Source organism: Oryctolagus cuniculus, chromosome 1, assembly GCF_964237555.1.
Source record: "Oryctolagus cuniculus chromosome 1, mOryCun1.1, whole genome shotgun sequence".
Lineage (NCBI taxonomy): Eukaryota > Metazoa > Chordata > Mammalia > Lagomorpha > Leporidae > Oryctolagus > Oryctolagus cuniculus.
Window position 1 is genome coordinate 82877246 of NC_091432.1, and position 72089 is coordinate 82949334.

General features: G+C 36.6%; 1 pseudogene; it reads left to right on the top strand.

Moving 5' to 3' along the window:
* Positions 1–5148: 5148 nt before the first annotated feature.
* Positions 5149–51605, top strand: LOC100354498 (eukaryotic translation initiation factor 5 pseudogene; annotated as a pseudogene).
* Positions 51606–72089: the final 20484 nt, after the last annotated feature.

Sequence of the window (72089 nt, forward strand, 5' to 3'; positions counted from 1 at the left end):
CTACACACTGCAGCACCTTCTGAGAAGTTGTAATTTCCTCTATCTTAATTTAAAAAAAAAATCACCTACTCTCTTTATAACAAAAGCCATAGGTTTTAAGTTTCATTCAGTCTAGACATCTGTTCTGTACAGAAACACTTATACTTTTTGACAAAATATTTAGTAAATACTTTTTTTGCACAGAATCATGACTTTTACAAAATATTTCAATGTTTTCATTCACGTATTTTGTGGAAAAACAAGGCGTAAACAAATACTGTAATGAAATTCTCACTTGTAGGTATTCAGTAAATCCTGAATTGATATTTACATAAAGTAATATATTCATAAACTAGTAATGATTGTGAGTGCACACAAATAGCTAAAAAGCCTTTTTCTGATACATCTTTAAGCCAGTAATTTTCTCCAACCCATCTGAAAGTGAATGCTGCTGGCAGGCTATTTCTCTCCCCATCAACACCAAAATGATATCAAGAGTTAGGGACATGGTGACTTTGCTTCACAAAACATAATTAAGGCTTCTTGTCTAAATTAAACAACAGAAAATGTTTAGTGCTAAATATCAGTAGAAAAACATAAATTGGAGAAACTGAGTTCACAGCAGAAGATAATCTGCATTTGTGATAAAACCAGGCAGCAAAGAGAACCAAAAAATGCTAGGCATTCTAGAACTTTCACTGTTTCCCCAACATTCGCTCTTTAAATGTCGGATACAAGGTTACAATGACAGTTGTCAGTGGAGAGGAATTACAGATCTGCAAAATCACTCACTCAATTCCAGTGATTTAGCCCTCTTCCCTTAGGGAAAAGTCTAGGTAAACAACACACAGATAACATTTACCTGACATTTTCTCTTTCTTCACCTTGATTGGTAATACAGCAGTAATTCATGTTCCCTTGGGCACACCTCTTAGGATCAACATAATTCTCAGAAATCTTGAGAGAAAGAGAAAATGAACAACTTCCTCATGCCTCCCGCCTTCCCACAGGGTTCAGCTTGCTAAATGACCTCCCTGGAACCTTGGATTAAGAACACTCAACCTGTTAGGAAAGCACAGACAACCACAGGCAGACGGGTGGGGTCTCAGAGTCCACAAAAGCCAGCTGACTGAACTAATACAATTACCCTGAGTTGTTACTGCCAAGTCCATGCGATGGGAACAAGTGGCTTGTGTCTTATCTGGATGGAAAATCATGTGAGAATTCCTCACCCCCACTTTGATTATTCCCACAAGAACGGCAAAGTGATCACTGACCACAGTGTTCCTGGGAAGCTCTGACAGAAAACACTTGACTCAGGATGAACGCATCTTCTCTGATGTTGCTGCCTGGGTCAGCACTCAGTCTTTTAACCAGCCCTACCTCCTCACAACTCCCAGTGAAGCTGGGACATGCTCTCAGCAACAGACATGTACAAAAGCACAGGTTTTGCTGCCACTGCTCCCACTGGCACTCAAGAGTCATGCAGGTCACGCAGGGTCAGGGTTTTTGATTGCTTGTCTCCCATTTCCAACACCTTACCGTTTCCACTGATAATAATGGACTGTGACTTCCTTGCTTTTGACACCATGTGTCCCTAAGAACTTGCAAAGCACTTTCTTCCTAGTTCTTTCTATAACTGGATTTTTTTGCATGCAAAATAACCAGAGCAAGCTCTGAAATTCATTTTTTTAAACAAATGTTACTGCACAAGCCAGACTCTCTGGCTTCTCTAGGATGACTTAAACTACATTTCAGAGAAATAATTACCTGAAAATTGTAGCATCTTCATGACAGTTTTTATAACATTTTGATAAAGTATCTTTATCATAGATCAAATGACTAAAAGTACTAAAACAAGAAAAGATTAATAGCATCTAAAGATTTTTAAACACATTTTATTTTTTATTCCAATTTTTTTCACTTTTTGTATGTCTTTATTTCTTTTTTTAATTTATTTTTTATTTAGTAAATAGAAATTTTCAAAGTACAGTAAATGGATTACAATTTTAAAAATGGAAGAATATAGAAATTTTAAGATTCCTTGTTTCCCTACTTATTCCCATTCTACTTTTTTCCTCCCTAAAGGCAATTGCTTTCAGTAATTTGGTGTGTAATCTTCTTAATAAGTTTGGGTTTATTCTTAAATAATATGTAGTATTACTGTGAGTAGGTTTTTTGCAAGGTAAGTACTATCATGCTGCATATTTCATTGTAAAATGTTATGTTCTCATTCAGTATTATATCTTCAACATATATCCTTCATTCTATCTGCATATCTAGAAATAATTCAGTCACTCATTTTAAATCAATAAGCAGTATTATATTATACTACTAAGTAATATGTTATAAATCCATTTTGTTGTTAAGGGACATTTTAAAAGTTTTAATTTTTTAAATAAAACTTTAGTGGGTATTATAGCACTATTCTAAACTTATGTCCCATATATGCTGCTCTTTTCTAGTACATTGGTTATCAAACTGTGTTTCAAAATTATTTGTAGTATTATCATATCAATTTCATATATTAATAAAAATATTTTTAAAGAATGACAAAATAAAATAAACCCAGATAGATACATGGAATACAGTAGATTAGAATACCAGCACTCATAACACATGTATATTAGATTGTTTACACAGAAAATCCTGTAAGAAAAAGGGGGCAGAAACAGAGAGGAGACAGAATATGATCTCATAGTCAGACAGAATTTATTCAGGGAAAATAAATCTGCAGAGGTGGGTGACCAACTGCCAGTGTGCACACAGACTACACACGTGGCAGAGGACCCAAAGGTTCCTGTAAGAACGTTTGCAATAAGTTAATGATACATGGCACAAATGGAGCACTATTATTATGAAATTAAAAGGAGATATTAGAGATATTGCCATGGTGGAAAAGATGGCCAAAAAGAGGCAGAGCTAGAATTATTTGGAGAAATCTGTGAAATTTGGGAATTGTCAGAGACATGAGACAGTTCTTCTGGTATTGTGAGGAGCCTTGTCAACCTGAGAGAGGTGGGTCCTGTGGTAGTAGACCTATATGAGGGAGATGTTACTAGTTTTAAGGAAGTAAAATGTACCTGAAGGGCATGCCTGTTGAGTTTGGCAGCAGTGAGGGTAGTCAATATCACCTGCTGCATTTTTTCTTTAGAAAACCTCATTTTATTTTACATAAACCCAGTCACTAGGTTGAAAAGTAGTATAGCTGGAAGGCAGAGAGTGTGTTTTGGGTAGGTGTGTGTCTGCATAGGTCCATAACTGAGAGTGTATTTCAGTAAGAGGAAGGAAAATGAGAGGAGGAGAAATAGCTTCAGAATGTTGTAGGAGAGAGAAGCTGGGTGAAAGAAGAGGTCTTCCATAGAGAATTTCAAATGGGCTAAGCATTAATGAATTCTGAGGAAGATATCTAATTCTTAACAGAACAAAAGGAAGTTTTATCAAGTCAAAGTAGACCTGGGTGGAGAGTTTAGTTAGAGCCTGTTTTAGAATTCCATTTATCCATTCTGCTTTTCCTGAAGAGGGGAGACATAGGGAATGTGAAAATGCCATGAGATATGAAAAGAGACAAATACTATTTGAATAATTTGAGAGGTAAACTTCCATCTGTTATCTGATTGAATAGAAGCCAGTAATTCAAATCTTGGGATGATGTCATTGAACAGTATACTGGAAACAGGGGAAGCTCTTTTATTTGTAGTAGGGAAAGCTTCCAGCCACCCCAGAAGGTGTCCACCATAACCAGAAGTTAACATGTTCACCAACCGGTGGCATATGAGTGAATTCAATTGTCCAGTCCTCCCCTGAGAGTGATCTGTGGGACTGGAGAGTGGTGAATGGGGGTGGCCTGATATTAGAGTTAGGGTTACTGGTTTGACAGATGCTACATGCCTAACATATATTACGCAGAGTTTCTCGAATGGGGGAGTTAGGTGTGTGATCTCAGGAAGTCAAAAAGAGAGTTTGGGATTGAGTGATAGAGTGGAGCTTTTTAGGATGGTAACTTGGAGAAAAGAAGGAAGTATTAGTTTTTCATCTAGAAACCACCATGAGTCCTTCCTAGATGCCCCTTGTTGTTGAAACTGACAGATTTCTACATCTGAATATACAGGAGCTAAGTTACAGAGAAAAGATGGGATGGTTTCCCCTTGGGCCCCTACTTTAGCTGTCAGATGGGCCTGATTGTTAGTTTCAGGTAGGTATTGTTTATCTTTCAGGTGGCCTTTGCAGTAAATAATAGCAGCTTTTGTTGGCAACTGGTCAACATCAAGAAGAGCTTTAATCAGCTTGCCATTTATGATAGGGGTCCCTTGAGCTGTCAGAAAGCCCCTTTCTTGCCATATCTGGGCATTGGAATGGATGATATCACAGGCATATTGGGAATCTGTGTATATATTAACTGTATTTTCTTTGGCTAAGGTGAAGGCTCTATTCATGGCCAAAAATTTGGCCTGTTGGGAAGTAGTGCCTTGAGGTAGGGGCCTAGCCTCTATGACCCTCTGGGGGGAAGTAGAGGAGGTATCTTCACAATACCCCTCAATTATTACATACCCAGCAGAAAAAGGGGGAGTTTCAGAGGCACTGCCATCAATGAAACAATCCATTGTTTCACTGTTTCATAGTCTAACTATACTTAGCACACCGGAAAGGAAGAGAGTATATTGCCTTTTTTTCAGACTGGAGTAATTGGGCAAGTGTCTGGCATCATGAGAAGTCCCAAGAAGGTTGACAGCAGCAGAAACTGGCTGACCTTCTTTTGAGATACCCTATAACCTTTTTAAGCTAGAAATTTCAAAAGATTAGTGGTATGTTGGAGATAGGTCTCTCAGAAAAGAGGGTAGAAACAGAAAGGAGACAGAATACAAACTCACAGCCAGACAAACTTTATTCAAATATAAATCTGCAGAGGTGAGTGACCAACTGCCAATGTGCACAGACTGAACACTTGGCAGAGGGCCCAAGTGTTGGGTGACCAACGGCCAGCATGCACACAGAATGAACATGTGGCAGAGGGCTCAGACCCCAGCAGGCTGGGCCTTTTTATCTTAGGTGGGCTAGGAGTATGGGTAGGGGTGGGAGGCAGTAGGATGAGGTGAATTCCTCCGTAAAGGTCTTTCAAGTTTGGTGTTCCATCCTGCTTCCAAACCTGGAGAAGAAAGTGGAAATGGCATGGAGACAATCAGGTATGGAACTGAATTGAGAGATCCCCTGTCCTTCTGCTCCAAAATGTTCAAGCTCCCCACTACCCCATCAGGAGATGGTATCTGTGTCCACTCCCTTTCAATATGGGAAGGCTTTCTGGCATGCTTTAGCCAGATTAGGATGATGCGCATTGTACAAGTTCTGAACCCTGGATCTAAAGAGATCTGGTATCTTCTCTCTTGTTCTTTTAGGGCCCTGAGCCACCAAGTAAATAAATCAATATTTGTAAACAACACACATGGAGACTCACACAGTGAAGAAGGAAAGAAAGGGGGAGGGGAGAGGGCGGAGGAGAGGGGGAGAGGGGGAGGGGGATAGGGAGGAGAAGGGAGAGGGGGAGGGAACACTATTCCAGGCATAGCAGCTGAGGTTCTTGACATTGCACCAAAGCCAAATATGATTATCTAGTCCCAGTCTAGCTTTCAAATGATGTCTTTCAATGAGTAATCCAGCAGATCTAGAAATTGCAAGGTGTCCAGCGCATAACAAATCTTCCCAGGCAGACAAATCAACCAATTCACAAGCTGTTATTGGAATTCCTCTCCCAGGTGAGGTTCCCCTGTCCCAACAGAGCGGGGCCGGGGAATTCATGCATCAGAGTTTGGGAGGGCTCCTTTTAGAGATACAGGATGTGGGGGTTAAAGGTTGAGGCAGGTCTGATCCTCATTGGTTGACCTTTAGGCACCCGTGGGGACCTTGACAAGGACTTCTCTTTCCTGAAAGTACGGGTAGGGACTCTCCATTCCTGGAAGTATAGGCCTTTTCTCCTTGCAGATCCCAATGCCACCAGAAGTCAACTTCCCGCTGACTCCAATCTAAAATACAGCATCATTAGCAAATAGTTTGTTCTGATTTTATCTGCTCGGCTTTACGGTGTTGTATCTATGTAATAAGAGTAAGAATATTCTAACAGTGAATATGGACTATATAAAGTTGCAAGACCACAAACTTTAAAGTATTAGTAGTTTATAAAATCAAAGACCTGTTTTTAAATCAGGCCAAATACCAAGGACCTATTTTTCAATCAGCCGGTTTTGGATTGGTTGAGTCTGGTCCTGTATCTACTCACCTTAGGACACAGGTTGAGATAGCCAGAATCATCTCAAAAGCTTTCAACTGCCATAGTAGAAGAAAAGTACGTAAGATCTTGCACTGCAGCTACAATGAAATGCCTTAGCACAGGTGTCATAAAAATCACTTCTGCCCATCAGTTAAAACTTGTCAGCTGACACACCTAAACTCAATGGGAGTAGAAAGTTCAACTCTTTCATGTAGCAAAAAAGCAAGAAGCCTGCAGTATTTGATGAACTATACTATGTCTGTGTGTCTACTTTAATGTGACATTTGTTTTTCATTGTGTTGCATTTTTATCAAAGTTGGAAAAGAAAAACAGTTCTAAGTCATATTTCTCATAGTGACTAGATGATATAGAGAGTACATTTTCAACTCTTCACATTTCTATTAAAATGCTTTCCAGGATGGATAGACTCCAGAGTTTTGAAATGCATCCATATAAACAACTACTTTTTGTGAATTCTCACTCCCGCATATTCAGCCAAATTATGGTACTTTTAAATTTTATGGTCAAGTAATTTGATGTTTTAAAAATTATGTTTTATTTTTATGTGTAAGTCCTTAAATATTAGTAAGTCAAGTATTTATTAGCTGTATATTTTTTTGATTTATCTATTTGGATTTTCCACTTTTGTACTATATTGCTTGTCAATTTCTTATTGGAGTTTTTATGTATCACAGATACTTATCTTTTGGTAGTAGTAATATATCCTCCCCATCTTTCTTTTATTGATACACATTTCCCTTTTTTTTTCTCAGAAAAGTTAAATGTATCAGCGTTTTCCTTTAGGATATGCTGTGGCTTTACAAATTTTGAAACTATATTAGTTGATGCATATTACTTGCACATTACAGAATTTTGTGGTGATATAACACTTGGTAATTACTTTTGCTTTAAAGGCTATTATACTGATATTAGCTTTACCACACTATCTATCTTTTGTGTAGTGTGATTTAAAGCATTGCAGGTATGTCGCCCATCTAGATTTCCACATGAGGAACATCAAGCCAATAAAATACACAATTGTGCTTTTAGGTAAATATTATTTGTAAATGACCATCATTTGCCTCATTTATATAATGTGAACTTTGACTATAATGATCTCTAATATCTTTTACCACACTGATAGTATATGATCTTCTACCTTTTCTATCTATAATTACACTATGCCAAAACTCTTCAATTATTTTAACTTATATTTTACTAGTATTTGAACATAATAAATGTCCGTAATTTCCAGGTAATTCCATATCTCCAGATGGAAAAGGAATCAGAAGCCCATGATATTCTTTTGAAACTACCGAGAAAACAGGCATTCTTTTTGTTCTGATTTTTACAATTCTGGCTTTCATTGTAGTTATACAAGGAAAATACTTGTTAGAATCTGCCTTGGATTTTTATCATTTTACTAAATCTATGGATTATAAAAATGGCTAAGTAGAAACAGAGACGAAGTTCAGCATGAGGGAAATAAGGGCAGGGAAGATACCTTTATCTCAGCAGGGGAGGGTAATTTACAATAATTTGTACACCGTTACCTGTATTCCTGCCAAGTACATTTCATTCAAAGGCTGCTGGCCAGCAGTCTTATCATCAACTATGACAGAACATAATAAATAAATATTAAATCTCTCATATCTAGCACAAAGTGTAGTATGAATTTAAAGCCAGAAAGGACAATAGAAGCCATCAATTCTAAAATCCTCATTTTCAGAATAGAAAATAGGCTCTAAAGAAAGAGTAGGTTACTATACTATTGTTTTTTAACACAGTATGCCTCTGATAAATATGTTTTGATTATTAATTTCCTCTACTTAGACCTGGACAAAGGTCATTATTTTATAATTTAGGCCAGTTTAGGTATACTCTGTTTTCACTACATTAGCCAAATTGAATATTTTATATTATAAGAATTTATTGTTGTTCATTATTTACAATATCTATAAATATATTTGCAAACAATTTAAGGAAGATTAAAAAATTATGTTGAGATACTGGAAATATTTTTGACTAAAAGACTTTAAAAATAACTTTTATTCAAACTTGGAAATGTTTTTCTTTATTCAACTGCTTTCCTCTCCCTGAAATTGGCAGATGTTAGATTATCATTGGCATGAATTATATGACTGAAGAATATTCATATTGCAAATATATCTATGTTGAACTCTCTCCAACTGGATTCTATCCAAAATGGCTCTTCATAACCATGTGTGGATTCAAGGATTTAGGGGGTACATATCACAGACATTGAGTCCTATGACTTGATGTGAACATTCCTAATAGTTTAAGAGATTTAGAATTATATAACATACAGAACTCTAAAAATTAAAAATAAATGTATTCCATGGAAGAAAATAATTACTGAAATGGAAACTTCTAGAAGTTTCTTCAGCTAGCCCTATTTTTGGTAGCACTTCAAACTGTTCTTTATGATCATATAGACAAAAAGTTCACAAGTGCTGTTCCAGGACCAGCACCATCAGCATTACCTGGGAACTTGTTAGTAAAACAAATTTTCAGCAATCCCAGAGTACTCAATAAGAAACTCTGAGTAGAAGGTAAGCAGATCCATCAACCTGCATTTGAATGATGTTCTGGATGATTTTGACACATGTTTGAGGTTAAGCACCATTAATCTTGATCATCTATGCACTCTCTGTCTGCATTTTTTTTTAAACAGGGAAAATGAAACACAAAGAGGTATGAGATCCTCTGGTCCTGAACATGCTGATCTTCTGGCTTTTCTTATGTTACATATGTACTCAACAACAGATCCAGATAAGATCACACATCCCCCAACTTATTTAAAATGCAAAAGTAAAATGACTACAAAAGATAAGTAAAAGAGACTTTGAAGATCAATGTGTTTGACGTATTTTGTGCTTCCATGTAATTCTTTTTAATTTAATAGTTAGTATTACCAAAATTGCTTATAGACATCTATCTTTTTTACTGAATTAGAAACCTTAGGAAGCAATGGATGATACTATTTTGATCACTATTAATTTTCCAATGTCTTCACAGTAATTTTAACATCCTAGCTACTTAATATCTATCTATTGACCAAAAGACAATTTCCTATATAAACATAAAAGATTTTCTAAAGATCTGGAGACAGATAATAATATTGAATTCCATTCTCATACTCTGTCTAATCTGGTGAACCTTTAATAAAACATCTCTAGCCTGTTGATTCTTATACATACATAAAATTACTGGCTTTGACAGAGTCACTGCAAGGTAGAGAGTTGATTTCTATTTAGAAATATGTTTTGAAATTTCTCAAAATAGAAAAAAAAATATGACACTGATTTATCTCTGACTTACAGAGACTCCTGGAACAAATAAAAAATATGTTTCTATAATAAAATAAAAGTTTAGGAGACAGAATAATCAATTTTTAATTTCTAAGTACACACCTCTGTTTATTTAACTAAAGACATTTACAAAAATGTATCTTCTCCTTTACAAGTTAAGTCAGCTATAATTCATCTTGACACTAATTTAAATGTACACACACAAATATCCATCATAAGTGATATTATTTGGATTTATTAAGGCCATATCCCTACCCCTACTGCCCAAAATCAGAGGTTTACAAAATTTCATAGAAAAATCATTTATTTTTATGAAGACATAAAAATAAGCCTTTTGGGAAAAACATTTAGCATGTGGTGATACTCTTCTTGGGATAACCAAGTTCAAGTCCCAGTTTCACTTCCTATTCCAGCTTCCTTGTAATGCAAACCCTGGAAGACAGCTATGATGGCTCAAGTAATTGGATCCCTGTCACCCATGTTGGAGACCCAGATTGAGTCCCTGGCTCCCAGCTCCAGCCCCAGCCATTTTAGGCATTTGGGGATTGACCAAGTCAAGAGAACTCTACATATCTGTTTCTTTATTCCCCTCTCTGCTCCCTCTCCCTCTCCTTCTCCTTTTCCCACCCTCCCAGTCTGAAGCAAATTAAAAAAATAATAATAATAATAAGGCTTTAAATGTAAAACAAATCATCACCATTTAGACAGCATAAAAATAAGGGCAAGACTATCTTACACTTTATCTCAGTAGAGGAGTTCTGTAGACAGATATCTATATTCAAATTCTACCTCTGATATGTACCAGTTGTGTGACCTTAGACATGTACCTACTTTATCTGCTCTGTGAAATGTTACATAATAATAGTACCTTCCTTGTAAGGGTAAGAGGATTCAATGCATTGTTAAATGTAAAGCAGTTAGACATAAATATTAGACTTTTTTAATTTTCAAAAACAAATTTATCTTTTCATTCAATTTTCCAAAAACTTTTGGAGATAATCTTGCATTTTTATATAAACTTTCAATATTTAATTTTGGTTACCTAAAAACCTTTTATTTAAGGTATAAAAACCCCATGCATTTCCTATATACAAATTTAGGAACATAGTGATTCTTAAATGTTAGTTATTATTTTAGAGAACAGGAACTTAACCAGGTGCTGTATATTTAGTAATATGCTCTGAATATTAAAAATAAATGGGCTAAAAAGAAGCTACTTCAAGTAACTTGAGAATAATGTTGCAAATATAGAATATCCAACCCTCTGATGTCTCCAGTGAACATCTTGTGAGTTCCACCTAAACTCACAAAATCCAGTTCAATTAAATGATATCTCATTAGTGAAAGTACTTTGGAAATGGAAATTCAGTCCAGAGATGAAAGGTAATGACAAAATAACAAATCTCCAAATGCTTTACATGGCCTGCAAGGCTCTTCTCTGCCTGCCCAGCCTCTTCCCTTGCTTCTCCTTGTTTCTCTCACTAGACAGGCCTTCAATGGGCCTGTGTACATGTTATTCCTTCTTGTTCTTGGATAGCTGCTTTCCAACCAATGTCCTAATCACTAATGGTTCATCCTTCACATTTTACTTAAACCACACTTACACAGAAAATATTCTTTAAATCAGGAAAGAGGTAAATAAGTAAGTTTCCTTTTAAATGCTAGTACATTAACAATACATTAACAGTAGTGACATTTAGGTTATAATTATAGTGAAACATATATTCAGTTTCTGTCTATAGTGTCAGATCTCAAGCTCCCAAAAGTGAGATCACTGCCTACTTTGTCCTACATATAGCAGGAATTATTTAAAAAAATATTAACTGATAGGGCCAGCACTGTGGCGCAGTAGGTTAATTCTCCACCTGCAGCACCGGCATCCTATGTCAGCGACGGTTCTAGTCCCAGCTGCTCTTCTTCTGATGATCCAGCTCTGTGCTCTGGCCTGGGAAAGCAGTAGAAGATGGCTCAAGTCTTTGGGCCCTACACACACATGGGAGACCAGAAGAAGCGCCTGGCTCCTGGCTTTGTTTAGGCACAGCTCCGGCTGTTGTGGCCATTTGGGGAGTGAAACAGTGGACAGAAGACCTTTCTCTCTGTCTCTCTCTCTCTCTCTCACTGTCTGTAACTCTAACTATATTAACTGAATTAGCCATCTGTTTAATCTGGTAATGAGTAAAATAAAGGTTATAAAGGGATTTTTAAAAAGCTAGATTCCCTGTGTTCCCCAACACAATCTCTATTTTATTGACACAATGTGGATTTGTTTTCTTTTCCTGTATCCTTGTTTGCCTCGAAATATTGTTTTTAAAAACATTATTATTAAATTATTTTTAGAGTAAAAAATAACCCACTAGTACCCATTCTCATCAAACCCTAGTGGAAATCTTTCAACTACACAAGACCCACAACACTCAGCAAATGTAGCAACTGCCAAAGAACAGAACTAGGATCCAGGTAATGACTTCTAGTTGGATTCTTTTTAGTTTGATAACAATGTTGGCAATCTGGATTTTGTCCAAATTCTGAAGAAAGAGCAAGAACATTTGAAATATTATCTTAGGCCCAATGACTCTCTCACAAGGGACACAAAATCATTTATTTAAGAAAGGGCAGAGTGTATATTTCATCCTCAGAAAACCTTACAATAACAAGATTTAACGTGAATATGGTGAGAGTTGATGTACCTGGGGAAGTAATATAAAGGAGAGCTTTTCAATTGCTGTAAAAACTTGTGAATGATATCAAAGAATAAAGTCAGGTGTTAGTAACAGGAACCAATTGGTAGGAATTAGCCATAAGGCAGTACAGAGTCTGCAGAAAGTCAATTAGGAAACCCTGCAGAGCTCCAGGGAAGAGGGTTTCCCTGAGCTGAGCTCTGCAGCCACTCTTCCTATCCAATTAAGCTGTGTATCAATCGACACCTCTGTGTCTGCTCTCCCGTCTGCATCTTGATTTTCTAAAGCATCCTCCATCTCTCTGATGTCTACACTTTGCAAAGTGTCAGTGCAGTAGAAGATCGTGGTAAAGGATGAAGGGAGATGAGGGCAGGAACAAATGTTTAGCTATTGAGGTGGCCAAGGAAAAGGCCAAAAGAAAAAGCATCAGGGGCACCTTTGTTGTGCAGTGGGTTAAGCCACTGGCTGCAATGCCAGCATCCCATATAGGTGCCTGTTTGTGTTCCAATTGCTCGACTTTTGATCCATTTCCTGGGTAAAGCAGCACAGGATGGTGAAGTGTTTGGGTCCCTTTCACACAAGAGAGACCCAGATAAAGCTGCTGGTTCCTAGCTTCAACCTGGCCCAGCGCTGGCCATTGCAGCCATCTGGGTAGCGAAGCAACAGATAAAATATCCCTCTCTCTCTCTCCCTCTCCCCTCCCTCCCTCCCCCTCTCTTCTTCTTTCTCTCTCTTTCCCTCTCTCCCTGTAACTCTGATTTTCAAAATAAATAAATAAATATTTTAAAAAAATAATCCAGCCTTTTACTCTGATAGTTTTCACTTCTTATAATGGCCTAAAAATAACTCCTACACAATTTCATCACTCATCCTGTAGTCCTTCCCTCTGATTCTATTTTCTTCTTTATTCCCACCTCACCTGGTCTTCTGAATGGATAGAAATCTGGATATAAAGACTCAGCTTGATCTTAACTACCCAAAAGACTTGTTAGAACACAGATTGTGGGGTCCCCATTGTTTCTAGTTCCGTAGTCTCAGGAGGGGGAATCTAATTGTTTCCTTTTCTAGCAAATACCAGGTATTACCAAAGAAGTATACTTAGAACCATACTTTGGAAATGATTGGATTCTAAAGATGCAAAGATTCAGGTAAAAGAGACACAATAGTTATATTTTTACCACCAAGCCTGGTAGAGAGGAGAGAGAGAGGACAGACAGATAAAACAGTTCAACACATCTACAAAGTATATCCAGGAAAGAACTGTGGTTGTGGCTGCTGGCATATAGGAGTTAACAGAAATCAAATAGATAAGAAGCCTTCCCAAAAAACCTAGGATCATTTTACAGGCAAATAAATCACAATATTGAACTGTTAAAAGTAATATGGTTGTGCAATTAATTAAATCCTGCCTTTGTGGCTTCAATCAACTGTGTGGAAATATCCCCCTATTCTCTAAGGCAGGTCTGTCTTCATGCCCTGCTAGTGAAGCAATGTCCCTAGGAAATCAGATCCATGGGTCAACATGAAACACAAATTGCAGATACCCTCCCATGTATCTAAATGGGACCTTCGCAAGATCAGTGTGAAGTTATTTCAAAGTTACCGAGGACTAGTGACCACCAGGAGACTCTCACTCTCATCAGTTCTGAATGGGAGTTTTTATTATATTTATTTTCACATCTGATCCAGCATTGTGTGTTAGTTGTGTTTGCAGAAGATTATTTACCTTTTTAATTCAAGTCTCTAAATTAGCAGTTTTGCATCCAAAATCCTTGTAGCCTTTCTGTGTCAGGGAAACACTGAGCAGTTTCACAGTGTAAGGGAGAATAAGCCACACATACTGGGATGTTTTGCCAAACATTTCAAGACTTCTGCCCTTTCAGATGGAATTGGGCATCTCTACCCATACCTTGTACTTAGGTATGTCCATGTGATTTGTTTTGGCCTATGAAGGACAATGTTTTTTGCTTACACTGAGGGGGTAGGGAAGGAGTGTACAATATCTCTCTGTCTCCTATATCGACGGCAATGTTTGAAAGAGTGCCTGTTCCATCACCCTGCGCCAATGCATGACTGTTCTCAGAATCTTTGTCAATCACACTGGACACATAGCACAGGAGAAGTAAACATCTGTTTTGGAATCACTGAGATATGGGGTTCAGTTTTTACCTCAGCATCATCTTGTTTTGATTTTTTTATTTTCATTTACAAATTAGCTAACGTGAAATTTTTCAGAAAATATCTATTACCTTTTATACCTTTCTTAGTACTGAGAACTAAAATTACAAACTTGAAATATATTTCTAAATATATAACAGTTGTGGAATATTGACCAAAATGCTTTTCTACTTACTGTTCTCTTCTCTGTTCAATGAGGAGATGGACCCAGAAAAATCTATGAATCCAGAGGAGAAAAATTAATCTATAGTATTTCAAGTATAGGCTTCCCACATTGCGTGTTTGAGTACCCAGTTCAATTCCCTGCTGTGAAGATAATTCACATATACCAGTAGGAATTGAAACAAGGAAGTTCAGGAGGGTCATTTAAATGTTTCATTGTGCAATGTCTTGTTGTAGTTCAGCCCACTGTGAAAATGAAAAGATAAAAGAATCTCTGAAGAGTTCTGGGGTTCCACAAATCGCTTTAGTATTAATGGAATGGCAGTAAAATTGGACTAGAGTAGAGAATCATGAGTTCTATGCAACTGTTTTATCTCAGATCTTTGATCCACATGCATAAAAAGAGAACTTAGTAGTTCCCATTATTAAACATCATCCGTCAAACTAGAACTAAGTGTTAGTGACTTTTCATTTTATATATGGTATCAGTTCTACCATGAGGGCTATATCCTTATGACTTCATTACCTCCCAAGGCTTTACCTTCTAATACCATCACATTGCAGATTAGGATTTCAAAATAAGAATTTGAAGAGGACACACACATTCAGCCCATGACAGAAGAAAAGGGAATGAAAGGAAAAGCAAGGTAAAAAGATTACCAAAGGCATATGGGATAAAAATTAAATTAGTCCAGTGATAATTAGCATAAAAGATCCCAAACTAGATTAGATATAACTGGCACATGGAGAATCACTCTATTAGTACTGCTAATACTAACTGGGAAATAACAGTAATACTGTACTGTCCTTTAAGATCTCCAGAAAAATCACGGAAGTAAATCTCACATATTTTGAAAAAATTATTTATATTAACTATAGTCTCTATTTAAAAGAAATAGTTAGGATTTTTTGTTTTTGTTCAATACTTCTAGAGAAGGAATTTTTTTGTTTGTTTGTTTGTTTGTTTGACAGGCAGAGTGGACAGTGAGAGAGAGAGAGAGATAGAGAGAAAGGTCTTCCTTTTCCATTGGTTCACCCCACAATGGCCGCTGCGGCTGGCGCGCAGAGGACAGCGCACCGTGCTGATCCGAAGCCAGGAGCCAGGTACTTCTGGTCTCCCATGCGGGTGCAGGGCCCAAGGACTTGGTCCATCCTCCACTGCACTCCTGGGCCACAGCAGAGAGCTGGGCTGGAAGAGGAGCAACTGGGACAGAATCCAGCACCCTGACCAGGAATAGAACCTGGGGTGCCGGCGCCGCAGGCAGAGGATTACCCTATTGAGCCTCGGCACCAGCAGAGAGGGAAGTTTTTTAAATTTTCTAGGGAAAAGACTTCCCACCCTGAATCCCTAGTCCTATTTCTTAGGAGCAACAAAACTTCAGAACTTGTGAATGTTCCCATTTTTTTCTGTGTAGCAAAAAATTCATCACTAAATTAACATTCATTGCATACCATAAATCTCAGTGTGAAAGACAGAATTTAAACAGAATAAAGTTTCTGATTTTCATTGTGCCTTTCTTTTAGTTCACATTAGCTCATAACTTGCAGAAATGTTTCTTTAAATTTAGTACATCATTATAGCTATTCTGGAGATGCTTTATGATATAGAAGAAATGAGCTCTGTTTTATTACATGAAATCTGCAAAAACTGAATGTTATTCAAAATATTGAGAGAGATGAGTAAGACTCATGTGTGCATTTGAACTTCATAGCTTTTTTGTTTAAACTTCTGTAAAAAGGATAGAGCTAAAACAATAGTTTATATAGAAATAATTTCTTTAGATCATATTTACATTACTTAAAAGTTTTCATTACTACTGTATATAGTAGTATAAAGTATAAGCATAATGATATTCATCACATTTAATAATGACATTGTTTTAAAAACTTTCCTCATGACCTTTGTAATTAACTAATCCCCTTTATAAACTCTTAGTTGATAGATCATAGATCTTATTTTCCCTCTTTGGTTTCACTTTTTCAAATCTTAATACTTATATAACCATACAACGGATAACCTTTTGTAAACATTTTGTTTCAAAAAGTACATTACTGTTGAGATTCATCTATGTTGTTTACATATCAATAGTCCATTGTTTTTATTACTGAATAATAATTCATTTTATAAATTACTAAAATAGGTTTATTCATTCACCAGTCTAAGGGTGTTTGAGGTGTTCCTAACTTGTCACAATTATGCCTATGAACATTTATGGCTATAACCAAACACAGGTTCTGTTGCAGAAAAATATTTCCCTATCTCTCTGACAGAAAGATTAGAGGCAGACTACTAATGATAAGAGTATGCTTAACTTAGAAAACTGCTGATAGTTTGCCAAGGTGGTTATGCTAATTTACATTTTCATTCTCAATAAATGAAAGCTTCAGTTGCTCTATATTCTTGACAACAGGTGGAATTGTCAGGTTTTTTGTATTTGTGTTTCTTTTATATTTATATATTTTATTTAAGTTATACAAATTTCATATATTTCCTTTACACCATTTTAGGAACATAATGGCGCTTTCCTCCCAATTCTCCTTCCCATCCATACTCCAACCAATCCTTCCCATCCCACTTAGATTCCCACTCTTATTTTTATAATGATCTTTTTCCAGTAAACTTAATGATCATATAGCTGACTCTATTCTAAGTAAAAGAGTTCAACAAATAGTATAAAGAGAAATTAAAACAAAACACTGCTCTTCAACAAAATAGACCAGGGCTATAAACAATCTTTGCTTCTCAAGATGTCTATTCACTCCATAAATTATATTTCAGGTACTCTATTAGTTACCTCAGAGCAGGGAGAACATATAATATCTGTCTTTTAGAGACTGATTTATTTCACCAACTATGATGGTTTCCAGTCGCAACCATCTTGTTGCAAAAGACAGGATTTCACTACTTTTTTACAGCTGAGTAGTACCATAGAGTGTGTGTGTGTGTGTATCATAATTTCTTTACGCAGTCATAAGTTAATGGACATCTGGGTTGATTCCATTTCTTAGCAACTGTGAATTATGCTGCAATGAACATGGGGGTACAGATAACTTGTTCATATGCAGGTAAATTCCCAGGAGTGGGAAGGCTGGATCGTATGGCAGGTCTGTATTGAGATTTCTGAGTACCTCCACACTGTCTTCCACAATGGTTGCACCAGTTAACATTTCCACCAACAGTGTACTGGGGTATCCTTTTGCCCACATCCTCTCCAGCATTTGTCAACTACTGTGTGGGCCATTCTAAATGCAGTGAGGTGAAATGTCAGTGTGCTTTTGATTTGCATTTCCTTGGTAACTAGTGATCATGAGCATTTTCTGAACTGTCTATTGGCCATTTCAGTTTCTTCTCTTGAAAAATTCCTGGTCAACTCCTTTGCCCATTTATGTACTGGATTGTTTGATTGTTGTTGCATTTCTTGATCTCTTTATAGATTCTAAATATTACCCTTTTATCAGTTGCATAGTTTGCAGATATTTTCCCCCATTCTGTCAGTTGCCTCTTCACATTTCTGAGTGTTTCCATTGCAGTGCAGAAGCTTCTCAGCTTGATGTAAAACCATTTGTCAATTTTAATTTTGATCGTTGGTGCACCTGGGGTCTTTCCCAAGAAGTCTTTGCCTGTTCCAATGTCTTCCAGAGTTTCCCCAATGTTCTCTAATGGTTTGATTATACTGGGTTATAGATTTAGGTCTTTGATTCATTTTGAATGGATTTTTTGTAAGGTGTAAGCTACATGTCTAGTTTCATATTTCTACATGTAGAGATCCAGTTTCTGCAGCACCATTGTTAAAGAGACTGCCGTTCCTGGAGGTATTGATTTTAGCTTCTTTGTCAAATATAAGTTGGTTGTAGCTGCATGGATTGATTGCTGGAGTTTCTATTCTGTTCCACTGGTCTACAAGTCTGTTTTTGTGCCAGGACCAGGCTGTTTCAATTATAACTTCTTTGTAATATGTCTTGAGATCAGGTATTGTGATGCCTCCAGCTTTGCTTTTGTTGTACAATATTGCTTTAGCTATTTGGAGTGTCTTGTGTTTCCTTATGAGTTTTAGCATCATTTTTCTAGATATGTAAAGAATGTCATTGGTATTTTGATTGGTATCATATTGACTCTCTAAATTGCTTTCAGCAGACATTATGGTGATGTTGGTTCTTCCAATCCATGAACATGGAAGATTTTTCCATTTTTTAATGGCTGCTATTTCTTTCTTTAGTGTTTTGTAATTTTCACCATAGAGATCTTTAACATCCTTAGTTAAATTTATTCCAAGGTCTTTGATTCTTTATGGAGCAACTATGAAAGTGAAAAATTTTAAAAGTTCTTTATCAGGAATGACCTTGTCTTTGTATACAAAGTCTGTTAGTTTTTCCATGTTGATTTTATATCTTTCCACTTTACCAAACTCTTGTATGAGTTCCAGTAGTCTCTCAGTGGAGTTTTTTTTGGATGTCCCATATAAAGGATCATGTCATCTGCAAATAATATTTTGAGTTCCTCCTTTTCAATTTATATCACTTTGATTTCCCTTTCTTGCCTAATGGCTCTGGCTAAATACCCTTGGACTATATTAAATAGCAGTGGTGAGAGTGGGCATCTTTTTCTGGTTCTGAATCTTAAGGGGAAGGCTTACATCTTTCCCCATTCATTAGAATGCTTGCTGTGGGCTTGGCATAAATTGCCTTGATTGTGTTGAGGGATGTTCCTTCTATACCCAAGTTTCTTAAGGTTTTCATCAGGAAAGGATGTTGTATTTTATCAAATTCTTTCTCTGTATCTATTGAGATAATCGTATGTTTTTTGTCCTTCAGTTTGTTAATGTGATGTCTCACATTGATGTGTGAATGTTGAACCATCCCTGCATATCAAGGGTAAATCTCACTTGGTCCGGGTGAATGATCATTCTGATGTTTTGTTGGAGTAGTAACATTTTGTTGAGGGTTTTTGCATCTATGTTCATCAGGAATATTGGTCTATAGTTCTCTTTTACATCTTTTTCTGGCTTAGGAATTAAGGTGATGTAGACTTTATAGAAGGAGTTTGGGAGCTGTCCATCCCTTTCTTCTTTTTTTCCATAAATAGTTTTCATATTTTCAGGTTTTTTTTGTATTATTTGTATCGAAAGCTTTTATTTGATAAATATAAATTTCATAAGTACAACTTTTGAAATATAGCAGTTTTTCCCCCATATCCACCCTCCCACCCCCAAACCATCCCACCTCCTACTCCCTCTCTCACCCCTTTCTTCATTAAGATTCATTTTTAATTATCTGTATATACAGAAGATCAACTCTATACTAGGTAAAGAGTCGATCCCTTTCAATTATTGTGGATAGCTTGAGAAAAATCGGAATTAGTTCTTCTTTAAATGTCTGGTAAAATTCAGCAGAGAAGACATATGGACTTGGGCTTTTCTTTGTTGGGAGGATCTTTATTACTGATTCAATCTCCATCATAGTTACTGGTCTGTTTAGATTTTCTATGTCTTCATAACTCAACTTTGGTAGATTTAATGTCTTAAGAATCTATGCATTTCTTCTAGGTTTCCCTTTTTTTGGCATAGAGCTCTTTGTAGTAATTCCTGATTATTTTTATTTCGGTGGTAGCTGTTGTTGCATTTCCTTTTTCATCCTGATTTTGTTGATTTGGGTATTCTTTCTCTCTTTTTTTTTTGGTTAGTTGTGTCAATAGTGTTTCAATTTTGTTTATTTTTTCGAAAAAAACAGATCTTCACTTCACTGATTTTTTTTATTATATTTTGGTTTCAATTTTGTCTCTCCCTTGTATAATGTTAATTATTTCTTTCCTCCAACTAGTTTTTAGTTGGGTTTGTTATTGTTTTTATAGGTCCTTGAGATGCACTGATAGCTCATTTATTTGGTACCTTTCCAAATCCTTCATATAGACACCAATTGCTATAAACTTCCCTCTTAATACTATTTTTGCTGTATCTCACAAATTTTGATATGATATACTGTCATTTTCATTTGTTTCCAAAAACATTTAGATTTCTTCCTTGACCCACTACTCATTCAGGAACATGTTTTTCTGTCTCCATGTGTCTGCATATAATCTAGAGATTCTTGAGTTGTTCTACCTTCATTCCATTGTGGTCAGAGAAGATGCATGGTATGATTGTGATTTTTTTTTTTTAGTTTAGTGAGACTTGCTTTCTGGCCTAGTGTATTTTATTCTAGATAAACTTCCATGCACTAATGAAAAGATGTATATTCTGCAACTGTGGGGGGAAAGATTCTGTAGATATCTGTTAGGTCCTTTTGGTCTACAGTGTCAATTAACTCTGTTGTTTCCTTGCCAATTTTGTCTGGTTGATCTGTCCATGCTGAAAGTGGAGTACTGAAGCCCCCGTTACTACTGTATTGGAGTCTACATCTCCCTTTAGATAGTTTACATTTCTTTTAAATTGCCAGGTGCTCTGTAATTAAGTTCATAGTCATGTATTCCTGTTGAATTTATCCCTTACTCATTAAATACTGTCCTTCTTCATTTCTTTTAACAGTTTCCATGTTAAAGTCTGATATTTAGATAGCAACACCTGCCGCTTTTTGCTTTCAGTTAGCATGGAATATCTTGTTTCCATCCTCTCACTTTCAGTCTGTATGTATCTTTGTTGGTGAGATGTGTTTCTTGTAGGCAACTAATAGGTCTTTTTTTTTTCAACCCACTCAGCCAGTTTGTGTCTTTTAACTGAAGAGTTGAGATCATTTACATTCAAGGTAACTATTGAAAAGTAATGACTTGGCCCTGCCATTATTCCATAAATATTCCTATTGTTTTTTTGGATTTCTGTTGTACTTCTACTGGGGAATGTTTTGCCTTATCACCCTTTCATAATGATGTCTATATTTCTATGTATCTATGTAGCACCTCCTTAAGCATTTGTTTAAGGCTGGATGAGTGACAATAAATTCTTTCAATTTCTGTTTGTTACAGAAGGTCTTTATTTCATCTTCATTCATAAATGAGAGTTTTGTAGGATACTGTATTCTAGGTTGACAGTTCTTTTTTTCTTTTAAGACTTGGACTATATCTCACCATTCCCTTCTAGACTGCAGGGTTTCTGATAAGAAGTCAGCTGTGAGTCTAAATTGAGAACCTCTTAAAGTAATCTGGCATTTCTCTCATGCTCATTTTAGAACTTTTTCTTGATGTTTTCCTGTGGAAAGCTTGACTAATAATGGGTCGTGGTGAAGATCTTTTCTACCTATGTCTGTTAGGAGTTCTATGTGCTTCCTCTACTTGGTCATTCCTTTCTTTCTCAAAATTCTGGAAGTTTCCTTATTATTTCACTAAATAGGACTTTTAGTCAATTCTCTTTCCACACCTCAGGAATCCAGACTCATATGATGTATCCCATAAATCTCCAACACTATTTTTAAATTTTCTATTTTCTTTTTTTTGTTGTTGTTGTTCTGATTGTAAGATTTCCAAAGATATGTTTTCTAGATCAGATATTCTTTCTTCTGCTTACCGAGTCTGCTGTCAAGATTTTCCACCACATTTTTATTTGATCTATTGAGTTCTTTATTTCTAATGTTTCCTTTTGATTTCTCCTCAAAAATCTCAATTTTATAGGAAAAATTTTCATTCATGTCATGTATGCATTTTCTTTATAGACACGACCAATTGTCTCAAACTGCTGTGAATGCCCCTGCCTACAGTCCCATCTAACCACTGTGTGTGCACAGAAGAGCAGGAGCAGCTGCTACCTGTTTATGTCTGAAATGGCACCTCCCTTCTCACAGCTAGCCACAGGGTGCTGGTGAGGAGGGGGAAGAAGTGGAGAGATGCACCACTTTTTTTTCCCCCCCTCACTGAGTGAGAAGTCACCCTGAGGGTTCTGGGCCAGATTGAAACATGATGCAGTCTACGAGGTTCTCTCTCCAGCTGTATCAGCAATAGCATGGACCAGTGCAATCTGACCTCACCTTGCTATCCCGTGTGGGTGCTGGGTTCTTTTTTGTATATGGGCTCCATGTTCCATGCTTGTTGCTCCACATCTGCTTCTTCCATTCAGGTCCAGACCATTTCCACTGCTTTTGCAAAACCTCCCAATACAGATTTCCATGCACCTTTTCCCTGAGGATGTACCTTCTTGACTTTTTCTGCTACATTCATAGAGCCTAGAGGAGACCTTTCTGTTGCTATTCTGCGATCTTGCCTCCTCTCTCATTTTGTATCTATAGTCACTCCAATAGGTGTAGAGTCATGTCTCATTGTAGTTATAACATGCATTTTCCTAATATACAAAATATTTACATATTTTCATATAGTTGTCATCTTTTTTTGTTTGATAGAATACTTAAAAATTTTGGTCAGTTTTAAATGCTTTAAAAATATTTTAAAGTAGCAGGAGTTGTTTATGTATTATAGATAAAATAACCTTTTCATGTAGGTAATCTGTAAATATTGTTCCTATATGGAACTTGAATTTGGATTGACTTAACATGGTCTTTATAAAAAGATACCAATAATTTTGATAAAATCAAATTTGTTTTTATGTGACTTTCTAGAAATTGCATGCTTTTAAGATTTATATTAAGGTATATGATTAATTTCTAACAACTTTTGCTAGGTTAAGGAAAATACAGGCTGAAGTCTGTCTGTTACATGTGGCTATCCAGTTGCTCCAGCACCATCTGCAGAATACATTACCATTTCTTCATTGAATTGGTGATCCAACTTTGTTAAACATCATTTGATCACATGAATGTCTCTCTCTAAACTTCTTATTTTTTCTCAATGATTGATATGTTTATATGTTTACAAAAATATCATCTTGATTACTGCAGGTTTACAGTAAGTCTTCAACTCTTTGTGAGCACTCAAATTTTTGTCTCATTTTTGCTTTAAGCTTATTTTCATTTTCAAAATAGGCTTGGTTATCCTAAGTGTTTTGATTTTCCATTAAATTTGTAGATTATTGTCAATTTCTGTAAAATACATTCTGAAATTCTAATTAGTGTAGCACTGCATCTATAGATCAATTTGGAAGTAATTAATATTTTCATTGAGCCTTTCATCTATGTGGATACTGTGCATTTGTAATATTCTTTGAGTTGTGTCAGAAAGTTTTGTATTATAATCATTATATCCTATTATGTAATTTAAAGATCCATTTTATTTTTATTTTCTACTTGAGAGGTTAGAAAAAGACAGACTGACAGAACTTCCATTCACTGGTTCACTCCCCAAGAGTACATAGCAGCTATGGCTGACTTGAGGCTGAAGGCAGATGCTGGGTAGACAATCCAAGCCCCTTCCTGTACTAGAAGGAAGCTGGAGCCCAAAGCTAGAACTGATAATCAAATTTAGTCACTCCAATGTGTGATGCACACATATTAATGGAGAGGAGTGAAACAAGATTTATAACTAAATACCCAAGGATATGTCCTCCACACAATTTTTATCATCTCTATATATTTACTTTCACAATAAGATAACCATGTGATATTAATCTTTCTCATTTTATTTCATTTGGAATAACAATATCCAATTCCATCCATTTTGTTGCAAATGTCAGGATTTCATTTTTCATGGCTGAGTAATATTCCCTCGTGTATATATAATACATTTTCTTTATCCAGTCATCTAAGATCATTCCATATCATTCTATTGTGAATTGATCTGCTACAAACCTGGGAGTACAGGTGTCTGTATATATACTGATTTCATTTCTTTTGGATATATTCTAAGAAGTGCTATGGGTGGGTCCTACAATGAATTTATTTTTAGCTTTCTGAGGAATTTCCATATTGTTTTCCATAATGGTTATATTAATTTGTATTTCTAACAACATTGTATTGGGGTACTTTTTTTCTACAAATTCATGGATATTGATTTTTTTTTTATTTTGAATTGATAGCCATCCTAATGGGAGTGAGATGACACCTCATTGTGGCTTTTATTTGCATTTCCCTGATGGCTAGTGATCCTGAGAATTTTTTGAATTGTTTGTTGGCCATTTGAATTTCATCCTTTGAAAAACCCAGGTTCATATCCTTTGTTGACTTCTTAATTGGGTGATTTATTTACACTTATAGAGTTTTTTGCGTTTCTTGTATATTCTGGATATCTATCCTCTATGAGATGAATAGCTCACAAACAGTTTGCCCCTATTCTGTCAGTTTCTCATGTTTTGTTAATCATTTCCATTGCTGTGTAGAAGCTTCTCAGCTTCATGTAACTCTATTTGTCTATTTTTGCTTTTATTGTCTGTGTTTCTGGGGTCTTATCCATGAAGTTTTTGCATAGGCCAATGTCTTGCAGCAATTCCCCTATGTTTTCCTCTGGTAATTTGACGGCTTCATTTCTAAAGTTTAGATGCTTAGTCCATTGTGAGTTGATTTTTGTATAGCATGTTTTGTTTCAAACTTCTGCATATGGAAATGCAGTTTTCCTGACACCATTTGTTGAAGAGACTGTCCTTTATCCAATGCTTTCACCTCATTTGTCAAAGATTAGTTGGTTGTAGAAATATTAGTGAGTTTCTGGGGTTTCTATTCTGTTCCACTGACCTATTTTTATGCCTGTACCAGTATGCTTTGATAATAACAGCCCTGTAGTATGTCTTAACATCTAACATTGTGATTCCTCCAGCTTTTATAGTTTAAGATTGCTTTCTGTGTTCAGGGTCTTTTTGTTTCCATATGAATTTTAGAATTGTTTTCCTAGTTCTGTGAAGAATGTCCTTGGAATTTTGATTGACATCACATTGAATCTGTGAATTGCTTTGTGTATTATAGACATTTTGGTGATATTAATACTTCATCTGTGGACATTGAAGATTCTCCCATTTTTTGTGTGTCTTCTATTTCTCTCATTAATGTTTTCTAAAATGGCTTGAAGAGATCTTTCACTTCTGTGATAGGTTAAACCTATCACAAGGTATTTAAATATTTTTGTAACTATTGTAAATGAGACTGATCTTGTAAACTATTTCTCAGCCAGAAGATTGCTGTTGTATAAGAAGGCTATTAATTTTGGGGTGCTGATTTTGTAGCCTGCAACTTTGCCAATTCTCTTATGAATTTTAATAATGTTTTAGTGGAGTCTATTAGTTCCTCCCTAATAAAAGATCATGTAATTTGCAAACAGGGGTAATTAACTTCTTCCTTTCTAATTTGTTTCCCTTTGATTTATTTTTCTTCCCTAATGGCTCTGGTTAAAGTTTCCAGAATTATATTGCATAATAGTAGTAAGGCTAGTCATTCTTTTCTGATTCTGGATTTTAATGGAAATGCTTCCAACATTTCTCCATTGAATGTGATGCTGGTTATAGGTTTGTCATATATTGCCTTTATTGTGTTGAGGTTTGTTCCTTCTGTACTTAATTTTTTAAAAAAAATTTTAATCATGAAAGGATGTTGTATTTTATCAAATGCTTTCTCTGCATCTGTTGATATACTCATATGGTTTTACCCTTCATTTACTTGATGTGATGCATCACACTTACTGATTTGTATATGTTGAACAATACCTGCATCCCTGGGAAAAATCCAACTTGTTCAGGATGGATTACCTTTTTTATTTATTTTTGATTCAATTTCCTAGTATATTGTTGAGCATTTTTGAATATGTGTTTATTTTGGATATTGGTCTATAGTACTCTCATTCCGTTGTTCTTTGTCTAGTTTTGGAACTAAGATAATGTTGGGTTCATATAATGAGTTTGAATTGTTTTGAATAGCTTTTCAATTGTTTTGAAAAGTTAAAGAATACAAACATTTTTCAAAATACTATTTTATTTACATTTATGGGAATTGTCTATAGTTTACTTCAAAAACATTTGTTGTTTCTAACATATTTTGTTTTTTAGATTATTTATTTATTTGAAAAGTGGCTAGAGATATAGAGACATACAGATAGACAGAGATCTCCCATTCACTGGTTTACTTCCCAAATGCCCACATCAGCCGCAGCTAGGCTAGAATTAAGTCAGGAGCCAAAGATTCAATTCTGGTCTCCTACATATGTGGCAGGGACCTGAATACTTGAACCACTGCCTATTTGTTTCAGAGTGTGCATTATAGGAAACTGGAATCTAGAGAGACTCAATCCCAGGCATCCTAAAGGGATTTGTAGGTACCTCAAATGGAATCTTGGCTACTATACCAAATAATCACTCCTATTTCTCCTGATATATTTTGGTATTGGAGTAATATGGAACTCAAAAGGAGTTGCACAGTGTTTTATCTTTTTTCTACTTACTAAAAAACTTTATGTATACTTAGAAATTTATTCTTTAAATATTTGACTGGATTCAACAATAAAGGTATTTGGACCTATATTTTAATTTCTGAAAATGTAGTCAATAATGAGTTTTTCTTTTTTTTACATTTTTACTTATTTATTTGCTAATGGAAAGTGCTTACACTTTACTTTTTTTTTTTAATGCAAAAGCAAGAGGGTTTTTATTTCTTTTTAAATATATTTTTTTAATCAAGTACTTCTGGCTTATCCACACAGCCCAATATTTTAATAAGCATTTAAATACATAGTATAGGGCCAGCACCGTGGCGCAGTAGGTTAATCCTCCATCTGCTGTGTCAGCTTCCCATATGAGCACAGGTTCTAGTCCTGGCTGCTCCTCTTCCAATCCAGCTCTCTGCTATAGTCTGGGAAAGCAGTGGAAGATGGCCCAAATCCTTGGGACCCTGCACCCACATGAAAGACCAGGAAGAAGCACCTGTCTCCTGGCATAGCTCCGGCTATTGCGGCCATTTGCGGGGTAAACCAACGGAAAAGGAAGACCTTTCTCTCTGTCTCTCCATCTGTCTATAACTCTACCTCTCAAATAAATAAATAAAATATTTAAAAAAATACATAGTATAAGTATAGAGCCATGAGACTGATGGAGCTGTTTAAGTAACAAAGAATTCTACACAGTCAAGTGAGTAGTAATCATCACGAGTCTTTTCTAGGGATGCTACAATGGTTAAGGACAGTCTTGAAATGTCTCTTTTGTAATTACTTTCTAAATTATATGAACTTCATAACTGAATCATTTGGTTGCCAATATTATTCTAGTTCAATCCTCATTTTTTGTTATGTTTTTAAACAATTTAAAAATTCTGAATTTTTTCAACTTTTATCTAATAAATGTAAATTTCCAAAGTACAACTTTTGAATTATAGCTAAAAATTCTAAATTTTAATCACTTTTTAACAAATTCAATGCACTTTGTATTCTAGGAATATAATGATATTCCCTTCCTCCCCCTCTATCCTTCCCATTCTCTTTCCTTCTCCCCTCCCCCTTCTATTGGTTTTTGTGATAAAATATTTTCAATTTACATTATAGTAGCAAGGCTTAATACTTCACCAAGTGAGAAGTTTAACAAGTATAAAGCAAAATCATCCTAGGTTAGTAGAATATAGTCAACAGCTATAAATAATAATTGAATGGGAAAATGATCATTTCACTCATATACAGGATTTCTTTTTATTTGACAGGCAGAGTTAGACAGTGAGAGAGAGAGCCAGAGAGAAATATATACAGGAAATTTTAATCTAATCATAGATAATTAAAACTTTAGTACTATAACATTGTTAACCACTAGTTCGATAAAATTATAAAACAAAATTTTACAAAAGTAATTTGCAGCAATACTAATACACACAGACTTTTGTTTTGCTTTGTTTTGTTTTTAAATTTCAGCTCCCACATATATGGAAGAACAAGTGATATTTGTTTTCTGGGTTTGGCTTATTTCACACAATATGATATCTTCCATTTGCATCCATTTTGTTGAAGTGGTAGAATTTTGTTCTTTTTTTATAACTGAATAATAGTCCATTGTGTATATATACAACATTTCTGTATTCCTTCATCTAATAATGAACACCTTGGCTGATTCCAAATTTTGGCTATTTTTAACAGTGTTGCTATAAACATTATGGTACAGGTATCTCTTTGATAACTGTGTTCAAGTATTTTAGGTATATACCCAGCAGTGGGATTGCTGGATCGTATGGCAATCTGTTTTCTACAGTGGCTGTACTAACTTACATTCCCATCAAGAGCATGTAAGTGCTCCCTTTGTCCACATCCTTGCCAGCATTTGTTACTCTGTGTTTTGAGTTTTAGCCATTCTGACAGTGGTGAGGTGATACTTTCTGTGCTGTACAAAAGCTTCTGAGTTTTATATACTCCCATTTGATTAGCAGTGCCCTTATTGACTGTGCTTTGGGGGTCTTATCCAAAAAGCCATCCCTTACTTCAATGTCTTACAGTTAGCTTCAGAGTCTCAGGTCTTAAATTTTGGTCTTTGATCCTTCTGGAGCTGATTTTTGTATATGGTGGGAGGTAGGGATCTAATTTCATTATTTTATATACATACATTCAGTTTTGCCAGCACTATTTGTTGAAGAGATAATCCTTACTCCACTGTGTGGTCTGAGCACTCTTGTGAAAAATCTGTTTGGTGTATGTATGTGGATTAATTTCTGAGTTGTTTAACTTCTAAATATTTATGTGTTTGCTATATTCTTGTTAATTCAACATCTTTACTAGATATTTGTTATTTAGATTATTTGTATCTTATTAGTGAGCTTTAGTAGTTGTAGCCTTTTTTCAGGAATTTGCTCAGTTCACGTAAACTATCAAATTTATTGGAATACTTATTTTGGCCTTTACTCTCCATAGGATCTATAGTGATGCCTCATCTTTTATTCCTAACACTGATAATTTCTGAATCTACTCCATTTTTTATCACCTAGCTAACATTTGATCAAATTGATTAATCTCTCCCAAAAGTATATTTATTTTATTGATTTGTCATTTTCTTTACTATTGAAATTATTGTGCTTTTATCTTTATTATTCCTTCTTTTTGCTTCCTTTTTGGTTTAAATTGTTTTTCTTGTTCTAATTCCTTAAGATTGATACTTTGTAGTTATGTAACCTTTTTTTATTTTTTTTTCTAAAGTTATGGCTGCATGCTAAGGCTTCCATAGCCCTGGCAACTCATGACAAGAGCCTAGGGTGATTACTGACGCCATAAACAAGAGTGTCAATTTGTTAAGTCGACAACAGGAGTCACTGTGCACTTACTCCTCATGTAGGATCTCTGTCCTTAATGTGTTGTTCAATGTGAATTAATGCTATAACTAGTACTGAAACAGTATTTTACACTTTATGTTCTGTGTGGGTGCAAACTGTTGAAATCTTTACTTAATATATACTAAATTGATCTTCTGTATATAAAGATAATTGAAAATGAAAAAAAATAAAATATTTTTGAAGGAAAAAAACCTTATAGATTATTTGAAATAAAAATATGTGAAAAGAGCCATTATAGAAATTTATTGAAGACAAAAAATAAAGTTTATCTTTGGTATCTTTGCAAATGAAGGTGATAGCAGGGTTCCCCTCTTTTTTAAATAGAGATAAGAACTAAATAACATTTGTGTCACAAAGACACTCTCAAAGAAACACTTCAGAGACAGAAAAACTTGATATTAACCTTAATTAATTAACATTAAAAAGAGTATGCCAATCAGAAAGGAACTTGAGAAAACTTTCAAGCCCTATGAGAAAACTGATGTTGGCAAGGCTTCTCACTGGTCCTATTCAAGGGAGCCATTTTATTATTAGATCTTTCTGGAAAGCATATATCTGCTTCCTTTCTGTTACAATAGATACATCAGGCTATCACAGCCTCCTGCTATTAAACATTCAAATCCTATAATTATCTTCTTTTGTTGATTTCATGTTCAACCAGCGACCTTCTGATAATTTGACTTCCTGAGTGGCTTTCACATGGAGAGGGAAGGTAAAGCTCAGGCTAAAGGTATTATCTATTCCCTCAAGCAGTTGCAGCTGTCACTGAAATTAAAGAGTTCATCATCCTGATAGATAAATCAGCCTTCTGTGAATACTGTCATCAGCCACCATCCCATCGAGGGACCACCTCTGGGACATTGACATGAACAAGTTTTGAATGTGAACATCTAAGTTCCAAACCCTGTACAAAGGAGAATTCCCTGAAGAGAAACATGTAACACTGTGGTGTTAAGGGTTCCACCATTGACAGGAAACTGCATGACATGTAGAAACAAAGCTATTGCTTATCTTACAGGACAAGTAGCTCTGTGGATGTCACTAGGTCTGCAGCTTTCTGGACATTCTTAACTGTGTCATCTTCTTCAATATTGTAGGCAGTTGAGATAATTACTGGAAACCCCTTTGATTCTTGAAATCTCATGATTTCCTAAAATCAGATGATGACTTCCACCTTTCACAGAACTTCCAACTTTTAGCAGCAAATTTTTTGCTTCAGATGTCTATATCGAATTATTGTCCCATATTTAAACCTAAGCTAATAAAAATATATTCTTATATTTGGAGTTATTAGAAATAAAGCATATTGGGGCAAGAGTTGTGATATAACAGATAGAGCTACTGCATGTAACACCACCATCCCATAGCAGCAATGGGTTCATGTCCTGGCTATACCACTTCTGCTTCTGATCCAGTTCCCTACAAATATGCTTGGGAAAAGCAGCGGAGGATGGTCCAAGTGTTAGGGACCCTGTGGCCCACTGGGGAGATCTGGATGAAGTTCCTGTCTTCTGGTTTCAGACTGAACCAGCCCTGGCTGTTGTGGCCATCTGGGGAGTGAACCAGCAGATGAAAGATCAGTATCTCCATCTCTACCTTTCTCTATAACTCTTTCAAAGCAAATGACTACATCTTTCTTAAAAATAAATTTTTGGAGGGTAATGAGCATAAAATTAACAGGAAAACTCAATTTCTCATGATTTTATACCATGAGAATACTCATGTGTCACTAAATGTATTTAAGAAAGTACCACAGTTATGCCTAAAAAAACAAAGCATCACTTAAGTTTTTACATGTACAACTTTTAAAGATGTTTGTTTTAGTTTGTATATATTCACAAAATAAATAGGGCTAATATTCATCAACCAGGTTTCACTAAGTAAAGGTTTGTTAAAAGCAACTATGAACTCAGTTTTATTAAAGTTTTTTATTAGTACAACATCAAAATATTAAACTTCTTTTGGTGAATGCAGTTGAACATGGGTGCAAGGACTTGGGCCATTTTCCACTGCATTCCCAGGCACATTAGCATGGAATGGATGGGAAGTGGAGCAGCCAGCACTTGAACTGGTGCCCTAATAGGATGCTGGCATTGTAGGCGGTGGCTTAACTCATTATACCACAACACCAGCCCAAACCTCCTATAATTATTTAGGTGGATATTTCACTAGATAGAAATCCTATTTCATTACAATAACAACAGAATAATAGGAAGTGTCAAGGACCTGAGAGAAGGATGAAAAACTGTTACAAGGAGAACATAGGTAGGCAGCAATAACAGAGGATCAGCAACAATAGAGTTAGAAGTAGAACAGGCAGGGAGTAGGTATGCTTAAAAACTCAAAGATAACAAAAATTTCTGAAAGCAGATACAAGCACAAAGTGAAATCTCATCGGTGAGCCAGTGGAGAGGAATATGCAGTTCTGGTAAACAGTAATTGCCCATTAGAGAGGCCAACTTCAGGGATTAGCTATGTCTTTATAGCTTCATAGAAAACTTGGGGTGGCAGTAGGTGGTATAAAAATGCAGTAATATTATCTTATTTTATATTTATAAATATTATTGATATACTTGCCAAAGTAAACAATATTCCTTGAAAAAAAACTTTCAAAAAAGGCTCATAAGGAACTTCCAGATAAATGCAATAATCTAAATAATGATCTTTGTTTTCAATCAACTACACTCCACTATAAATAAGGAAAACAGAACAAAACAAAACAAAAAAAACTCCAGTGATACAATACTGCAAAGGCAAAGGGGAGAAGAGAATATAGTAACTGAGAAGAATTCTGCTGTGTGTAAGCAGATGGAAAAATCAGTGAGAAGTAAGTTACACTTTTCTGATGAATATCAGAAAATACAAATTTGGAGGGTCCAATTATTTCTCAATGCTGGGAAATATGATGAGAATGTAACAGAAGAATAAGTTGACAAAGAGAGTTGCTAGAATACAGATTCTCTTAGACTTCTTGGATGAACAAACTTTATTATCTCAGGTAGTATTATCAGAAACATTATAGGTTGAGTAATACTAGTCAATGATGAAAGAAGAGAGGCAATGCCTTATGGAAAACAGGGAATGAACTGAAACACAGTATAATAAGCAATGACCTTGAACCACTCTCCCAGTTCTAGTTTTAGCCCTTGGAATGCTAGCTTCTTAATATTGCCCTTGATTCCCAAATAGGAAGAAACAGGGCTGCTCTCAGGAAAAAATACCTGCAGATATGTTTAGAAGTGATTCAGCACACATCCAAGCATTGTGAAGTGCCCAAGTCAAGAGGCATTATCAAAATATAAAGATCCGGGGCCAGCATTGTAGCACAGCTGGTTAAGGCCCTGGCTTGAAGCATTCAATATGGGTGCCAGTTTGAAACCTGGCTGCTCCACTTCCAAACCAGCTCTCCACCATGGCCTGGGAAAGCAGTAGAAGATGGCCCAAGTCCTTGGATCCCTGCACCCACATCACAGACCCAGAAGAAGCTCTTGGCTCCTGGCTTTGGATCAGCGCAGCTCCAGGCATTGCGGCCAATTAGGGAGTGAACCATCGAATGGAAGACCTCTATCTCTCTCTCTGCTTCTCCTGTCTCTGTGTAACTCTGATTTTCAAATGAATAAATAAATCTTTAAAAAAAATAAAGATCTCACAAATTGCCTTTCAAAATTTGTTTTAATGAGTCAGTCTTATTTGTATATGCAAAAATTTGCTAAATACTTCAAGCAAGACTTAACATAAAAGACAGAGGCTGAAACAAACAGGAAATGCATTGAGAAGAAATAGAAAAATAGAAAAAGCTGGAGACTACTTCAAAAATCTATAACCTATTTTCAGAAAGATATTCTTCAAGCACAAATAATACAGTATTTTTTAAATTATACATATAATAATATGTACATAATGAACACTTGTAAAAATAAAGTTCTTGAGTTGATACTTGTGAAAGTAAATCAAAACTATAAATCAATAAAGTAGAATAGAAATCAACTTGAAGAAATATCTTAAAATATGAAAAAGAAAAATAGAAACTAGAGAAAAAAATTGCAGCCTCAATGGGAGAGGCCCATCACACAACTCAAATAAGAATTCCAGGAAGACAGATGTTAGAAAGGACTCTGGGGGCTGGCGCTGCAGCTCACTAGGCTAATCCTCTGCCTGTGGCTCTGGCACACCGGGTTCTAGTCCTGTTTGGGGCACCGGATTCTGTCCCAGTGGCTCCTCTTCCAGTCTAGCTCTCTGCTGTGGCCCAGGAAGGCAGAGGAAGATGGCTCAAGTGCTTGGGTGCTACACCCGCATGGGAGACCAGGAGAAAGCACCTGACTCCTGGCTTTGGATCAGCGCAGTGCGCCATCCACAGTGGTCATTGGAGGATGAACCAACGGAAAAAGTAAGACCTTTCTCTCTGTCTCTCTCTCTCACTGTCCACTCTGCCTGTCAAGAAAGAAATAAAGGAAGGAAGGAAGGAAGGAAGGAAGGAAGGAAGGAAGGAAGGAAGACGAACGGATGGACTCTGGGAAACTTCTTATTGCTGGGACATATTTCTGATCGAGAATGAAAGGATCACTAATACACAAAAAATAAGTCGAAAACTAAGGCTCTAGCAAACCGTTGTGAAACTTCAGAAAGCAAAGGTCAAAAGGAAGATCCCAGATGTTCTTGAAAGAGAAATATAGATTATTTGCAACATTATAGCAATTATAATGGCATCATATTTTTCAAGCTAAAGAGTGTAGATGGAAAGACATCTAGGTATCGCTCCCAATGTTCTCAAGCAAAATTATTCCAGCACTCTGAAATTCTATACACAACCACAATAACAAGCAAGAATATAAGCAGAATAATAACTTTGCCAGATAGGAATAGTTGAAACAAATTTACCTCCTATGCTTTCTTTGACAAGAAACTGATGATGAACGTTCCATACTATCAACAAACAGCAAATTAAGAAATGAAGTGAAACTGACATTTCAAGATTTGATAACCATCACAGCCCTTGTATGTACTATTGAGGAGCAGTGTTTTTTTTTTTTTTTCCTTCACACTATTTGTTGAACTCTTTGCTTAGTGTAGGGTTAATATTATGAGTATAAAGTAAACTGAAAATAGATCTTTGTAAAGATTAAGAATGGGGATAGAAGAGCAAGGAGGAAGAAGGGTAGGAGCATTGACAGGAGGGAGGGAAGGGTGGGAAGTATCACTATGTTCCTAAATCTGTATACATTAAATATATGAAACTTGTATACCTTAAATAAAATTTTAAAAGTAAAATAAAATTTAAAAAAAATAAATGGAGAAAGAGAGCCAGAGTGACTAAGACAGAGAGAAACAAATCAAAGTAGAACATAACAAAAAAAAATATCCAGGATAGTGATGAAGAGTAGTTTCAGAACAACAGCTGTGTACAAACTGTTTTCTATAGGAAAATGAAGGGCTCCAAAAGAGATGACTGAAAGAGGCAAGAAAATGTTTTTCACATGATCATTTAAAAACAAGTTTTTTATGTTCAACAGAAAATTTATGAAGATTAGACTCATAAATATTAAGGACACAAACAGTACAATTATCAGCTTTACGAAAAATATGTAAGAAAGGAGATACAATCATAATAAAGTATGTAGTAAACAGTAAACATTATTTGGCTATGAAATCAGATTGCTACCTTTCACCATATACAAAAATCAACTCAAACTGGAACAAAGGACTAAATTTAAGACCTGAGACTATAAAGTTACTACAAGAAAGTGTAGGGAAAACACATTAAGACATTGCAGTAGGACTGTAGGTGATGACATTTTGAATAAAGTGCAGGCAACAAAAACAAAACATGACAAATGGGATTATATCAAAATCAGAAGTTTTTATATAACAAAGTAAACAATAAAGAAATATCAAAAGAATTGGAGAAAATATTTGCAAGCTACTTATCCAACAAAGGATTAACATCCAGAATATATCAGAGGCTAAAAAAACTGAACAACAAAAGAACCAATTCACTTAAGAAATGGATAAAGTACCTGAATAGACCTCAAAACAAAAATTCAAATTTCCAGTAAATATATATGAGAAAATGCTCAATATTACTAGCAACCAGGGAAATGCAAGTCAAAATCACACTGAGGTATCTCCTTACCCCTGCAGAATGGCTATTATCCAAAAAGCAGAGAACAACAGATGCTGGTGAGGAGAAAGGGGATCTGGCATACACTGATGGTGGGCATGTAAATTAGTGCAGCTGCAATGGAAAATTGTGTGAGATTTCTTTCAAAACTAGAAATATACCTGCCATATGACCCAAGAATCCCATTACAGGGTGATGACATGAGCACATCGTATCAAATAAATACCTGCATCAATTCAACACAAAGATGTGACTATTATAAATGTATATGCATCTAATTACAGGATGCCTGGCTGTTTGAAAGATTATTAAGGGATTTAAAGGGAGATATAAACTCAAATACAATAGTAACAGGGGACTTCCATAACCCACTTTCAGCAATGGACAGATCAACCAGACAGAAAATCAACAAGGAGACAACAGAGCTAATTGACACTATAGACCAAATAGACCTAGCAGATATCTACAGAGCCTTCCACCCCACAGCCAGAGAGTATACACATATTTCCCCAGTGAACGGAACTTTCTCTACTGTTAACTATATGCTAGGCCATAAATGTAGTCTCTGCAAATTCAAAAAAATTGGAATCATACCAAGCATCTTTTCAGACCACAATGCAATGAAGCTGGAAATCAACAACTCAAGAATCTCTGCATCATATGCAAACACATGGAGAATGAGCAACATGATTCTGAATGAGCAGTGGATCATAGAAGAAATCAAAAGAGAAATAAAAAAATTTCTAGAAATAAATGAAAATTACAATACAACTTATCAAAATTTCTGGGATACAGCAAAAGCAGTGCTAAGAGGAAAGTTTATAGTAATTGGTGCCTAAATCAAGAAACTGGAATGGAACCAAACAAATTAAATCTCTGTGTACCTCAAGAATCTAAATAACAGCAGCAAACCAAACCCAAATCCGATAGAAGAAAAGAAATAATTAAAATTAGAGAAGAAATCAACAAAATTGAAACCAAAAAATACAAAAGATCAGCAAAACAAAGAACAAACAAAATTGACACACCATTGGCCTAACTGACCAAAAAAAGGAGAGAAGACTCAAATCAATAAAATTAGAGATGGTAATGGAAATGTATCAACAGACACAACAAAAATAAAAAGAATCAACAGAAACCACTACAAAGAGCTGTATGCCAATAAACTGGGAAACCTAGAAGAAATGGAGAGATTCCTGGACACATACAATTTACCTAAACTGAGCCACGAAGACACAGAAAACCTAAACAGACCTAAAACCAAGACAGAAATTGAGTCAGTAATAAACTCCCTCCCAACAAGGAAGAGCTCAGGACCAGAAGGCTTCACTGCTGAATTCTATCAGACATTTAAAGAAGTACTAACCCCAGTTATTCTCAAATTATTCAAAATAATTGAAAGTGAGGGAATCCTCTCAAATTCTTTCTATGAAACCAGTATCACCTTAATTACTAAACCCAGAAAAGACACAACAGAGAAAGAAAACTATAGACCAATCTCCATGATTAACATAGATGCAAAAATACTCAACAAAATCCTGGCCAATCAAATCCAACTACATACATATCAGAAAGATCATTCACCTGGACCAAGTGGGATTTATATTTGGTATGCAGGGATGGTTCAACATTCAGAAATCAATCAATGTGATACATCACATTAACAAATTGAGGAACAAAAACCATATGATTATCTCAATAGATGCAGAGAAAACATTAGACAAAATGCAACACCCTTTCATCACCCTTTCATGATAAAAACTCTAAACAAATTGGGTTTAGAAGGAACATTCCTCAACACAATCAAGGCAATTTATTACAAACCCATTTCCAACATCATATTGAATACGGAAAAGTTGGAGGCATTTCCACTGAAATCTGGCACCAGTCAGGGATGCCCACTCTTACCATTGCTATTCAATATAGTCCTAGAAGTTTTAGCCAGAGCCATGAGGCAAGAAAAAGAAATCAAATTGATAAAATTGGGAAGGAGGAAGTCAAACTATCCCTATTTGCAGATGACATGATTCTATATACAGGGGATCCAAAGGACTCCACCAAGAGACTATTGGAACTCATAGAAGAGTTTGATAAAGTAGCAGGGTACAAAATCAATACACAGAAATCAAAAGCATTTGTATACACAGACAATGCTATGGCTGAGAAAGAACTTTTAAGATCAATCCCATTCACAATATCCACAAAAACAATCAAGTACCTTGGAATAAATTTAACCCAGGTTGTCAAAGATCTCTATGACGAGAATTACAAAATATTAAAGGAAGAAATAGAAGAAGACACAAAAAAATGGAAAAATCTGCCATGTTCATGGATTGGAAGAATCAATATCATCAAAATGTCCATTATTCCAAAAGCAATTTACAGATTCAGTGCTATACCAATCAAAATACCAAAGACATTCTTCTCAAATCTAGAAAAAATAATGCTGAAATTCATATGGAGGAGCAGGAGACCTGGAATAGCTAAAGCAATATTATACAACAAAAACAAAGCCAGTGACATCACAAAACCAGAATTCAAGACATATTACAAGGCAATTATAATCAAAACAGCCTGGTTGTGGTACAAAAACAGATGGATAGGCCAATGGAACACACTAGAAACCCCAAAAATCAATCCAAACATCTACAAATATCTTATATTTGACAAAGGAGCTAAAACCAATCGCTGGAACAGGGATAGTCTCCTCAACAAATGGTGCTGGGAAACCTGGATTTCCATATGTAGAAGTATGAAGCAAGACCCCTACCTTACACCCTACAGAAAAATCGACTCAATGTGGATTAAAGATCTAAATCTATGCACAACACCATCAAATTAATCAAGAACATTGGGGAAACCCTTCAAGACATTGGCACAGGCAAAGAATTCCTGGAAAAGACCCCAGAGGCACAGGTAATCAAAGCCAAAATGAACAAATGGGATTCCATCATGAGAAGCTTCTGTACAGCAAAAGAAACAGTCAGGAAATTGAAGAGGCAACCAACAGAATGGGAGAAATTCTTTGCAAACTATGCAACTGATAAAGGATTAATAACCAGAATCTACAACGAGATCAAGAAACTCCACGGTAACAAAACAAACAACCCAGTTAAGAGATGGGCCAAGGACCTTAACAGGAATTTTTCTTTTTTTTTTTTCCACAGGCAGAGTGGACAGTGAGAGAGAGAGACAGAGAGAAGGGTCTTCCTTTGTCGTTGGTTCACCCTCCAATGGCCGCCACGGCCAGTGTGCTGCGGTTGGTGCATCGCGCTGATCCGAAGCCAGGAACCAGGTGCTTCTCCTGGTCTCCCAAGCAGGTGCAGGGCCCAAGGACTTGGGCCATCCTCCACTGCACTGACTGGCCATAGCAGAGAGCTGTCCTGGAAGAGGGGCAACCAGAAAAGAATCCGGCGCCCTGACCAGGACTAGAACCCGGGGTGCCGGTGCTGCAGGCAGAGGATTAGCCTATTGAGCCGCAGCACCAGCCTACAGGCATTTTTCAAAAGAGGAAATCCAAATGGCTAACAGACACATGAAAAAATGTTCAGGATCTTTAGCCATCAGGGAAATGCAAATCAAAACCAAAATGAGGTTTCACCTCTCCCTAGTTAAAGTTGCCCTCATACAGAAATCAACAAACAACAAATGCTGGAGAGGATGTGGGGAAAATTGCACCCTAACCCACTTTTGGTGGGACTGTAAACTGATAAAGGTTCTAGGAAAAACAGTATTGAGATACCTCAAAAAATCTGAATATTGACCTACAATATGACCCAGCCATCCTACTCCTGGGAATTTACCCAAGGGAAATGAAATCAGTAAACAAAAGAGCTATCTGCACCTCTGTGTTTATTGCAGCTCAACTCACTAATAGCTAAGACATGGAAGCAACCTAAATGCCCATCAACCGAAGACTGGATGAAAGAAATTGTGGGATGTCTACACTATAGAATACTATACGGCAGTAAAAAAAGAATGAATTCCGGTCATTTGCAACAAAATGGAGCAAGCTAGAAAACTGCATATTTAGTGAAATAACCCAGTCCCAAAGAGACAAATACCATATGTTCTCCCTGATTTGGGAGAATTAATAGCACTCCCAAAATGAAAGCTACAGAAGCAAAATTGACACTTTTAGAATCAGTGACTTGAATAATCCTTGAATTGACTGTTAAGGGACAGTACGTTATTATTACTTTTCATTTTGTATATTCTTTTTTTGCTCTGTTTTCTTTTTTTTTTCTTTTCTCTTCTTCATACTATATGCTGAACTATTTAAAGAGTTAATCATATATATTTTAAGTCAATTGGAAAAATATCCCAGTTAAAAATAAGAGGGGGAATGAAAGGGGGAGGAGGTAGTCTATAACTGTAAAGCAGTATAGTTCTGCATATAGTCCTACAAATTTGCTTCTAAGGGTACAGCCTAGAAACTTGTCATGGGACTCCAAACCCATAAAAATCGGTGGTATAAATGCCATCTTTACTGTTAAAATGATCATATTAAATGTTAAAGTCAACATATAGATAGGTTTAAGTATAAAAGCGAATATATGAATAACATCAAGTGCCTCCTAATAATAATAGAATTAAAAAAGAAGGAAAGTACAATATGGGAAGCAGTCCACACAGCAGACTCCTAGAATTACTTTCACTGTAAATAACACTCTGACCTCAGAATCAACCCTTAAGGCTTCTTTTTCAGCCATGGAAAGTCAAGACTCTGTGGCAAAAAAAAAAAAAATATCCTACACAGAGGATCTCTGTGAGACCTCAGTGGAAAGAAAGGGTCATCAAAGAAGGATATACTCTTCTCTGAAGGGAGGAGAGAACATTCACTTTGCTTATGGCAGTGTCCAAATATCAGTGGAGTCTATCATCACAAAAGGCTTCCATAGCCTTGGCAGCTCATGGGAAGAGCCTTGGGTGATCACTGACAACATAAATAAGAGTGTTAATTGTTAAAGGAACATCAGCAGTCACTGTGCACTTAATCTCCATGTAAGACCTCCATCCCTAATGAGTTGCAGTATGATAATTGATAGAAAATTTTGTTCCCAAAATATATGCTATATGTTCTGTGTGTGTGGGGGTGCAAACTGTAGAAATCTATGCTTAAAATGGAGCTGGTCTTATGTATATAAATCAAACTAAAAATGAACCATAATGAAGAAGGTGATGGGAGAGGGTGACGAAGTGGGGATGGGAGCGGGGTGGGAGGGTGGTATGGGGGAAAGAGCCACTATATTCCTAAAATTGTATCTATGAAAAAATGCATTCATTAAATAAAAACTTTAAAAAACATAAATAAAAATCTGCTCCACCATGTTGGTAGCAGCACTGTTCATAACATCCAAAACATGGAATCAATTAAGATGTCCATCATCAGATGTTTTATTCATTAGAAGACTAATCCCACACAGACACACAGACAAAAATCTCTTACTGGCTTGTGGCTGACATCAGCCCACTGAGAATGTAGGCTCTAAACATTTTATTTTTGATACATATTATCAGATTCTCCTCCAGAAATGTGTTACTAATCTCAACATTTATCAGCAATACAGAAAGGTTCATATTTACCTATGTTATCAGGTTTGAAAATAAACAATTGATATGTAAATGAAAATTTCTCAAGACCAAGTTCAAAATTATGTTACTTTTCTTATAAATATACCTTTGTACCAAATGCTGGGAACCAAAATATTTACTTGATTCAGATTTTGTCCCACTATTATAGACAAAGACTCATTTTAAACTTTCAAGCAATTTACATTTAGAAAATAACTTCAAAGTGTCACCATGGTTCTCACTACAATTTAGACTTTTTAAGTCAATTTGTTATTGATTCAACCAAAACAGTCAATTATATCCTGCAAAACTTCTTTACATTTCAAATTATTGACCTGGTCAGGTCAATTTGTAATTAGACAACTTTTAAAAAGTGCTTTCTCTCCATGACTATAATAGAGCTTTTATTCTGTTCTTAGTCCTCCAAGACTTGGTGATTATCTGGGGCTGATACTGTTTTTGTCTATAGTAATTACTTTTTATTGAGGTACATGCTGTGTTTCCAAAAGAAATTGTTAGATTACTTAAAACACTCCAACACTGGGCTGAATATGTTGGTTCAATATTATGTATGAATCATACAAAATTCACTTTTTGAAGTCGAAATGATGAAATATTAGCAATTTCACATTGTTTGACATCATAGTTTAATTTCCTTTTAATTGCCCTAAACACATAGAGGGTGTTTCTAAAGTATTAGGATGATCTAGGACCTACCAAATTGATTTTGCACATTCTGTTGTAGGTTATACTCTTTACAGGTATGCAAACCAACCTAGCTACAGAGCACTATGTATTCCTATTTATTTTTACTTTGATATAAATAATGTACAACCTCCCTCCATTGAGTTAAGAGTGCAGTCACAGCCTAAACTTTGTAGTAAAAAGTACACTGGGGTAGAAATCAGAGGATTTGCATTGTATTTCAGGGTTTTCCATCTCTTGGCTATGTGAGTTTGGGACAGGCATTACTGCTTACTCCCTCAGATCTCAGTAGCAGCCTGGCTATTTAAGCTCCTCAAAAAGACCTTCCCTGAATATTGGTATGTTGAAGAATGTGTAACACCTTATGCTCTGATTCCTGTATAAGGATTTGTGATACTAAAAATCATTTATTAAATGCCTGTATTTCCTACTAAAAAAGAGGTGTAAAGGTAGGGAGATCTTGTTGTTTATCTTTTCCTTCAGGTTATCTAACACCGTAGCTGATGCATACTAAGCAGCCAATGTACTACCTTGAGAAACGTGTTCATTTTTAAATAAGCAAATAAGTTAAATGAATCCAATATATCAAAGCCGCAGTTTCATCATTTGTAAAGGATATAGAATAGTGCCTGTTATGCCACCAACGAGTGCATGGTGTAGAGATGAGGTGATCAGATAGATGTGAATAACACAGAGATTACACAAGTATATTTCAAAAAATACTTAGAAAAGGAATTGGAAGATACATTTATTTTGTTGCTAAAATTTAAAAGTCTATAAAGATATGAGATTATCAAAAATTCATGAAAAATCAGAATTATAAAAAAACTATGTATAGACATAAACTATTTTCAACCAATATAAACATCCTTTAATCTAATGCTTCCACAAATTTTTGGAAGTACCCTGTTATATTTAATCCATCAATTATGGGACTCTTCTGAAAATCTAAGAGAGATAATATATGCAGAAGTGTCTTGTTTGCTGAGTAGCTCTTTACCGGCATGATTAAATAACATCTTCCATATAAGTAAAGACTCATGTCTTGATATAAAGATTTTCTTCAGGCTTCATTTCACTATAGTGGTCTTCATGTAGTTAGCTACTTGCATGTTTGATTTTTCCAAACGTGTTATACATACCATTTCATACCAGTAGTCTCACCTCTATCCCCTTTGCTGCTTTCTCTCCTGTCATTGGGAACACATTTATATCACAAAGATATAAACTAGGGTTCAGACGGAAAAAACAGATGCCAGTCTTGCTATTTCAAATCAGAAAGGATTAATAGGAGGAATTAGAAGATTAATTAGCCATTGAGAGGGAAAATAAAGATCAGAAAAACAGACACCAAAAATCTTAGCTACCTGGAGAAACAAAGTTGGTGATCCTCAAAAATAGTTCAAGAAAGTATCACAAATGATAAGAATATCGAAAAAGCCGCCACCAAGGGTCCCAGTGGTATACAATACTTTTATAGGATCTTGGCAGGATTTGCCAGATCTTGGCATAAAATTTACTGCAAAGCTCAAAGAAGCTGCTTAAGGAACTGCCTGTAACATCCCCATAAAATTAATTCTCCTTCCACTATGTCTTCAAGCACCAGAAAGACAGGGCATGTAAGTGGATCAATCAGGGGCAAGAGAAAGATGAGCCATTTCCATTTTCATACTCCTGTTTTCAGCATCCTCTTATTTTGGCTTTGGGAGAAATGGCTTCTATACAGGTCACCAGTACAAACAGCATGTTGGAATAATACCACAGCTCTGCAAAGTGTTGTCATCACCCTGTCTGAGCTGCAATTGCATCTTCAAAAGTAATTTGGGGAGACCATCATGATGGGTCAGTGGGTTAAGCCACCTCTGCCTTCCCATATCAGAGCACCAGTTCAAGTCCTGGTTGATCCACTTTCAATCCAGTTCCCTGTTAACGTACCTGGGAAAGCAGAAAAGTATGGCTCAAATGTGTCACCCCCTGCCTCTCACGTGGGAGACCCGGATGGAGTTCCTGGTTCCTGGATTCAGATTGGCTCAGCCTTGGCTGTTGTGGCCATTTGGGGAGTGAACCAGCAGATGGAACATCGCTTTCTCTGTGTCTTTCCCTGTCTGCCACTCTTTCAAATAAATAAATCCTTTTTTAAGAAGCTTTTGGGTAAGATGATACAGATAAAACTTGTATATTATGTGAAAATCAGTCAAAATAATTTATCTGCATCTATGAGATCTATTTTATTTAGAGTGTAATGAAATGGTGACTGAAATATGCATGGTGTCACAGCTAAAACATGTGTGCAAGAGAAAAATCTATTTTCTGATTAAAATGCTATGCCAGTGTGGATTAGTTGATGTCCTTAATATTATATCTTATTTGTCATCTTGAATTTCTTTCAGCAACATTTTATAAATTACATGGAGAAAAGCTGTCCATATTTTGTGAATATTCATGCCTAAGTGTTTATTATTTTTCTTGTGCAGTTATAAATGTTATACATTTAAATTCCAAATTGTTGGGCCGGCGCCGCGGCTCACTAGGCTAATACTCCGCCTAGCGGCGCCGGCACACCGGGTTCTAGTCCCGGTCGGGGTGCTGGATTCTGTCCCGGTTGCCCCTCTTCCAGGCCAGCCCTCTGCTGTGGCCAGGGAGTGCAGTGGAGGATGGCCCAGGTGCTTGGGCCCTGCACCCCAAGGGAGACCAGGAAAAGCACCTGGCTCCTGGCTCCTGCCATCGGATCAGCGCGGTGCGCCAGCCGCAGCGCGCCGGCCGCGGCGGCCATTGGAGGGTGAACCAATGGCAAAGGAAGACCTTTCTCTCTGTCTCTCTCTCTCTCACTGTCCACTCTGCCTGTCAAAAAAAAAAAAAAATTCCAAATTGTTCACTGATAATATGTTACAGTGCACTTAGTTTTTATATATTGACCATGCATCCTGTGATCTCAATAAATACACTTGTTATTACTAAAAGTTCCTTTTGTATAATTTTTATATTGAACATATATATTCATATCATCAGTGAATAAAGAAATTCTATCTGTTTTTCTTGTCTTATTACACTGGCCATAACTGCAATACAGTATGGACTGGATACTGCAAGAGCAGGCATACTTACCACTATGATCTGAATATATGTATCCTCTTTCTAATGCAATAATATTAAGAGACAGGGCCTGTAGGAGGTGATTATATTATGAAGGCTTGACAATGAGGCTGATGCTTTTATAAGTCTTGAGGGATCTTTCTTGTTCTTCCACCAAGTAAGTATACAGATTGCATCATCAATGAAGAATGGGCACCTACCTCACCAGTCACCAAATCTGCTAGATACTTGATCTTGGGCCTCCCTGTCTCCAGAAAAGCAATAAGTTTCTATTGTTAACAAACTATCTACCTAAGGTATTTTGTTACAGAAGCCTGTCTTGTTCCTGATCTTAGAAGGAAAGCAGTCATTCTTTCACCATTAAGCATGATATTACCCAAAGTATTTTAATAAATGCTCTTTATAGACTGGAAGTTTTTGGCATTATTACATCTTGAATTTTTCCAAAAAAATATTCTGCACTTATTGTCTTTTTTTTTAATCTGTATAACTAGGCAATTGCATAATAATTACTGTAGGGATTGCTCACCTGTATGTATACCAGTGGCACATGTGTAAGAGTTGTCCAGTGCTTTTATCAGTAGTGTGAAATAAACAGGAGTTATTCATCTGACTTATTTTTATGGTTCCATGTTATCCTATTTCATATCTATAACAAAACTTCAAATACGCTACTATCAAAGAGCCAATTGTGATATGATGCAAATCCTTTCAGGGGAAAAACATAGCATGTACATGTTTCATAATTCCTTTGTTAGTCATTTTGAATATGGAAATGTTCACATACAATGGAAAAGTATTTTTTTTCTCAATTTACTCACCCTCCCTCCACATGCACATTTTTTTTTATTGCATCACTCATTATCTGGATTAAAATCCGGTTCAGAAACATTTGTTTTGTCTTAGCAAAAGCAGAACAAGGGTCCAGCCTCCAGGGAATCAAATTCCTTCCATTCTACACACATTTAACCAACCCTCCCTACACACAAGACATAGTACAGGATGTAAGTACAAGCAAGACATGTTCCCTCTCCTTAAAAACTTCGGGCATTGGGAATCATCAGTACCTTGGAGTTTGACAACTTGACCTCTCTTGGAGGACAGGAAATCTGGAATCTAACAAACATCTGATATCAGATATCTCAATATCATCATTTCACATGTTTTATGTTTGCCTTTTCAAAGACAATATTTCACATGGACACAGTGATTCCAGTAACTTCATACTCAACTTTTATCTTTGTTTCACCCATGTTAGGTAGAACAATTTGCTCTTGTTATTTAACAACTGAATAAACCAGATATAAGAAGCATTGCATTCCTTTTTTTTAAGATTTTACTTATTTATTTATTTGAGAGGTAGAGCTACAGAGAAAGAGAAGGAAACACAGAGAGAAAGGTATCCATCTGCTGGTCCAGGTCTCCCACATGGGTTCAGGGGCCCAAGTACTTGGGCCATCTACTACTGCTTTTCCAGGCCACAGCAAAGAGCTGTAACCAGAGCCCATAAGAGATGCCAGCACTGCAGACAGAGGCTTAGCCTACTATGCCACAATGCCAGACCCTGAAGTGTTATATTTCTTTAAATGGATGACAGATTATAATTGCATGATCAGGAACTATACCTAAATTCTTCAAACTTCATACTCTGTCCATTTCCTAGGAATATGACACTTAGGAATTATTTTAAATGTTTTTTTGAAATAAAAGGATGAGAGGCAAAAAAGTAGTGAAGGTGCATGCTTAGAAATACAATGGTGCCAGAAACTATGAACTTTCCAATGGAAGGTCTGGTGTAACAAAATGAGCACAAGCCATGGTGTCCAATTACTAGTTTTTTCATTTTAGAGAAGAAATGAAAGTGCTTTGAGATGCAGTTTTATAATCTGAACTATGAGGAAGAGAATGAAAGAAAACACCAGGTCTGCTCCTCATAATGATTGTTATCATGATCAAAGGACAGCCTACATGTTAAAGTATAAACATGGAAGCTAATGAGTGTGCCATCTCTAAAATGTTAGCCGTTGTACTTACGATTTGACATAGATCATGCCTGATATCAGAAATGCCAGGAACGATGAACCAATGTACAGAGATTGTCTACTGGTATTAGAGCAGGCCCTGTCCCCAGGCAAGAATATAGAAATACGGAGAGAAATGAAAATTATAGAGCAGCAGAAGAAACAAAATATGTCCTGGACTAGAATTTTAGTTCAGTTATATATTAAATTAATTCAATAAGATCATGGAAAATAGAAGATAAATTTATTTGGTGCAGAATTTTTGAAACCGATGTATACAAGGATTCTTCAAAACATTTATGAAAGTCCATATTATGAAAAGCTGAATAGATTTCCAAAAATTTTGCACCAAGATTAACTTATCATTAAATTCCATTTTCCATATATTTTATGAGGTACCTTCATATGTGATAGGTGGTCTGAAGAAAGTTCTTATACTTTCTTAAAAGTTTTTCTATCTTACTATCTTTCAAAATAGAGATGCGACATACTTTTTCAGTAATCATGTGAGGATTTAATGGAAATGTAAATAAAACTTCAAATATTGTGCCACATTGGTATTCTAAGCACATTAGCTGTATTATCCATGTTTATATCATTATATTTTTATGAAGCCCACTTGAACATCTGCTACATTCCAGTTTCATTTGGGCACTGGGACACCGGCCCTTTCTTTCCCCTGCTGTTTATGTTAGTATTATAATTCCAAGGGGTGGCATCATGGCCTGTGATACCTGAATCCCATATAGGTGCAGGTTCAAGTCTCAGCTGTTCCACTTCCAATCTAGCTCCCTGCTAATATGCCTGAGAAAGTAGTGGAAGAGGGCCCAAATGCTAGGACTCATGCACACTTGTGGAAGACATGGAAGAAGGTAGTGACTTATGGTTTCTTCCTAGACTACGCTCGGCTGCTGTGGCTATTTGCAGAGTGAACCAGCAGATGGATAATCTCTCTTTGTCTCTCTTTCTCTCTCTATAACTCTACCTTTCACATAAATAAATATAAAATTTCTTTTTTTAAAAAACCTTATAATTCCAAAGGCTAAGAAGTCACTGTTAACTATCTTGCTTCCACAGAGTACAATGGACTCAACTCCCTCCATCTTCTTTCTTCGAAAATGTGCCAAGGATTAGCAAATCCAATGACAAAGCAAATCCAAATTTAGAAATCACAATATTATTAAAGTAAAAAAAGAGAAGTATGATAACTAATGACATATCAGAGATCTGAAGCAATAACATGATACAAGGCAGAACCTAAAGAAGACCAGACCAAGAAGATGCTAGGATCAAAAGAGAATTGAGGATGGAGGAAAATGGTTTCATTTCTCTTTGTTCATTTTTTATTCATTTAATACATATTGAGTACCTACAATTTTCCACATTCACCTTAAGGTGCTGAATCTAAGACCAGCTTATTGGAATCAGATGGTGATGCCTGAGAGGAACTTGAATTTATTGCAAGCCAAAGCTTAAAAGCAAAAGATTTCAGGTGCCATTACCAATTCTCAAAGTCATTTAGTCACCAGTATGAGCTATAATGGATTATTGATCTCATAGACTATAAAGGCTTCCTAAGATCTATCATAGGCTATTGGGTTACTCTAGCAACTGAACATGCATACTTATTTGTCTATTGTCTCCTTTCATTCTCATATATAATTCCTCTTTCTGGATGTAATGGAACATATGTGCCTGCTTCCAAAGGAAAAAAAAAAAACTTTTTTTTTTTTAGATTTCATGTTTCAAATTCCCCAAAAATAATAGCTCAAAAATGATGCTTAAATTTGAATCCCTCTAATGTTATATTCATTTATGTGTCTACTATTATTAAATCTGTTCAAAAGTAAGTGCCTGGCAAATTTCATTTTAATTTACATTCTTTTTGAAGCTATAGTACACATATGAATTAGTTATGGCATCCATAACTGTTTCATGTATTGTGTTATATTTATTGAGGTGAGTTTGTGTGTATGAGAGAGAGCAAGAGCAAGTGAGAGAGCGAGAGAGAGAGAGAGCCAGAGAGAGAAAAAATAAGTGAGAGTAATATGCGGCTGGCTTTCTGTCAGAAACATGGATTCAACTCATCTCACCCACTACCCTTCCAAAAGCAGATGGATTAGCAAGCCCGATTACAAAGCGTATCCAAATTCAGGAGGAGAAACACGATGATTAAAGTAAGAGAAGAGGGGCCAGTGCTGTGGCTCACTTGGTTAATCCTCCACCTGCGGCACTGGCATCCCATATGGGTGCTGGTTCTAGTCCCGGTTGTCCCTCTTCCAGTCCAGTTCTATGCTGTGACCCAGGAGGGCAGTGGAGGATGGTCCAAGTGCTTGGAACCCTGCACCCACATGGGAGTCCAGGAAGAAGCACCCGGCTCCTGGCTTCAGATTGGTGCAGCAAAGGCCATGGGGAGCCATTTGGGGAGTGAACCAATGGAAGGAAGACCTTTCTCTCTGTCTCTCTCTCACTGTCTACAACTCTACTTATCAAATAAAAAAAAATAAAGTAAGAGAAGAAGAGAGCCAGTTAAAACCAGAGACCAGAGGAAAGCAATATGTTAGCCAGCCGGGAGAGGTCTATATAATACATCTCATGATTGATCAAAGATAGACCCTGACTGAAAACTTACAAACCCATGAGAAATGAACCGTGTGATGTAAATGCTTGTAGTACTATCACCATATAACTGTCAAACCATCATTAATGAGTCAGAGCTAGAACATTCCAGAGGTCGCAGCTCCATGCTGCCCAACCACAGAAGTTGCTGAGACAGCCCCTCCCACAGCTCGGCAGCTGCACCTGGCGGTGCCGCTCCCTGCACTGCGCTCCTCAGCCCCAGACTCCGACTTGGGTTGTAACACGTCTGACTTCATCCCAGTCCTGCGTGAGCAGCTTTGGGTTTATGTCTTTATTTGATGAAAATGAGCTGTTGTGCAGCCATTGGTACCTGTATTGGGGACACATAGCATACAAGCAAGAAGTTTGCAGCCTCAGTGGTGAAATTTTTTCATATCAGAGGCTGAGAACTCTTTCAGTCGGTTGTCATCCCTTCTTCTCCAAACAGAAGATACCAAAGACTTACAATCAAAGATCTCTTCATCTTATTGATAAAGGCACTAATAAGCCAAAATATCTGTCAATGTCAACTGCAGCGTGTCAGACCAGTTCTATCCCTACAAGATGCCCATCTGATTGCCAAAGTTGAGGGCAAAGGAAATGGAATCAAGACAGTTATAGTCAACATGGTTGACATTGCTAAAGTGCTTAATTGGCCTCCAAAGTATCGCAGCAAATATTTGGGTGGTGAGCTGGGAGCACAGGCCAAGTTTGATGTTAAGAATGACCATTACATTGTCAATGGATCTCATGAGGTGAATAAGCTGCAAGACATGTTGGATGGATTCATTAAAAATTTTGTTCTCAGTCCTCAGTGTGAGAATCCTGAAACAGCTCTGCATGTCAATTCGAAAAAGCAAACAATAGGTAATTCTTGTAAAGCCTGTGTCTATAGAGGCATGCTTGACACACATCATAAACTCTGCACGTTCATTCTCAAAAACCCACCTGAGAATAGTGACACTGGTACAGGAAAGAAAGAAAAAGAAAAGCAAAACAGGAAAGGCAAAGACAAGGAAAATGGCTCCATATCCAGCAGTGAAACACCACCACCCACCACCACCAAATGAAATCAGTCCTCCGCCACAGGCTGTGGAAGAGGAAGAGGAGGATGACTGGGGAGAGGATACAACCGAGAAAGCTCAGAGGCGCAGAATGGATGAAATCAGTGACCATGAGAAAGTTCTGACGCTCAGTGAGGGCTTGAAGAGGACTGCAGAAGAGCAGGTCAATATCCTGCTTGATTTTGTTGAGAAAAACAAAGAAGAGGGTGTTACTGACTCATCTGACAAGGAAATTGTTGCTGAGGCAGAAAGTCTGGATGTAAAAGCTATGCATCCTCTTGTTCTGACTGAAGTTCTTTTTAATGAGATTAGAGAACAAATTAAGAAATACAGGTGCCATTTTCTAAGATTTTGTCACAACAAAAATGCTCAGCGGTGCCTTCTTTAGGATTTGGAGTGTGTGGTAGCAATGCATCAAGCTCAGCTTATCTGCAAGATTCCACACATCTTGAAGGAGATGTATGATGCAGACCTTTTAGAAGAAGAGGTCATCATCAGCTGGTCAGAAAAGGCTTCTAAGAAATACGCCTCAAAAGAACTTGCCAAAGAGATTCAAGTCAAAGCAGAACCATTTATTAAACGGTTGAAGGAGGCTGAAGGGGCGTCTTCTGGTGGTGAAGAAGATGATGAGGATGAGAACATTGAGGTGGTGAATTCAAAGACTGCCAGTGAACCCAAAGTTGAAACTATGAAGTCTGACTGCAAGGATGACAACATTGATATTGATGCCATTTAAAGGGCTGGATGCAACCTAGCTTAAGAGTGTAATGCTGCAACTTTTTCTCCATTATAAGCCAGAAGTGCAGCAGTGTATGTGCGAAAGCTAAAATAGATGTAACATCATGCTATACTTTATACTAAAAAAATCTATTACTGTGAATGATCTGTAATTAAGTCCAATGAGACATCTAGGGAGTCCATACACATCAGTGAGCAGATATAGTTTGCTAATTTTACGGCATGTTTCTTTTTGAAAAACTAGTGATGAACACGTTTGGATCACATTTATACAGTTAACAAAAATAAAGATTTGATTTTGGTCATTCTTAAGATTTTTGGCTCTGTCTGACTTTGGCTGAAGTAATTGGCTTCTTGTTATAATGTACCATAATTTAACCTGATAGGATTCTTGGAGCCTGTGATATATTGTTAGGTGCTGAGACCATAATGAGGTCTTCAGAGTGTAAGTGTGTGTATTTGTAATGACTTTGTTCAGTACTTTTAAAGTTTTACCTCTGGCCCCACAGATTGGTATTTGGCAATGTATGTTTTAGGCTGAGGTAGACTGCTAATCAAATGACAGTGCAACATCTGAGGAGCAGAAGTGACCTGAGTGTCCTATAAAAGTTAATTAACAGCAGGTTTTGAAATGTGAAATTTTGTTTTTCCAGTTTGTGTACAATTTCCCCAAATTTGTAGTCTTTGAAGTCATGTGCACTGCACATTGTATGAGCCAGGGAAATTACTACTACATTAATAAGTAAGCATTTTATGTATATGTAGTGGTTGCTTTGTACTGAAAGAAAAAACACAAATTCTGACGTGTGATTAAATAGTCAACTGATTCTATTTGGGGGAAACAGGTAAAGATGCACTTAATTGCTGGCAGAAACTGAGCATGGTTTTTTAGCTTTTACCATTATGGTTTAAATTATAACTTCAGAATTCTTAGACATACTGTATATTTTGTTTAGTGTGGTTTTTCCCTGAATACTATGGTTTGTTCTTTAATGCCTTTCCCACTTGAACCACATTGCTTATGCTTTCTAGATTTTGGCTGCTATCTTGCTAAAATAAGTGTTACTGTGTTTCAAACTTAGTTTTTGTTTTTCTGTCTTACTTTAAAAATAAGGTTAAAAGCATATTTCTAAGTCAAAGTCTCTATTTTGGTATAAGACTTGGGATTTTTTTTACTTCACATTGAATCTAGGCAGACACCTGAGAGGTCTGTGACGCTGGCTCTGTGTGCAGGTGACTGGGGCCGATGGTGGCCCCTGCAGAGTTTCAGATTTGGACTGTGAGATAATTTCTTGCCCAAGTAGCTAATATAAACTCACTTGATCCGAGTTCTGACTATATTTGAGTAATCATCTTCAAGATGGAAATTTTTTGTGTTTATTCCTTTGTTTGGAGGATTTTCACAGTGTTTCCTTATTTCCCTGTGACCCATATCACAGATTATAAGACATTAACAAATGTAGGAAAAATATTTGTTTCACATTGAAATTATACAGACATTCGATAAAATAAAACCTTGTTAGAATGATATTTTAAGGAATTGAAACCTAGCAATCTTATTTGAGAGAACTTATTTACAACTGCCTTTTATAGATTCTGGTGAGAGTGGAACAGGAACCATATAGCTGGATGGGATGTGCTGTGTCACACCAAAGAGGGGAGTTCTGCAAACTCACATGTTGTCTAGGTTTCAAATTCTGCTGTGTAGCCAGTTTGCTTTCATCGACTGAAATACCCATAGGAGATCCCAGTGACCTAAGCTAAGTTGCACTCAACAGCGTCAAGTTAATGATGTTCTGTTATAGAGTGTTCTACTTTTAACCTGAAAGAAAATATGTTTAGGGCTTCTCAACACTAAAGAAAAAATTTTTGCTTGGACTAATGTTCAGTCTGGTGCCAAATTTCCAGTGGAATTCAAATTCACATAATCTATTGAATTTTATTCATGGAGAGTATCCTAATAGAGTAATCCTTCACTTTGCTCTATTGAACTGCCTTAAAATTTCTTGTTTCAAACAGCTACATTACTTGTTTAAAACAATTAAAAATTTTTAAAAAAATCATCACTAATGGCAGATTCAATGCTTACTAAAGAGACATTTCAATAAAAGCAATACAATGTCACAGTGAACACATCTTTCCTTATCCAGAGGATAAATAAGGTGACAAATTCACCTTAGTGAAGTCACGATTAAATGAAAGAGTAGAGACAGGTAGGTAGGTAGATAGATCAGGCTCTTAAAAAAATTCATGAAAATTATGTAAGTTGTGGATTTCAAGCTTTTTGTACTAAACTTATGTTTTAGTTCTGTTTCCATGAACGTTTTAAAGTTTTTCCCATATATATGTACATGTGTGTGTACCACTGTGTGTGTATGTACATATATATATATATGTATGTGTATATATATATACACATATATAATTTCTCTCACTATGCCTCATGCAATATCCTAATAGCTCAAGATTATATGAAACCAAGTTTCAATTCATGCATGATAGTCTACAGGAGAAATATCTATGATTTCAGAATCTTGATACAAAAATAAAATCTCATTATTATAGGTATTCAAGGTGTACAATAGAAGACACAACTCCTTTTCACTGATCGACTTAAATGCCCATTGTACCTTTGTACCAGGGTATATCTAATCATTCTCACCATTCAAAGTCCTTCATAAGATCCATATTATCCATGTAGACTTTCATAACTTCTGCTCAACCTGATCAGCCATCTCTGCATTATAAGTGCCCCTACAGTTTAGGGTCATAGTGTACATTTAATTGTTTTTCAGTTTTTCATGGGAGTTACTTTAGGAAGGAGAAAATATTCTATGGGGCTCAAGATTTGTTAATGTTCATTACTCTATAGTTCCACAAGGAATGGGCCTGCAAACAAATTGGGTTGATAAGCACAACATGGGCATGAGTGTGAGAGACACACTGACTCTCTTTTTGGATGCAATGACCCTATTCTTTTGACCAAAGTCCATGTTCTGACTGTAGACTAATGAGTCATTATTTTGTTTACATAAACATGAGTTTAATTAATAGAGCATGCAGGAGAGAAGAATCCAATTGGACAAAGAATAATCATGATATTAACAATGTCTTACCACTTTTACAATTATATTCATTCTGGAGTTTAAAAACTAAGTTCACTTACATTTTTGCATTTATATACCATAAGTAATTTTTGGACTAGTTTTTTGAATCAATGTAAAACAACGGTCATGGCTGTGAGTTCTCAAGGTATATAAAAACTAGTTTGAACCTAACATTCTATATGATTTTAATTTCCTCATCTCTAAAGTAGTTATAACAGCATTCCCTTAGTTTATTATAAAAGATAATAAAGATAATGCATATAAAACAATTAATTCCTGACTTAGAGAAAGTAATCAGGAGCTGGCATTGTGGCATAGTGGGTAAATCCACAGCCTGCAACACCAAATTCCCACATGGTCATAAGTTCAAGACCTTGCTGCTCCACTTCCGATCCAGCTTCCTGCTAATGGCCTAAGAAAGCAGTGGAGGATAGTTCAAGTGCTTGGACCTCGGCTACCCAGGTGAAAGGTCTGGTTGAAACTCTTGGCTCCTGGCTTTGGCCTGGCCCAAAAAGGTGTTGCTCCCACTTGGGGAGTAATCTAGCAGATGGAAGACGTCTTTCTTTGTCTCTCCCTCTCTCTCCCTCTCCCTCTCTCTCTGTGTAACACTGCCTTTCAAATAAATAAAATAAATATTTAAAAAGTAATCAGTGAATTTTTATTATGGTTATTATTGTTTTGCTTGTATTATTGATTTATTATTATTATTATTATTATTGCCATAGTTCATGGAGGACTTACCATATGACTCACAATTTTTATAAAAGATTTACTTATTTATTTGAAAGGCAGAGTTACAGAGAGAGATACAGAGAGACAGAGAGGCAGAGACAGAGAGATAGGTCTTCCATCCAATGATTCACTCTCCAAATGGTCACATTGACTAAGATTGGGCCAGGCTGAAGCCAGGAACCAACAGCTTCATCTGGGTATTCCATGTAGGTGAAGGGGCCCAAGGACTTGGCCATCTTCCACTGGTTTCCCAGGAGCATTAGCAGGGAACTATACAGGAATTAGGACAGCCAGGATTTGAACCAACACCCAAATAGCATACTGGTGCTATCCCATTATACCTTAGTACCAGCCCTATTAGCCACAATTCACACAAACCAATTTCTACAATTAACTTAGGTGATTTTTAAAATCTACCTTCATTTATGAGGTATATTTTTTACAATACATATGCACAAGCCTCCTCCACTCATCTCAGTCACCCACTCACAGTCATTTTTTGATTTCCTCTGATCCAAATCTCTCCATTCTCAAAATCCTTAGCTCAAGAATCCTGCTTTATGATCATAGTCTCCTCTCTCCCTAGCTTGCTTGCTTCCACTTCAATCTTTTTCCCCTTCACTGTTCACAAGTAACAAAACATTCTCTGCAATATCTGCCTCTTTTCTTTCCTCCATTTATTCTTAAGTCCACTTCAATCTAATTTTCCCATCCACTGCATTGAAATGGTGTTTATTAAATTCATCAAGGAGTCAGTGTTGCTGAATTCTTAAAAAAATTTTTAGGGGGCTGGTGTTAGCCAACACCTGCAAGACTAGCATCCCTTATGTGCACTAGTTCAAGTCTGGCTGCCCCGGTCTCGATCCAGTTCCCTGCTAATGCACCTGAGAAAGTAGCAGAAGATGGATCAGGTGCTTGGGCCCCCGACCTTAGAGGAAACCCAGAAGAATCTCCTGGGTTCTGGTTTCAGCCTGGCCCAGACCTGTCTGTTCCAGCAATTTGGGGAATGAAACAGCACATGAACAATCTCTCTCTCTCTCTCTCACTCTCTCTCTTTCTCTCTCTCTCTCTTTCTAACTCTGCCTTTAAAATAAATATAATCACTAATTTTTATTATCACATTGCTTAAGCAGAGATTCTAAAAAGTTAGCATTTATTCTGAAATGTTGATGGCTATCAGATCATTTCCCTACTTTCCCATATTCCTTTCCTTCTGAGTATTACACAATTCTCTGTCCTAAGATGCTCACCTATGTACAAAACATCAATTACTATCCATAGCTAAACATTTTCCTAACCTGTATATCTAGCTCTGTCTTTTGAACCATAAACCTATATTACAACATTCTTCCTTGACTACTGGAATGCCCAGGGGCATTTCAAGTTTAACCTACTGAGAACTGAATTCATCTTAACCTTCAAACCTAGTTCCTTGGGGTCAGCACTGTGGCACAGCTGGTAAAGCTGCTGCCTGCAGTGCTGGCATACCATATGGGTGCCAGTTCAAATACCAGCTGCTCCACTTCCAACCCAGCTCTCTGCTGTTGCCTGAGAAAGTAGTGGAAGATAGCCCAAGTCCTTTGGGCCCCTGTACCCATGTGGGAGACCCAGAAGAAGATCCTGGTTCATGGCTTTGGATCAGCATAGCTCTGGCAGTTGCAGACAACTGGGGAGTAAACCAGTGAATGGAAGACCTCTCTCTGTCTTTCTCTCTGTGTTTCTCTCTGTGTGTCTCTCCCTCTCTCTCTGTGTAACTCTGACTTTCAAATAAATAAATCTTTAAAAATTATTTATTCATTATCATTTTATTATATTTATTTATTATTTATTATTATTATTTATTTGAAAGTCAGAGTTACACAGAGAGAGAGGAGAGGCAGACAAAAAGAGGTCGTCCATCCGATGGTTCACTCCCTGGTTGGCCGCAATGGCTGGAGCTGCGCTGATCTGAAGCCAGGAGCCAGGAGTTTCCTCTGGGTCTCCCATGTGGGTACAGGGGCCCAAGCACTTGGGCCATCTTCTACACCATAGCAGAGAGCTGGATTGGAAGAGGAGCAGCCGGGACTAGAACCGGCACCCATATGGGATGCTGGCGCTTCAGGCCAGGGCGTTAACGCACTGTGCCACAGCAACAGCCCCAAATAAATAAATCTAAAAAAAAAAAAAAAAAACCTGGTTCCCTTTCATTGCTTTCCATCTTAATGAATGGCAAGTCATCTATCATCCCAGTATCCAAGTCAGGTATCTGGATTTCTATAATCTTCCTTCCTTCACTAAGCCTCAGTGATATTACCTCAGTTCTCTAAATTATTCCATTCTATTTTCAAAAATACCATCATCACTTGAGCCAGCTTCTAATCTTAATTACCATCATATCTCACTGTGACTTTTTATGGATCATGTGCTTTCTCACAGTTTATTACCTAACTATAACTCCACAATCACACAAAACAGAAGTCAGATCATTTCATTATATGCTTAAAATCTTCAAAGGTCTCCCAATCCTTTTATAATAATAATAATAATAAATGTTCCTTAACATACTTTTAAGCTACCATAGAATCAGTTCTCTTCCACTGGTCTCCCCATTAAAATATTAAGAATAATTTGAGTTGAGTGTATACTAGGAGAAAAGAGAAGCAATGCTATCTTTTTTTGCCAGATACATTTTGTAAGGCCCTTGATACTTAATCCAGATTAGATGCTGGTTTAAAAAAAAAAAAAAAAAAAAAAAAAAAAAAAAAAAAACCTCCTAAAAAGGAGGAAGAGGAGGAGAAGGAGAAAGAGAAGAGAAAGTAAGATCAGAGACTAAAACAAGGAAGAGGAGGAAGAAAAAAGGGCAGGAAGAAGATTGAGAAGTTTTTGTAGAACTCATATTTGATCTATCATTAAAAGTTTTCCATTAGAAGAAAACATGAGGTGACTATACAGAACAGAGTTTATGCAAAAGGAGGGAAGAGAAGCCATTTTGCTTTCATTTCCTGCCTTAAAATGCTTCCCTTTCCTTTTGCCCTCATTATAATGGGTCTTGAAAATCATCATTTTTTAGCACTGCAAACTAAACAAGCTATTGGCATTTCTAATACAAAAAGGTGTCATAATTTCATGCTTTTGCAAACACACACTGTGAGCAATCAAGGGAAAAAGGAAATTAAAAACTAATTCTGCTGTTTATTCTGCTCATTTATTTTATCAGTCATCTCAGGCTCACTCTGAATAACAATCAACAGAGTTTGATAGACACACCTAGGGGAGGCCAGACATCTTCTCTCAAAATCTCCAGAAAGCTGCAAAGGCAAGGCAAATAACAATGCATCAGGGAGGTGTCTCTAATTATGCAATCAAAAGTATCAGCATTTACAGTTACAGTCAATGTAAAACATCTAAAATCAGAAATTGAAGTGGAATATCAGTAATTAAAAAACTGGAGTGCTTGTTTGTAAAACAGTGCAGTCTTATCTGTGGCGCTATCTATGCCCCAGACACTATTCTAGGCTCTAGCCCCCTGGCCACCATTGCTGGAAGCCAGGTGACCACATGGCCCAACCACAGGTGTCAGCTCCAGCCCCACCCTAATGGGATTCACTGCTTCTACTTCCCTGCCCGTCCCCCACCCTGCAAAGGTTTAACAAGACCTGTTCCTGAATATGTGTTCTCTCTTGACCTGTCTCTCTTATGCTCTCCTCCTCTCTCTTACCCTCTTGCCCTCTCCCCACCCCTCAGCCTGTCGGGTTTCCCCCACCCAACAGTAAACCTTTCCTCTAACTCCAGTGTTTGGTGTGTTTTGTGGCATCCTTACAATATAATTCCCAGAAAAATATGGACTTAGGAAAATTGCTACCAATGACTAAAAGTACTCTGTCTCCATCTGGCTACATTTTCACAATCCCTTCTTGAATGTTGGTGGTTGTGAGTTCTTCCAGTTTTTGATGTAAATTCCACTGATGATTCAGCAACATTAAAGAAATGATTCATAAAGCATAAAACCAAATTATCCAATAGAGAAGAGTCTGTCGTTCACTACTGCTGATACCCTTAAGAATGTGGGGTGTGGACTGGACAGGATGGGAGTCATTAGCTTGAACTATACTTAAACATTAAGAACTCTGTGTATAATTACAAGCTTGGTGGTAGCTAACTTTCTTTGAAGCCATGAGAAAATGAGAGCCCAGCAGATTGCATAAATGAATGCTACTGAGCTACATGGATTGCTTCTAATATTTTCAGCAGACAGTAAAAATTATTAGCAGTTTAATATACTTCTAATATTTTAGTGGCCAATCATAATTATTAATGTATAGCTTATAGCTTTCTTTATTTCTTAATAATTGTTGTTAGGCAATCAATTAATTGGTATTTATTAAGGATCTATTGTAAGCTAGATTTCCTAGAAACAAACTCTGTGATGGATATTTGCTATGTGAGTTTACTGAAGAACCACATCTGCGGTAGTGTGATGGAAACAGGATTGAACAAAAGGAGAAAGCTGAAATGCAATGAAGTCATAACTAATAGCTGATTATAGATTATACAGATAGCTCTAAAACTGGAGAAACCTTCAGATTAAGGGAAGAAAACATGACATTTTGTGTCTCTCCCTGCCTCTCACCATCCCTAATTGACCAGTGTGTAGATTCAGTGACAGAATTTCCAAAATAGTGATTCACGTACATAGTATTGACAGTCTGAGTGCCACAACACAACATCCACTAAAAAATGTATCATGTTTCTGTTGTACGAACTCTGTAGCAGTAATAGAAGAGTATCTACATCACAGCTAACAATCTCACATGTATCCTTTGTGTCGTATCCTGGTATCCTGGTCCAAACATTCTTAAGTATATGAAGATGTTCCAGAACAAAGAAAATCATTCTCTCTTCTGTATTTCCTCATCACTACACTCATAGATTTATAGTAATATATGCTGAATGGAATTCAATACTCTTGTTTTCTGATCTGTGTCAATTCCAAACTGTTTCTTGAGAGCTGGCTTTAATTAATTTATTTTTTAAATATTTATTTATTTATTTGAAAGGCAGAAAGAGAGAGAAAGAGAGATATCTTCCTTTTACAAGTTCGTACCCCAAATGGCTGCAATAGCCAAACCAAAGCCAGGATCCAAGAATTTAATCTTGGTCTCTCACAAGGGCAGCAGGAACATATGTACTCGGGCCATTTTCTACTGCCTTCCCAGGTGCATTATGAGGAAACTAGATCAGAAGTAGAGCAGTCAGGATTAGAACCAGTATGCTGGCCAGAGCCGCGGCTCCATAGGGTAATCCTCCGCCTTGTGGTGCCAGCACACCGGGTTCTAGTGCCGGTCGGAGTGCCGGATTCTGTCCCGATTGCCCCTCTTCCAGTCCAGCTCTCTGCTGTGGCCAGGGAGTGCAGTGGAGGATGGCTCAAGTGCTTGGGCCCTGCACCCACATGGGAGACCAGGAGAAGCACCTGGCTCCCGGCTTCGGATGAGAACGGTGCGCCGGCCAGAGCACACTGGCCGCAGCAGCCATTGGAGGGTGAACCAACGGTAAAGGAAGACCTTTTTCTCTCACTGTCCACTCTGCCTGTCAAAAAAAAATTTTTTTTTAATTTAAAAAAAAGAAAGAACCTGCCGGCGGCGCCATAGCTCAATAAGCTAATCCTCCGCCTTGCGGCGCCGGCACACTGGGTTCTAGTCCCAGTTGGGGCACCGGATTCTGTCCCGGTTGCCCCTCTTCCAGGCCAGCTCTCTGCTGTGGCCCAGGAGTGCAGTGGAGGATGGCCCAAGTGCTTGGGCCCTGCACCCCATGGGAGACCAGGAAAAGCACCTGGCTCCTGGCTTCGGATCAGCACAGTGTGCCAGCCGAGCGCGCTGGCCGCAGCGGCCATTGTAGGGTGAACCAACGGCAAAGGAAGACCTTTCTCTCTGTCTCTCTCTCTCTCACTGTCCACTCTGCCTGTCAAAAATAAAAATTAAATTAAAAAAAAAAGAAAGAACCAGTATGTTGATATGGGATGCTGATGTCAGAATCCACAGCCTAACCCATTGTTCAAAATACTGCCCACAGGCTGGTTGTAATTTAAATGTCATTTTCCAAACAATTATCTCAATAATATCATGCTCATTTCCCTAGTTAGCATTTATCCTGACCCGTAATTTTAGGTTTCTCTCGTGTCAAACAATTAGAAAAAACATTGTTTTATGTTTTCATGTAAGTAAGAATAATCATACATATATGGAAGATGGTTTTATACTTGGACTGTGACAAGTAATATGTAGAATCCTGTTCACATGTTTTTTTTTTATTTTTTTATTTATTTATTTTTTTGACAGTTAGAGTGGACAGTGAGAGAGAGAGACAGAGAGAAAGGTCTTCCTTTGCCATTGGTTCACCCTCCAATGGCCGCCACGGCCGGCGTGCTGTGGCCGGCGCACCACGCTGATCCGAAGGCAGGAGCCAGGTGCTTTTCCTGGTCTCCCATGGGGTGCAGGGTCCAAGCACTTGGGCCATCCTCCACTGCACTCCCTGGCCACAGCAGAGAGCTGGCCTGGAAGAGGGGCAACCGGGACAGAATCCGGTGCCCCAACTGGGACTAGAACCCGGTGTGCTGGCGCCGCAAGGCGGAAGATTAGCCTAGTCAGCTGTGGCGCCGGCCAGAATCCTGTTCATATGTTTTAATCATGTTGAGGAAACGTCATTGTGGCACAGCACCTTAAACTGCCATTTGTGATGCTAGTTCATATCCCACCTACTCTGTTTCTGATCTAGCTTCCTGCTAATGTGTATGGGAAGGCAGTGAATGATGATCCAACTGTAATCCATGTGAGAGACTTTAATGGAATTTCTTACTCCTGGCTTCAGCCCAGCCCAGTCCTAATTACTGTGGCCATCTGGGGAGTGAATCAATGGATTGAAGCTCGCTCTCACTTGCTCTCTCTCTCTCTCTCTCCTTGTGTGTGTGTGTGTGTGTGTGTGTGTGTCTTTCACTCTGTCACTCTTCCTTTCATAGGAATAAATAAATGAATCTTTAAAAAATAATCCTGAAATTGTAACAATTCTGGTGTTTTTCATTCAACTTTATGAACAACAATCTTATACTTTTTTCTATTTAAAAACCTCAATTTGAGGTACATACTTCATGGGAACATTTTATAACACTAGCAGCTCAGTAAAAGTTATATTTTACTTTATTACCCAATGCATCTGTTTGTAAAATAAGGTAAATCAACAATTTGCGTGATTTTATGGTCTACCTAATCTAGAAAAATACATTGCCTTGAATATGTTTATTGACTAATTAGAGACTTAAGTAATATAATAGAACAAGGTATATACTAAATAATCAATTATATAGAAATAGCAAAGAAATTTTGGCTATAAAACTGTATTACTCATTTACTGGTAGGTACCAATTGACTATCATCCATAGAAATAGGTACCTTGGTTCTGTTAAATTTCTATTAAATAAATAGAAATTCTATCCATTTTTAGTCAATGATATGTTTTCTCAAGTCATTTGTCTTGATTTCCAATTAATACACCTTTAAATTATGAATATTGGGGAACATGATTGCCAGATTTCCTGGATTTCTACAATTCAATATTAATTTCCTGTAATCTGAATTCAAAGAGCCAATAAAACACTAATTTTTTTCAAAGAAAAATCAGTAAAATTCATAGATGTATAAGAATTTTTTCTTCTAAGTCTTGGCTATCTTATAGGCAATTTTGTCTGTTGCTATTCATAGGAAATAAGACTATACTTTCATGGACAATTTCTTAAGTTTGCTATGCACAGGAAATCAAAAAATATAAACTGAAGATAGGTATGAATATTTAGAGAGAATAAAATGTAAGATTTATTTTAGCAGCAGATTCTGACTTCTTTGTCTCTCACTCTTGTACAGTTTGGCTGCAGAAGCTTTCCCCATAGTATTTAATTCTCCTGCAGATAAATTAACTTGCTTAATTATTAAATACACCCTCTACAATTGCCAAGGGCAGTAGAGGAAGATACAGAATGTAATATGGGATGGTGTCAAGAAAAAATTGACTTAATAATTAAAATGTTTGGACTTACATTGTAAGAGAAAAGAAGTATTGTATTAGAAAAAGAAGTATCAAGGCCGGCACCGCAGCTCACTAGGCTAATCCTCCATCTGCGGTGCCAGCACCCCAGGTTCTAGTCCTGGTAGGGGCGTCGGATTCTGTCCCAGTTGCTCCTCTTCCAATCCAGCTCTCTGCTGTGGCCCGGGAAGGTAGTGGAGGATGGCCCAAGTGCTTGGGCCCTGCACCTGCATGGGAGACCAGGAGGAAGCACCTGGCTCCTGGTTCCTGGCTTCAGATCGTGGCTGCCATTTGGGGGGGTGAGCCAATGGAAAAAGGAAGACCTTTCACTCTGTCTCTCTCTCACTGTCTAACTCTGCCTGTCAAAAAAAAAAAAAAAAAAAAAAAAAAAAGAAGGAAAAGGAAAAGAAGTAGCCATTGTCTCCATTTTCTACAGTTTCCTTCCTTTTGTGCACAATGGCTAGTGGTTCTTAAAACCCAGACAGAATTCAATCTAGTGTTGAGCCCTTCAAAGTCCTAAGGCTAATCTAAGAACCAACTCCTTCCAACGTGGCATCTTTTATAAACCAAGTCCTAAATTCTAACCAGGACTCCATGATCTATAGTTTTGGTATAGTCTTTTACCAAACCTTTTGCAAACAAAGTAGAAACTCAGAGAGAGGGCCAAGGTGTGGAGAGCCCAAGGCATAGAAATACAATGAAAAAGGCTAATGTCCTCATGAGGTTGGCTGATAGAGAGATCCCGAAACACAAATATAGGAACCATCTGTTAAAAATGTACTCTTGATGAGTCATAAACCTCTAGGACCTTTCAAAGCCTTTACTACATTCAGTACATCTGCAATCACACCAGTTATTGGGTGCTCAGAAAAGGAAGCAGACTCCTGCAAACCCTGACCACTAGTAGTCAAATGGAAGCCAAATAATAAGGCAAGTTATTAAGTAACTCCCCTCAGGGAGCAGCACAAAAAAAGAAAGAAAAAAGACTGGACAGAGCTATTTTCTTCAACACTCTAAACAAATCTTGCAAGTTCTGACAACTTGGCCAGAATTTGATATTTCCAGAGGGACAGCCACTTCAATAAAGGTCATGTTAAGGGAAACAAGAGAAATTCTTTTTTCTAAAAGTGGTACCATTCAAGCTTTCTGGAACCACTAGCTTCTTATAATGAGTATTTACTATGTGTGAAGGTGTTGGCAAATCTCAGGTAATATCAGATTTAATCACTTAAAAAAACTCTTTAAAGTGCATGATATTATTCCACTTTATAGATCAGAAAACTGGATATCACAGATACTATCACAGTAGTTTCTAGAAGTTCACAAAGTCAGTGTAGGTAAAGCTCTAAATCCCAAACTAGAATCTGTAAAACAGGGTGATTTGCAGGAATAACAGGACACTCAGCAGATACTTTGCTCCTTGTGTCTTAAACAAAGAAAAGGAAAACAATAAGAGCCACTTGGAATTTAAACAGAAAGCTTCAAATGGGTCCATAATTCATATACTTAATGATTCCTAGACTCAAATGACCACGTTCCACATATATAATTCAGGAAATCAAGTTTCCTAAGCAGATTACATTAGGAAGCCTCCAGCAGATCCTGAAAGTTAGTGAATTCAAAAGAAAGAGCAGCCAATGCTCTTGGTTGGGTACAACACTGCTCTTGGTTACGTACAACTCCTATTTGAAATAAATTTTAAAAATGTATATAGGGAATAAATGAAATATATTCCCTTACATAAATAAATTTTTAAAAAGAATTTAATTTCCACAGCGTTAATGTCAATGCAAGAATACCCCATTAAATGCAATTCGATGAATCTAAAATTGTCTTGAAGGAAAAATGAAACTCATTGAAAATAAATTATCTTGCTTCTTTTCTCAGCACATATGATATCATATATTTACTCATACACACATACACATCCTCTAATATGACCCTATGTCTCCAAGAAGAGCCAACAGAGCATTATAAACAGGTAAGATTAATTTAACCCTATCTTTTCTATATTGCTAACTTGCTTTTTCTGATTCCCAATATGTACATTAATTCTTAATAGAAAAATTAGAACATCTGTTCCAAAATTTAGCTAAACTTCAGCAAAATTCTTCTTTCTCAGACTTGACCCCTTGATCCTTCCTTAGTCTATATTCTAAATTTACAGTTAGAAAAAGAAGCAGAAGGTATTGTTGATATAAAGTAGGGAAGTGTTGTGCCTTGATAAGTCTCAATAAATAAAATTGTTATCTCCAGGAGCCAAAATAGGACTAAAATGCCACCCTTTAGTATTATTTTTAGATTTTCTGAGGCAACATGAAAAGGAATGGTACACAGTTGGAGATGTAACAGGAACGTAATTAACACTATAGGTGTGCAGAGTATTGTCAACCTAGATATGTATCAATACTGATAAAGAAATAAAGTTACAAATTTAAAAATACACCAGATAAATATACCAAAAGTATTTGCAACACTGGAAGTGTTACAATATATGTCAAAGAGAAGTCTCATTCTCTTTGCAGTTCTGTTCAATGTTTTATGTTCCCATCTTTTCAGCTTCCTCTTCTTTTGGCGATTTTTAAGTCATGTGTCTGTAGATGTAAAGGGAAAGCTTACATAAATGCAATCTCTGCACTGACATTTTTACAATTTGTCCACAGTGAAGTCAGCGTCTTGTGAATATGATACAATTCCATTGCTGTGCAACTTTTAAAGATCTTGTAGAAGAGAAAGGTTAGGTGTTTAGCCTACTAGACATTTTTGTATATTTCTTATTTTGCCTTAAATTCCAACATCCCAATTAGACCAAAGATGAGCAAAAAAAGAATCGCATGCCCTTTTTTGAAACACTAGGATCTGATTTTAAATAATGAAATAATGATTTTTTTAGCTATTGGGTGAAATTTCCATTTAGGAAATATTGGAAGTCAATTTCTACAACATTAAGTACAGCACAAGAATGTCTGATTAAATGAGATCCTTCAATACAATCCCATCAAGATTGCATGTACCAATGCCATCTAACTAGTCCAAGTGATCAATTTCAATTCACAATTGATCACACTGATAGGTCTAAGAGTCAAAGGGATCACACAAACAAGACTAGTGTCTGCGAATACTAACTGATAGAATAAAAAAGGGAGAGAACGATACAACATGGGAAGTAGGATACACAGCAGACTCATAGAATGGCAGATGTCCTAAACAGAACTCTGGCCTCAGAATCAGCACTTAAGGCACTCGGAACTGGCTGAAGAGCCCATGAGAGTATTTTAGGCGTGGAAAGCCAAGACACTCTGGCAAAAAAAAAAAAAAAAAAAAAAAAAAAAAAAAAAAAAAAAAGAAAGGTCTCTGCGAGTGAGATCCCAGTAGAAAGAACACGACATCAAAGAAGGAGGTACCTTTCTCTGAAGGCAGGAGAGAACTTCCACTTTGACTATGACCTTGTCTAAATAAGATCGAAGTCAGCGAACTCAAGAGGCTTCCATAGCCTTGGAAACTCATGACTAGAGCCTAGGGAGATTTTTGACGCCATAAACAAAGAGTGTCAATTTGTTAAGTCAACAACAGGAGTCACTGTGCACTTACTCCTTATGTGGGATCTCTGTCCTTAATGTGTTGTCCAATGTGAAGTAATGCTATAACTAGTACTCAAACAGTATTTTACACTTTATGTTCTGTGTGGGTGCAAACTGATGAAATCTTTACTTAATATATACTAAATCGATCTTCTGTATATAAAGAGAATTGAAAATGAATCTTGATGTGAATGGAATGGGAGAGGGAGTGGGAGATGGGAGGGGTGCGGGTGGGAGGGGAAATTATGGGGGGGAAGCCATTGTAATCCATAAACTGTACTTTGGAAAATTATATTTACTAAACAAAAGTTTTAAAAAAAATGAGATCCTTCAGATATAGCAATCATATGGAAGGCAACAGGGATAGCAGATATTTCACTAAATCCTATGATTAAATAGGACTCTTTTGGTGAGAATAGTGAAAATTCAACAGAAGCTGACTTAAAGTATAATGATAAGAGCAATAACAAATAATATTAATTGAGAATTTACTATGTTCCAGACACTAAGCTAAGTATTTGTCTTACAATAGCACTTAATTCTCAGAACAATAAGTTGAGTATTTTCAATGCTTTTTTTGACAGATGAGGAAATTTGGCTTAGAGAACTCAAGACACTTAAGTGTAAATGCAAAGCTGGTAAATGATAACTTGAGATAGGCATCAAGCAGTTTGACACTGAAGCTCAAACTTTTTATTATTGTGTGAGTAGGAAAGAAAATTAAGTTTTATGAAGAAACTAGGTGTGGTCACAAAATTAAAGAATAAAACAGAACAATTTTCCAAAAAGTCAGAAAATAGGGAAGAAAATAAAAACCAAGATTCCTCTTATGTTAAAATATATGTATCATCTTATCTCACACAGTAGCAGCCTCCCTGTGTCAGGGAGAATGATTGCAGACAGACCAGGGTCCCAATCTCTCACCTTCACCACGGAAATGGAAAGGACACAGCCTCACCACAACCAATGTCCCAGATTAGAGTGCTTGTGGAGAACTCCACCACACACTTATTCTTGGACCTGACACTGGCCTGGTGAGAGGCTGCAAACTGTTCATGTGCTGATTTCTAGGAGAGGGAAAGGGTTTAGGACTCATTCTGGGATGACAGAGAAAGATGTGGAAAATAGTTCCTCTAAGGAGAAATATGATGTTAATAGGAAAAAAGGCAGCTGTTTTAGAATGGAGATAATAGTAAGTGTTCATTATGCTTGGACACAGAGGTTGTAGTTCCCAGCCATGCTCCCATATGAATGAATCAGGGACTTTCAGAAATATCTTTGCATCCCCCTGTATCTTCTAACCTCTGTGAAAAGAAAAATCATTCCTTCCCATCTGTTTCACAATCTTTTCAAATAAGTTGACAGTTCTCAAATAATTAAAAAATCATTCATGTGACTTACAACCATTCCAATAAGGCAAAGCTTTATATTATTTCTAAGAATAAATATGTTTATGAGTTAGGTAAATTGTATGTAACAGTTTGGCCTGCTGAAGAGAAAAATATTCTTCTAGTATTTTAATAGTACCATTTCAAATACCAAACCATTGCTGTTGAAATATGTACTAAATATATTTTCTAATTTATTTAAGCAAATATTATAAGAAGTCTTTGACTAACATAAAACTCTATTAACACTTTTCACACTTTCATACTGAAATAAACATATAAAATTTTTCTGTAATTCACTTTTTACTACTTAAATTCACATTTTTCCTATTCATCCTGTTGCTCTTCTATTCATCTACTTACTTGTTCATCCAAGGTATATCACAATGCTGTTATAATAACTTTATATTAATTGATATGACTATCAATAAACTAGCAACCACTAGGCTGATATATTCATTCAACAAATCCTACCAGTGACAGTGACTTCTTATTTGTGAATTTTACTTAGTCTAAGAATCAAGTCTTGTTCTTCTGTAAAAGATTATGCTTTTCCCAAGGCAATGAGAATTTCACAATATATTTTGAATTTCTAGAATCACAGGTAGCTTTTTCTGAATTTTGTATGTTACCTTACCACTCTACCCAAAACTTGTTAGCTTCCTATCATTCTTTTCAAAATATACTACTAAACATTTTAGTCCATATTAGTAATTAAGAAATTTAAAATATGTTTTTATGTTAACAAAGGAGAGAGAAAGGAGAGCTGCCCCATGTTCCTAAGAATTAATTTCAAGAGATACCTGTATAATAAAATTTCTCCATATAATTTGAAAACCCCTGGAATCATTTCATTCTTACGAACCCCTAAGATATTTTAAGCAATCATAAGAGAAAAGGGGCTTCACAGCATCTACTCAAATTTGGCATGAAAAAAAGCATATTTTATTGATCTGAATTAGTGATATCCAAATGAGGAATAAAAATAACACTAAAACATGCTTCCTATTTGTCTAATGCACTATTAATAAACAGTCTAGATAATGTTGCTCAAGAATTTTCCATCAGATTAATACACCCTTTTGTTATACAAATGTTCCACAGAAAGATAGTCTTTCTCACACCCATGATGAATTTCTATACCTATGTCACCTTATAAATAAACAATGCTTACAGACCACCTTAAATGTCAGTAAGCACACAATGCAATATCTCGAAAGAATGGATATAAATAATGAGGCCAACTGGGTCCACATTTCCAAGAAATCAAAACAGGAATAGAAAGAAACTACTTATGAAATTCAGAAAGTACAGTACTGTTGTTTTTTTTTTTTTTTTTGTCAGTACTGATGAGAATTGGAGTAGCCAGTTCATTGTCCTGTCTAAAAGTTATTTTGTTCAATGACTGAAAGGAAATTGCAAAAATATTTTGAAAGCAAAAATAAGTTGGAAATAAAAAAGTCACTACCTAAATAGATTTGAATGTGAAGGCTCTTGGTTCCATTTAGCAGAAGAGAAACTACCCACGCAGATTTTGCTATCTGTAAGGCAAATCCTCAGAACAGTCCAATCTATGTTTCTAGAGCATTTAAACATAGAATTTAACTTAACACAGAAGCCTTCCAACTCTGACACATTTGCAAGCTTTCCCTGAGTGAAGTCATATTTGTATTCAGTGCGGGATGATGGCAATTGCTACTTAGTAAAAGTAGTGCAGTTTGCTGAAATGTCTATTTCAACCCCAACATCTTTGCTATAGTGGTTAGTCTCTGATGCTGTGTTCTCAGTTCCTTGTCAAAGTTGCAAGAGGAGGGCAATCCCCACATTCTGGTAGTAGCTGGCAGGTGCTTTTCACCAAAAAAGCAGGACTACCTCTCAGTGTGTTCCAATGAGGTGTTCTGTTGAAATCTAAGCTATCCCTTAGGTTTTATGTGCTGGTGAAGATCTCACTCCACCAAGAGAAAGAATGGTTTAGAATGATTTGCAATGGTTTAGAACAAGAAGGAAGAGGAAAGAAGATGAGGAGAAAGAGAGTAAGAGGGAGAGGGAAGAGTGAGGGAGGAGGTGAAGGAGAGGGAGAAGAAAGGGAAGAGGAAGAAGAGGCTGCTATTGGTAGCCTTCAACTGGCAAAAGGAAAACTGGTGTCTTTGTTTTCCAGCAACCCATATAGCAGCTGAAATCTCAAAAGACAATGGGAAAAAAAAAAGGATTTTCTTAAAGATGATCCAGAAGAGTGATAAGCAGAGAGGAAAAAATTGTTACTCAGGCTAGAATCTCTGCATGTCTAAGTACCAGTTGCTTTCTAACAATGTTCCTTACTGTGTAGCATTTATGTCTGTTCCTACATGCCCATTGAACCTCCACACAAAGCTAACTATGTCTCTGAAGTCTGAGGCCAGGGGATACCTTGCCAAAGCAATACCTTGCCTCCAGCGGAACTATCAGGAATGGAAGTATCCTTAGGTCTTCAGGTCTAAACAGAGTGGCTGCTTTTCAGAGAAGCCTTCCCTGATGCATAGTCAGGATGAGGTTTGCCCAACAGATTTTTACTAGAATCCTGCACTTTCCTTCACAGGACTCTAGACCATCTAGACAAATGCAATTACATTATTATGATATCTTTTATTCACCAAGTCTTGATTAGGAGAAATGAACAGATGATCATAAATAGAAAAATTTCTGGGTTAAAACTATTTTAAAAATTTAATAGTTGGGATGAGTGAAAGAAGCAGGCAAAAAGAGAGGGAAACAGAGAGCACTGAAAAATATCTCAATTCATCTGAAGGGATAGTTCAAGGTAAATTTATTTTGTGATGAGGCTATATATGGAATTCAAACAATGTTACCACATCCAGTTTCCATTTCACTCTTCTGAACTCTGCTTCCACAGATTCCTCCTATAAGTGGCTCGCTTCATGGCTACATGTCTACTCTTTTTGCCTACTGGAAAATAAGAGAAAATTTGCTTCTCCAAAACTCAATCCAAAGCATAGAACTAATAACTCATGGCTGTGTCTTACCTTGGCACATGTGCCAATACCTAAGCCTATCAATGTGACAGGGATTTGTGGACAAGCTCATTTGCTTAAACCAATCTAAGCTCATTCTCAGAGCCAAGCTCAGGACTATCATCTCCCCAGTTTCACAACTGGAAAATCCAGGTATTAGTCATAAGAATTGATGCAATAGAGATAAGGAGCAAGAGTCCACAATGATAATTAATTATATTTTGTACCAGAAACAACAAAGAGATTTCAGTGAGAAAATAGAAAACCAGATTTAGGTTTGTAATTGGCAACCATGTGGAATAGTTAGATACAAAGGGGATGTTTAAAATGTAACCATAGGATTTAATGACTGGATAGGAATGGTAAGAGATAGTATATTATGGAAGACAGGTTTGAAATTTTTAGCTTACATAAGTGAATATATGTTTCTGCCATGGCTTAAGAGAAAAAGTACAGGAGAAGATGCCAAATTTTAGGACTCCTAAAATCTATTATGTCTTGCATTCTGAAGGGAATAGTTTTATATAGATGGTATTTTGGGAAGTAGTCAATGAATGTATTAATCACTAATGAAGTTTTATGTATTTCATATATATATATAGATTTAGGAACATAGT